The sequence below is a fragment of the Danaus plexippus genome, chromosome 11 (genome assembly GCF_018135715.1).
Source record: "Danaus plexippus chromosome 11, MEX_DaPlex, whole genome shotgun sequence".
Classification (NCBI taxonomy): Eukaryota; Metazoa; Arthropoda; class Insecta; order Lepidoptera; family Nymphalidae; genus Danaus; species Danaus plexippus.
In genome coordinates this window covers 8,513,509-8,572,415 of record NC_083544.1, presented here as the reverse complement: position 1 = coordinate 8,572,415, position 58,907 = coordinate 8,513,509, and the positions used below count along the sequence as shown (strand labels likewise).

General features: G+C 30.8%; 1 protein-coding gene across 1 annotated transcript; it reads right to left on the bottom strand.

Annotated features, from left to right (window-relative positions):
• Window positions 1–334: 334 nt before the first annotated feature.
• Window positions 335–58,700, bottom strand: LOC116765597 (uncharacterized). Its single transcript, XM_032655127.2, has 7 exons — window positions 58,526–58,700; window positions 26,086–26,306; window positions 23,876–24,006; window positions 4,891–4,969; window positions 4,553–4,721; window positions 2,093–2,440; window positions 335–1,983 (listed from the first exon to the last, which is right to left on the bottom strand). The coding sequence occupies exons 2-7, from the start codon at window positions 26,156–26,158 to the stop codon at window positions 1,647–1,649; spliced, it is 1,137 nt and encodes a 378-aa protein (XP_032511018.1). The 5' UTR covers window positions 26,159–26,306; window positions 58,526–58,700; the 3' UTR covers window positions 335–1,646.
• Window positions 58,701–58,907: the final 207 nt, after the last annotated feature.

The following is a 58,907-nucleotide window of genomic DNA, read 5'->3' as shown; positions in this document are numbered from 1 at the left end:
TTAAATATATGCAACAGATAACTTCTAACGGTCCCATAGATAAGAAATAGTTTTCAAGAATATGTATTGCTGTATTATTGGTTTTTATCTAAGGAGTTGGAGATCAGTTTTTGACAAAATTTGTTGTATGGAGATGAATGAGTTTGAATTTAAAAAAAAATGGACCTAAAAATTCTTGGTCACACTTTTTTGAACAAAAAAGTAATTTATATATACATATTACTAAACATGTAACAATTTTATAAAATAGTGTCACAAAAGTCTAACTTAATTTAATATTATTATTTTGCTACTGGACGGTAGATGGCGTTGATCGTGAAAAAGAAAAATCTAGTATGTTCAAAGGTTTATTTTCTTAAATCTACAAGAAAAATACAATAATCGAAATTTATTTATTCCGAATGTAATGAATAGGAATTCGACACTTGTTAATATGATACTGGTCAAAAGAGTACATAGTTATAGTAAAATGACCTAAGAAAGTTTATAAAACATATATCTAGTTTTTAAAAGTATTTTTGTCACAAAACTTAAAGTAGACTTATTTTAGAATTTCAGTTGTAGTATTGGTAGAGAAATACAAGTGTGCTTACAGTATTATAAAAGACATTTCAATTAAAAGCTTTATTATTAAATATCGAATACAATTTTCACTCTCGGAGCTTTCATTCGTATAAATAATCAGTTATCAGTTTCTAAATCATAAAAAAAATAAATAATCCTAGTAACAAAACAAGGATAAAGCTTGGTACATACTTGTCACACTATAAATGCGAGGACTAATATATTGGCACTATGATAACTACGTAGAATACATATGAACCTTAAAAATACACAGTGGAACGTAATATGATTAACACTTATTTATTATAATTTCAAGAAATGCCAATACGAAGTACGACACGGTAATATTATTATTACAGCGGTTAGTGGTGTACGTTTTTTTGAACAATTTTGTTCATGAAGTTATTCAATATTTTTTAATTCATAATACATTTAAAACGTTACCAATTATCTTACTGACTAGGCAGTTACTCTAATTAATTTTTAATTAAAAGCCACAATTAGTAAATTATATTTAGTATAAATTTTATCATAACAAAACCGTTGCATGTTTATATATATGGCCAACATTACGGTAAACGTATTATAATGTGGTAAAATGCTTTTGAATGTTTACGTTTAGATTCTAGTTCATTAGTATATCGACTTAGTGCACACAATTTAAGGTAATTTCCCCGATCTCCATAAAGACCAGACTTTATAATTATTGTATATATAAAAAAATATGTACTTGTTTTATTAAAGTATAAGAAAAGATTCTTTGCGCATTGGGTGGGTACATAAGTAAATTGCAGTTATCATTTTTGTTAATTCAAGTATTGTAGAAAACAATTTTAGTTTAGAGGTAAGTTCTCTTAAATATAAAGAATAGGTTAGTTGTAATAGTAGCTAAATAATAAAAATCCATCACGAGGGAAGATGTTTTGTACATTTTTATAAGAAGATCAATAAAAAGACAACTACAGAACGCAATTTAAAAATAGGCAGGTGCTTGCGAAAGTACTAAAAGCTGTGTTTAGGATTCGAAGCGCTAGGATTCGAACGAAGCTTAACTTAATTGAAATCTCACTGGGAAACACTGTTTACCAAATACCACGAGTGGGTCTTGGCACTACGACGGGTGCGGGAGCTGGGGGTGGAAGCATGTCAAACTCCTCAACAATGGTCTTAGGGTGGAGAGCGCTGATGTTATTATCGAGTGTGTATGTCCTCGCGTGGGTGCGGACTATGGCGGGCTTCGTTTCGTTGACAAGCCAATCGTCGCGTTCCCTCATCCGGTTTAGCTGCCTGTCCCGCAGACGCTGCAGACGAGACAGGTGGAACTTCACTTGCTGTGGACTGAGCCCCGTGCGACCAGAGAGTAGGAGCTCCATGTTGTATTTGTACGATTCCTCGGGTTTGCGGCGGTTCCATTGATAACTGAAATTTACGAACAAGTTCTTATAATATTAAAGTTATTTAGATACCAAGTTTTGTTTTGTTGAATAATTTTAAGAAATGGGTACGACATCAAATATAATGTACATACCCTGGGAACGGTCTCTTGAGCCGTCTCTCAATATGGGGACGCGATCGTTTCTTCAACTCGTTGGGTCGAAAGCCGTGTGTCTTGTTTCGAATCGGATTCTTCTTCGGCCCTCGTCTGAGAGGACTCGGGTGAAGGTCGAAGGACTTGGGGTTCAAGACAGGGTTACTGGTGACGTCATTGATATGGCCATCTTCAACTTCTCTGCTCGCGCTCGGCGCTGTTATCTCATTGATTTTTCCCATTCGTTGGTATCTCTTTTGTAGTTCTTTAACTTTCGCCTTCGATACTTTCTTTAGTTTAGTTTGACAAATAAACTCCCTCGGCTCGAAACAGCTTCTTGGTGCCCATCTAGAAGTACAAGAATACAGTTCTAGTTTATTCAAAGTGTATTTTCATCACGTAATGTTTAAGCTTCATTAGAAAGAGACAAGGTGCCGACGGAGGCGCCATGGCTTTAAATAAGACACTGACAGAATTTTTGTATGTTGTTTGTGCGATTTTATTTGCATATTCATGCATCTTACTCATGGACAAGGCGTACATGCGAAATGATTTGCATTTCGGTATAACTATGTACTATGTATAAAGTTTTTAATTTAACAATCTAATGGCTGTTTTGTGAATGAAAAACGGAGCCAAATAATTATTTACTACATATATACTAGACTTCACATATGTTTAGTTTAATAATTAATAAATGACCGAACTACTGATCAGTATAGACTAAGAACAAATGACAGCATGTTTTTGCTGTATTTATTGCCTGTCATTGGGTCCACTCATTTGACCTTAACATTATTTAAATCTATCAATTGCGAAAATGATGTAAGAACATAGTTCGGTTCAGATGGTTTGACTTTTAATTTACACTCTTCTTCCAAGTATTGCCGGTAAATGTTCGTCATTGAATTGTTCATTGTGCACAGCGAGACCGACTCAATAATAATTATTATTAATTGTAAAGTTAGTTTATAAATATTAATACTAAATAATATATAATTTTATTGTCAGACTATTTCGTATGTGATTTAGTTTAAGACTCATAAAATTTATTTCTGTATTCGTTTTACAAAATGAAAATCTTTAAATAAATTGGTTACATTCGTTTTATTTCATTCATGAATTAGAAACAATAATATATTTGGCATCTGTGATTGATGTTAATTCCAATTGACCTCATTTTATAGATTCACACCCCACTTAAATCTAATTCCCAATATTAATGCAATTTCACGAAGCCAATAGTATCGTTACTGGTCACACTTAGCGGATCAAGGATTTTCATCACCCTATATATAAAACTTTCGTGACGTTGAAACGTCAAACGTTATGTGTGTTTCGTTATATCTCATCGGTCTTTGTTTAACATTCGATGTGTAGTTTTATTTTGACATTTTCTGTGATCCAATTGAAAAGTAAAAAGCGTTTTTTAATTAAAATGAGAGGAAACTTCTTAGCGTTCAATGGATTCACCGTTTTGGTGCCGGGTCCATCGCGTTGTAGGGAGAGGAGCTTCAACAGTGCCTGGGACTTGCGACCCAGGTGTAGGTTTAAGGACCCCTATCTAAGGAACATTAAACGCTCACCTCCACCGTCTAAGTTCCTCTCCCTACTTTACCAAATTTGAAATGAACCTACTAGGGCTGCCTTCAAAGTAGATTCCAAGAATGAGTAAGAATAAACTCCCACCTCCACCGCGTACGACAACATCTTTCCATCTCTTCAGTTCATTCGTTTAAGTGGTCATTGATAGTTTCCAAACTTTTTTAATATATTGAAAAATAATATATTATATTTTTGCATATTTTTGTTTACTTGTAATTATATAAATACGAATCCTTCTGTTAATATAAAGTAGAAATTATGATGTGTATATAATATCCGCTACATCGTTTGACGTGTACCAAACCGTTGCTGTTTTTCTGAGCGTGCTTTTATTGCAACACATTCCTAAGTTTAGGGTCGACTGGATGCTCGAACGTCGAACAGCCCTTCCGACCTTGGCTCCCTAAGCTCTAAACTCTCCCTATCGTCAAATAACATTCACTATTGCAAATAAAATTACTATTTTTTTGTCAACATAATACGCGGTCTGGGGATTTATATGACACAACAATTATAGACGTGAAATAAACTATATAATGTTGGCTGGGTCTATTGTCTAGAGTTCTTTTGAACAGACACGAACGTTATTAAATTGCACAAAGGATCGATTTTAAAGTATTGTGAAATAATAGAAAGACGGACGTATACTTTTTTAATACCAAAGTTTTATTTTAAAATCGCTTAGCTTACGACCAACAAATGTATGACTTTGTTTAATACAAAAAAATCGATATTATTTTCTTTCTAATATAAAAGCGGGTAATCTGTTCTATATAATATTTATAATAATTGCTTTATAAAGTCTCATGGACAATGTTCCTGCAGCAGTGCATTGAGGGAAACAATCTCCTTTACCTGTAGAGAAGTTCGGGTATCATAGCAATGCAATGGAACTGCAATTGCTCGGGGGTCAGCTTCTTCATCTTGGAGAACGACTGATAATGCATCGGTCGAAGTTCACCTCCCCATTTCCAGGAGCGCGACGCTGCGTCATATATTCCACCAATCCAGCGACTTGCTTTGTCTGGAATATTTGTATTTATATCTAAAGTTTGAGCTAAAAGGATTTTTTGTATAGAAAGACGTATATGAAAGCACAAACATGTAGTATGAATAATATTAATGTTTACATAACTGTTTATGTTGTGAATGATTTAGGTATTAGGTAATTTTGTTAATGTTGAACTACTCACCGACGTTCGGTTTATTGAGGTAGTTTCTCAGATTCCTGTCCTCCCACCTAGCTGGCACTGTTAGGTTGCTATCGCGATCCTGTAACAAACGGAATATGATAAATATTGATTTTTATTCACTTAGTTTGTAAACTGTTAGGAATAAAAATTGTATGAGTTATTTTAAGTTATCTCTTCTGTTTACTATATTTTAGAGCATACGGTAATGTTGTAAATTACTTTATTTTTTTCTTTTATGTTCTCTATGACGCTCCACCTTGACGTGTCAAATTGTTTGATCAATGTGACTGATGAATTAACACTCTGACCTACTCTTTGAAATTACATTTTTTAAACTGAAAATATTTATTTCAGAACACTAAAAGATATCGCGGAATACTTTAAGAAAATGCTCTGTTTAATATATGATTAATGTGAGGTTAATTTAAAACATATGTCCCGAGATTACATATTATTTATTACTGTTATTTGTTATAAAATAATGTAATGAAAACTAGTACGACCCAAAAATGTTGGTCAGTTCGCTTTATACGAGACGCTAACTCAACAATACTCTGTTGTCATCTGATTTACGATGTAGTTCTCGTTTCGTGCCGAAACTTTGTAAGCACATAGAAACAAGAAACTTACATTAGCGGCAAATCAATAACAATATTGTATAGACATAACATATGGTTTTCTACGAAACGAGCTATTTGGATGTTTCCTGTTTTCACCTGCGGTTTAACAATGTTTTGTGATAATGAGAAAGGCTCAGACAATGTTAGGACGACATATACGATATAATAGATAGTGTAAGCCATAATGCACGAAAGACGAGTGACAATTCTTTCTGGGACGACATCTTTAATAGGCTTAAATGGAGTATGGTGTGTTTGTATTTCTTTGACATGAACTCTATCAATTCCACACCATCCAATTGTGAAAATGAACAACAAATAATATTGCCATCGATGAGTCATTGGAATTTATCTCAATCTTCAATATCATTAGCATTCGCACCATTGGTCATGATGTCATCAGGGACTCCCATTATTGGCAATTGTCCCACTTACTACTTGGACTAGTATTGACCATTTCTAACTTCTTTGTTCCTATGCCGTTGACAGCTCAATTACAAACATCGGTATTCTTGGAATAACACACTTTAGGATGGGGATGATCGTCGCATTATCAATCTTAAGCGCTTGAATATAAAGTCGAAAATTAACCGAGTTTAGGTGTCTCTACTAAGCTTTTTGTTGGAGACATGTTGTGGAACACGCAAAGCTTTCTTTTATGTCGACGGAACATGTCATATTACATGTGAAATTGTAATATGTGTTAAGGTTACCTTCTACAGTTATACACATCGCTATAAATTGAAAGAATCACTTAGTCTGAATTGAGAGATAGTGTCTAGGCTATGTCTTTGTACCAATTCTAGGATGCAATTGTAGATTTTTGTAACGTTTGATTGAACCTATAAAGTTATAATACAATTTCAATTATGGAACAGCTCTCGAGCAATGAGATAAGGGAAAAGGAATAGTTAAATTGTCAGCATATCTCAGAGATAGCGATTGTAAACAAATCTTAGTGATTTCACGTCATTTTATCAAACTTTATGACAGACACACATATTTTATGATTGCTAACTTGATAAGTAGTTCGTGGAATGGCATCAGTGCCAAGGATAACGGTTATACAGATAATAGATAAGTGGAGAAAAATCAATTTAACTTAAAATTTCCGCTTTGATGGTGTTAGTGAAATCATTAGCGGGTTTTGATAAAACGAAAGTGCTAGATAGAAGTTCAAAGGATTCATCCATCAGATGGTAATAGCCTGTTTCCTACAGACAGATGTTAAATTGATGTATGCAACTTTACGCGGATGCAACTTGCAGCAGATTATGGATTATGTTGCGTTGAATTTAATTCATCACCGTAATATATCTTATCTTATTATATGCTACGATCGCTCTGCATTAACGTTTGCTTGTTGAGATTTAACAAGATATCGTCGGACGATCGATACCCGGCCATAATTCATTGATATAAGTTCAATAGTAAAATCTTAATGACATTATGTACCACACGCAGTGACGATATACATATTGAGAATTTTTCAGGGATTGACGTTTTATATACTTATATCCGGTAGTGTGTTTGTTTAAAATGATATTATATTTTAGAAATACGTTTTATTTAAATAATATTTTTGTGAATTTCTTCATCGTATAAAGTTATAAACTCTGACTGTGATAACTCCACGTTGTTAAATTTGTAACTATGAAATAATGAATAGGAAAATATTTTTCGCTGACATAATCTTAAATTACATCGTCAATATAAAATATTTTCCATGCAGCTTCTTTTGTATCACATAATGTTTACTTTGCTCTATCTTTATCTAAAATTTGAATTATAAAAGAGGTTGAAATAACCGAACAGTATATTTTCGGTTAAATTTGTGAATATGACATCACTTTCGAGATTGCCGTAGAGGCGAGATCTTGTGTAGTTTCAAACCGACCATTGTTCATAGTGAGACAAAGCGAAGATGATCGCCACCACCTGTCTGATAATTTAAGCTTTGCTCTGATTCCACAAACACCCTAGCAGCTGTTCTAACACAATAAATAGGTTTCAAATTGTAATTCGCATTAACAAAGATGTTCGGCACTAGAATGTTATAAGCAACTGTCTAATTACTTATAATCTGATCTCGTGGCAGAAAAATTTTTGAAGGAGAGAGGTATAAGCACATAGTTTATTCTTAGACAAAACATCAATGGTGCCGGTTGTATTCAAGATGGAGGTCATGACCTTATGAATAATTTATCAATGGATTATTGCATGGAAATAGATTCGTTCCGATGCATATGAAATGTATGCAGACTGAAACGGATGATTCATACATTTAAAATTATGTTCAGAAATATTTTAGGAGTGCAAAAAGTTTTACGATAAGGAAAGTGTTTATACAATTTTTCTAATGAAATGAACTATGTATATGATTTCCTTACTTTTCTTTCCAAGATTATATAAAGCACGAGTAACAAAGTAAACAATTTACGATTTTTAAATTTTCTTTTTAACTAACGAGTCGTCTTGGATGCTTCGGAAACATAAAAGCTCTATTTAAAAGAGACGTAAAAAATATGGATGTCATTACATTAACAGTTTAATGAATCGTTTTGCGAAACGGTGGCAATAAACTAAATGTTAAAAGAAACCTTGACCCACTGCGGTTCCTGTATTAAAGTTTTTCATTTGCCTTTTATATTTATGATTGTTTAACATCAGAATATATTTCGCAATATCGTTTTAGTGTCTAATAAATTTGTTTTCTCTTTATGTTTTGTCGGTTCGAACATTAAACAATATATAAATCGCACAACAGTCAGCTGGTACTGTGGGCGAGAACTACAACCGTACCGATTGACATGATAATTCAACATTCGCAATTAATTTTTCATCAGACCCTACATAATTCTTCCTCAAAAAGTTTATAAATTAATGTGTTCATCGGAAAGAAACAGTTAAAAGTAAAAGCGTGTATAAAATTGAACGAAAAGATCATCTTCGAATGATGCGATGCAAAAGATTTATTGATATTTTGAGTGTCAGTATCAGTTGAGACACGCGAGTGCATCCGAAAGTGAGATCATTTTTATAGCCGTTTGGATGTAATAAAGAGAGATAGTTAAGAGGTACCTTCGTTTTATTGATGTATTATTACTTTATTGGCTTATCTGGAATGTAATTGGCAATTAAAAATAATAAAATGATTACTATGTGCCAGCACGTGAACGGTTTTTATGTTATAGAGCGCAGAGTAAATATTAATTGTACATTTAATTGTAATACAATAGACAATCTTTATACTTCAACCTACACCATAGACAAAACAATTTATAAATACTACATATTTTATAAATAGAAACATAAACATTAAAATGTTATGAATTTAATTTAGGGCAAAATTTGTAGTCCCCAACGGATATTTCATTCAAAATGGAGTCCGAGCTTTCAAACATGGCGTGATTAATAGGCCGTTAAATAATTTATGATTAAATGACGCAAAACGCATGACTAATTTCTTCACGAGTGCACGAGAATAAGGGATAAAGCGTTTCACCCTATGTGTTGCCATATAGAGATATTATTAGAAATGTTGTTGTAAGCTCTTGTTAGTTTGACTGTATGTGAATTATGATTATACCGACAAGTTGAAATTGTCAGGAATAAAATAAATGTTTATTAAATTTTGAGAATAGTCTTAAACCAGTTAGTTATCTTATTTAAAATATCGCTTGGAAAGCGTGGTACGAAGTTAGTTCGATCCATTTTGGTAGCTGTCGGAAAGTGTAATGTTGAAATACTGCAGTTGCCAAGTTGCACTACACCTTGGAAGCCTTCCAACGGTAATGTCAGAACTCCGCCGCAATTTACTTAACTTCTTATATACTTATGGAATAACTTTATTTGTGTAAGAACTCACGTACTTCGTATAGAAGTATTTTTCAGTCAGTTGAATTGTTTTTCTATATAATTTTTTAAATTCTAGAAGGCCAATCGTACCTCTTTGATTCCGGTCTCTTTCCGCTTACAACAGTTTGTACAAACAAATCAACATCCAGAACGAATAAATATTACAAAGGCACGTAGAAAAAATATACTCAAATATATTTCAGTAATAGTTTAACATTTCAGTGCCAAGTGTTGGGTATTGAAATATTTTTTCATCACTATTAATAGAGTGTTGATATAATAATATTTATATGTAATGTATGAGAATGATTCATTTCATTTAATATATTTAAAATATTCCAATATGTATATAATATAATATTACAAGTTACAAACAATACAGGATTTATGATTGGCTTTTTAAATTTTACAAATAGATGCAAAAAAAAAGATTGTCATGTGCCATGGCTCGTTATTATTATACCGAATAATAAATTTACACTCGATAGATTTTTTTTTTCATATCAGGGAGTTGGTATCGCATATGTTAACGGTCTCTGTGAAAATATTTTTTCAGACGTACCATTCTCATCTTTCCTAGTATCGGGTATAGTGTGATAATGTGAAAGTTTTATTTATAATATATTGGAATTGATATGTCGCCTTTCCATCAGACAACCGGTAAACTTGTGAACAGTAGTGAGGCTGCGTTCGCATCTTATAAATGAAAACCGGGTATTTGAATTATATATCATTGGTTTCACACCTAGTATATCGATTTGATTTGGGTCAAAAGTGTTTAATATTAATTTATTTAATAGTATGAGTAATATCATTTTAATTGTGAATAATTTATTTCAATATGAGTAGCATAAATTAATATTATACAGGGTTATTAAAATAGGAATTGTTTTTCAGAATTCTGTTCCAGAATTTCATTCGCGGATTCATTATATTTGCGGATGTGTTTCGTGTCGATAAAATATTAAATAACCGAAGACAACGCTATGAAATTATTAATATAAAATAAAATTTAATTATTTTGAAAAATAGTTATGTGAATACGAGGAGTAACAAAAATAACACACGAAATTCTCTGTCACGTCATTGGTGTCACGAAATTATTTTTAATGTCTAGTAAGAACAGGCATGTCCATTTGCATAATACATACACTCGTATAAATGTTATTATTCCAAATAAAAATGTCACTATAAATCTTAATAAAATGGGACCTTGTCCCTTAAATCAGGTCGGATGGTAATAAAAACCAAGGTCGTAACGAAAATTGGGATCCGTCATGAATTGATAATTAACACGCCACGAGAAACATTTAACTGGCTGTTATTAAAATTTTGACAAAGATGACGTAAAATTAGGCGCCTTTTGATTGTCAAATATAATACACATTAATTAAATATCCGCTGACAGTTTTTTTTTTTATCTCAAAATTTAAACGGTTTAGTTCTACTAGATTGTGCTTGAATTTTTTTATTTGGATTTAAGTTACGAATATATTTGTCTTTCTTTCCCTACCTATTAATATTTCTTATTTGTAATTTGTATGCAATGACCCGTATATGGATTCTATCTTTAACTACGATATTACGTCATTACTATATATATGGCGAATTAATTACAAGTAAAAAAATATTTAAACTGTTTATAAGATCGTCAAAATGTATTAATAAAATAACTTCATAAGTATAAATAAAACAATATCTATAGTAATTGAATATACATACTTATTATAATTCAGGTTCTGTTGCCGTTGATAATATTGAGACGAATTTTTTTTTAAATATACATAATTTCAATCACGTTTTTATTCGAAGTCAAGGTTTGTCACGTGAAGTAAAGATAAAAACTGATTTGTCTCACATTTTATATTATATATTATATTTTTCCATATAAATTGATTACCCTAGAGGCCCTTCAGACCACTTTGTAACGGTCCGGTCTCAGTATTGGCCCACTCTTCCGATGACGCTGTAAAAGCAGGGCTAACACCAATACACAATACAAAAAAAAATATATTATCTATTCTTTTTAAAATAATTTATTTATTATTTGTGCCCGGACGCTATGGCCTGTTAAAACAGATTGTCAAAATTTAATACTCTCATAGTTCAATTACGGAATATGAACACAAGTCAATAACAAACGCGATTGCCTGAATGACTAATGACATCTTAATTAGTCTGCCGCATTTGTTAATGACTGAGCTTATCATGATTGCGGCTCTTCAATCATTCATAGGTTCATTTGTAATGATAATATTTGGATTAATCAGCAAATTAATGATGTCTTTCATATTTATCATCTGTTTAATATAATGCATTTAATTGAAGGCGTGTCCGTAATACTGATATTACACTATACATATTTATGTATGGATTGGAATAATTTATAAGTCATTGACTCTGTTGGCAAAAAACTTGAATTATCTTAAGGCGTGATAAGAGGCTGAAGGCTGATTGATTATGCGGGCGCTTCTTAGCAATACGTTATAAGTGAGTGAGTATAACATTTATGCAATAGTTACTAAAGAAGTAACGTTCCTCATATTATTATCCTCAACAGTATATCTTATCAATATTTAGTTGCAGATTAACATTAACCGAGACAGCATAAAGAACATCGAGTCATAATAAAACGAGATGAAATCACAACATTGTAATGGAATTCAACAAAAAAAGCAATTTATGTAAAATCTATTAAAAAATAATAATAAGTTGCGCGCGTCTAAACTCGTATAACGCGTGAGACGCTTACTATTGTAATATAATGTTTGAGTGACATCTGTCCGTCATTATGAAATGGTGTTTAGTTTCTGTAAGAGAATTGTTTTCTGTATTGTTTTCTGTAACGTATTTATTAAATAAACAAAAGAAAACTGCTTTAATCTCATTTCAGTCCCCTGTATAAGTACGGTCGGAGATAATGGTATTTATTTCCTTCATTGTATATGTGCATAAGTAATTTGTTGATAAAAATAATAGCTAAATAAACTCTCAGTTCGTTGTTCAGCGCTGTCAGTAATTAGACGAAGTACAAGATGGTCGCCGGTCGCCTCGCCATTGACTGTCTAGATTCGGCTCAAGTTCATTGCTAATGACTCCTTCACTACAAAACGAGACGAAGAATTTATATTGCTTTATTTAATGGCATTTATTGCGTAATACGTACTTTTAATATACAGTATCAGTCGTAAATTCTTATTTAAATTTATCTTTATAACTTATAGGAAATTTCAGTTCGAGTTTTTTTTTAAATAGTTTTTTTGCTCGTGAATAATTAATGAGCTGTCGTCGGAGGATTTTAGATAATGGCTTTTAAATAATATGTTTTGACATTTCTGTAACAAAAGAAAGTAACTCTTCAGCGGTACTAAAAGATTATTTCTATTAAGAGCATTTATACATTTTCTCTGTAGTTGTTTTTATTGTATTGGCCGTGGAATTTGATAAGTTCCATAAAATAGTTCATTTTTAATAAGTAATATATGTGTATATATTTATTTATTTTAGTTATATCGATTGTTTTTTGACAATCCATCTAAGGGACGACTTAAATTAAATAAACTGCATACATATGTGTATGTTTAAAAATTCATTCAGATAAGGAGACAGAGAGCTGCTTTAATGTTAAGTATGGGAAGCAGTGTTGGATAAGTTAGGAAATTACTGTCATAATAGCAACGAGAGATAGTCCCGATTACAACTTTATGTAGACCTAAAATTAAGGCATACCTACGTCTAATGTTATATTTTTAACATAAAATAAATATTGAGTTTAGTACTTGAATACAAATTACAATAGGAGATGTAGAATAAAAAAATCATCACAGGAGGAAAAATTTCAGGACAGGATAATACCTTTATTTTCTGGAACATAGTGTACCAGTCAGTTTGTCAATATTTGTTGTAATTTAGGGAAATGTCTCTATCATCTACAGCGGGCTTAAACGTTCTTCATGAGCTGGTGAAAAAAGACATAAATCAAAAAATTGGCCAGTTTAAGAATTCTGGCATCTATACTTATAATATCTATTAACTCAGCTCTATCGTCACTCACATCTTCTTAACTGACAGAATAATGTGTGGGGGCCCTCATTAAATTTATATTGTCAACGTCAAGTGTGAAACGTTACAGCTAAAGATCTTGTGTCAATTAAAATATCAACGCGTTAAAGAGTTTTAAAGATTGATTAATTAATTTACGGCGTCAGAGAATTAAAGATGGTCTCAAGAAGAATATTGAAGACACTCAATTAATCAATAAAACTCGGAATAAATGACTTAAGTGATGATTGCCCTGTTGTATTAAACGTTTAGAATAGTCGTACTTAAAAATCGATAAGTAAAATGCATTTATTAAAAAGGAATATTTAAAAAAATTAACTGTCTTGTACAGGACATTGAAGAATTTTGAGGTTAAAGTCAAAAATTCTTCTCTTACGTTGTAGTGAAACTACATGTAAAGAGTGGGTCACTTGTCAGTAGTAATCAGTATATTGACGACACGTTTGCTATTCAATAATCAACATATGTTAAACTGTACAAAGACTAAGGATGAACATTTGGAAACTCTCTGCGTGTAGTCTGAAGATGTAAGACTAATGGTTACCATATTATTTATTACAAATAATTAGAAATAATACACTTCAAGATCTTCGACAAGCGACAATAGGAATGAACAAACTTGACCTTACAAATATCTGGGTTGCGAGCCAAATGGGCTATAAAATAGTCTACAATTGTCTACTAGAAATCATAAGCAAAGTGAATTCCGAAGTTTTTATAGTTTTGTTATTTTAGATGTAAAGTGAGTACATTGATGTTTTTGAAACTGATACCATCGTTATATGCAAAAGATAATCGTCGATGTATATCGCTCTCAATTTCACTGTCGGAAAGTTTGTGATAGAAAAGTCTAGGGATAGGTAGTGTGGCATGCCAATCAGCTGCTCGACAACATTTCTGAGAATCTGATCTTAAATATATGTGTGCGATCTGCATATATTTGTCTATGACAATAATGGATTTCATTGTTTTCTTATTGTTATATTCTACGAATTCTTTAAAGGTCATGAGTATTTATGGCTTTAGTGAGCTTGTTATTTGTTGAACACAGTTTTGTCATTAGTTCTTTTCATAAATATGTTTTTAATGGCACATTTTTGGACGATTCCCTGAATATTCAAATAGGAACAGTCGAATGTGAATCGTAATTAGCCACATAATTCTTTTATTCCATCCAAAAAAGTATATATTCGTTTCCCGAGTAGGAGATATGTCACGGGATGTTTTTATTGCTACATGTATGCATCTATTTCTAATTTTAATCCTATATTTAGTTATATCAAACAAAGAAATTAGTTTTAACTATGTTGGTTCGCAATGATCGAGGATTTGATTAAACCTGCTCCGCTCAGTGGTTATAATATAGATAGATATAATAAATAGAAATACCACGAAGATATATGTATATTATATTACTCAAGACCTTTTATTAATGTTGATATAAAATATTCTCAGTAAATTGTTGTAATAACAGAATGAACCGGGTACTGAGATATTTGTTGCTTTAATAAGGTTCTTTATGAACAGCAGGTTTTGTGTTTAAGAAAATAATAAAAGGTTTCGGACAAGCAAATGATCTTAGGCAAATTAGTTCTGTCCGATTATGCTCACGTGCATTTGATTAGATGGACGGATAGCAGAAAGAAGAAAAAACCGTCTGCTTTTTGTGCGTCATTGGCTTTCTAACTAAACATAGAACGCCCCTTCGATTGAAGCTTGTAATTTTAGCTTTCCTCGCCTTGATCCTTGAACCTACGTAGTCAAGACTTATGCTTTGTGTTGTTTGAGATACAAGAACTTCTAAATGGGTCTAGTTTTTTTTTGCTAATGTGATAAAATTCCAAATTTAGGAGGAATTATATATTATGTTCTTGAACTTTAAAGTTCAGTGCCAGACTTGGAGTTTTGTTTGATATATGTTAGATTACTATAGTTGGAAACTCGGACAATACAGAGCTAAGATTAAAAATAATAATATGCATATTAAAACTCTTCGAAAAATACGTTAGTATTAATTTTACACAAATATAAGAGACATATATATATATATATATATATATATATATATATATATATATATATATATACATATATATAAGTTAACAATAAATGTAAGAGATATTATTGTTTAGCACAGAGGAACGTAACACTTACATAATGTTTCTGTTGCGTTATCATTCTATTAATAACCGAAGCTTTAATACCGCTCTTGAATCCGTTTATAATTAGATGAAGTTTTATGTTATGCGCAACGAATATTTCAGATAAGGGTTCCCACTTTGATATATTATTAATATGTGTTGTGTTTTTGATCCGAGCAGCTCAGGTCTAATGCTATTGGAGAATTCCTTTCTATTTGTTGTTAGAATGTAATTATGAACGTCCCCTTGTTAGAGAATCATTAACGAAGTGTTTTATACTTACAGCATTGATTCATCGGCTCCGTCGAGATGCTTGTATTATTTGCAGCAGCACTGACTATTTAAGTGTTGCAAGGATGCGTGTGTCACACGTTATTGTTGGGGCTTTATTATTAGATGGCAACACGACAAAAACGCTTGCATTACTATGAGATAGTATGTGATAAATGTATTTTAATAAGTCTGTTTCATATACAAGGTTATCACCTGGTGTGCGAGTCCTAATGAACATCAATCAGTGTCCGAGACGAAGAATTTAGGTAGCACTTGACCTCACCGAAATAATTATCAATTAATTTAATTTTCGATTGACTAGCTACTGAACAAAATATCTGTTCTTTGATGTAAGAGTAAAAAAAAAGTTATTTATATCGATCTAAGAGAGATGGACTAAATGATTTTTATTATGACCAGCGGTCCAGTGTAAGGCCATAAATTTGTGGATTTAACTGCTTCTGTAGTGTTTCAACACTTAATACTGTGTATGTTGCCGGGAGTTATTGTTGAAGTAATGTGTTTTAAGATTTTACGAGTCCGGTGCAACCGCAACGACTTCAGGGGATTAGATCTGAAGATACTTTTGAAAGACTTAGAAGAATTTGTTAATGATGTTAATAGTTGTCTTATTTAAGAAACTGGGATGTTATATATACGATAATAATTTAGTGTGTCTATTCGCTGCTTTATCACTTCCGACCCACTGAACCTTTATTATTTATTTTGGGGTAAACAAAATCATGGGAAAGCTGATACTAATGTGAATATTATACTCTACGAAAACTATTTTTATTGTTTAATAATATAATATTAAAACAAAATTAACGAAAACGTCCTATAAATTTCCTGTAAAATTAGAATAAAAAAGAAATAAAAAAAAAATTGGAATGTTAAGATTTTATATAAAATAACTACTTAAATAAATATTCTAATATTATTGCACATAAATAGCGATTAATTATGAGACATATAAATAGCAAGAACATATTTTGTACTATTTTATATCTTGCATAATCTCTTAATATTATAATTTACGGTTTTAGTTTCCAAGGTTACGTATATATTTGATACGATCACCTTTTATTTAAAATGTATTGATACAAGTAGGCTATATGTATGTTTGTGTATGTGTGTGTTAAGTTACATCTGTGCAAGCATGACCTTGGGGTTGCAGTGACGATTTTGAAACGAGATATTATATCACACAATATGAATAGATCTAGTTATATTGGTTTCATAATATTTTTTTAATATGAGACCATTCGATAACAAGATACTTATATTTCAAACATTAATCATTACTATCATAATATAAATTTAACTTATTGTAAACTTATTTCTTCATATGTAAACAAAACTAATAGCTTGTTTTGATCCTCTATACTTCGAACACCAAGTTAATACATGGATGTATTAAGTCGGGCCGATATAATTGCCAACCACACATATGATTCACAGCACGTATTGCGAATTTAGTTCGCTCCCTCGAGTATTTTATCGAGCCATTGTAAAATGACGTAATGATATAACGAAAGAGACCAATGTGTATTTATTTGTTATCTGAAACTGTTCTAAGTTTGGACTGTTGTTTCTTGTAACCAATCTGTCTCTGCTGCAAACTTTTAATAGTTCTTTGGTTCGGTTCCAATATGCAAATATGACCTTAAATACTGTTAAGTGACAAAAAATGCATAGGCTTTAGAAATGATTACCCCAAGTACGAATCGTAAGACTACACACGGAGCGTTAATAGTTTTTAATTTATTGATCTTGAAAGATGGTAATGTTAAGGTTATTGAAGGAGAAACAGAAAACGCTGCGTCTGTAGTTTGACGATGCACACTTGTGCTAAGTATAGGGAATAATAAAATTATAGAGCGATTATAAATTTTATTATTTATTAAGTAACATATCTTTGGACGGGTTTTAATTTTATATGATATATTGTATTTCATTTGGAATTGGATATTAATATTTTAATTACAGTGAGTATGAACGATAATCTTAGGACGCCTTTAGATACTTACATTAAACATATCTCAGAACCTTGGAGCGTATAAATTCTCAAATGAACTACCGCGTCCTAGGAAGTAAAATTGTTTTTCATTTCAATTAAAATATTTGTGTGAGGAAACGAATAATCTTATCTTATACGATTGCAGTTCATTCAAATTCTCATATTTTAATAAATAATGTGCTTACGTCAAACTATTTCATGGCGTATGATTATGTGTGTCACGGCTATTATAATATTTTTGTTATTACAAACAAACAAGGAACATTAAGGGAGTAAATCTTAAACAGTATTATGAAGGAATAAATGAAATCTGAGTGCGTTTGAAGAATTGTTATTTAAATTTAAAATTTAAACACAACTCGATGTTATATTATGTCAACTAAATAAAAACTAATATTTAAATTGCATTTCGATTTCCGTTTAAAAATCAGTTTAATTATTTTTCAGTTTAAATATTGTTTTAGAGCACGTGTTGTTAGACTCCTGTGTGTGCTCCGGAATAGTTGGTATGTTTTGTTTCATAATTATTCACAGTGCTATTGAAGGCCGTCTGTGTTTGTTTGCGCGAAAATTGTTGTTACTAATAATATAATATGTGCCAGTTGCTACAGAGCCTTAAGTTGTTTAATATCAAATGTACTAATATGAAGTTAGTGTTTTGCATTCGTGTATATTTATTTAAAGTTTCGTATAAGAGTTACATCATAAAGTTTATTCAGGCTTGGTGCAGATGCCAAATTATATAGTGAATAAATGTGTATGCATTTTTGAAGAATGGGAGATCGTTGTATATGGATTTGAAAGTGATTATTTTTTCTCGTCAGCTCTATTTCAATATTTTATTTCTCTTCAATCTTGCATAAAGCTTTTTATAAGAATTCTTTACCAGCTGCATCCATAACAGTTTGTTCAGACGGATCTTCAAATAGTTGCAAACCTCAAAATAATAAGACACTAAACAATAACTATGTATGCAACAAAATTATGTCTTTCCATACCATATGTCGTATAAGTTAAAGAATTAATACAGAGACAACTAAATCCGCTAGTAGACGCTGCATACAAGTGCTATGTGTTGATAGTGGTTATATTACTCTAAAGTCTAAACGAACACATCTAACTGATGTTCTGAGTATGTGACGGACAGAAGTGAAATAGCTTCAATGTTGTCAGTAAATTGAACTCACGGAGCAGCGGTCCAATTATTGTATAGAAAAATATAGAAAATACAATGAATAAAAGGCAACCTTCGGAATATCTTCTGCTCAAAAATAACACTATTGTTGTTATAACAAGTACGACAATAGTGTTATTTATATTACAACAGTACTGGAAACGAATAAATTAATTGACTCGAATTCCGTTAGAAATGTATCAAAGTTTACAAAATATTATGATTTTCGGAACATTAACTTTATTATGAGAATAATAATAATAATAGTCTATTTTTATTTTTAGGAGAAGTGCTGAAGAAAAACTGTTTCAGAAAATTAAAATCTAACTTAAATCTTGTAGTATATTACATGAAATATGCTGTAATTGAATGTATGCGGTATTAAAATTCTAAACATGTATGACGAATTCTGGCGAATGTATTTCGTTACCGTGACGCAGGAACTGCTATACGAATGTAGAAACGTCAGGCCGTTTAAATCATCGATATCGATAAAGTTTTATGACTCTTCCTGTGCTAGGACGGTAATAATAGGATCAGGTCGCTGTGGAACGTTTGGAAAATCTAGAGCTATTTATAAGAGTGACGTATAAATATATGAATTGGGGTAGATGGATCTGTTACAGGTTACTGACACTTGCTTAGGCTATATAGTGAGGCAAATCCTTAATATGCAATCGTGACGAAATAAAGATAAATAGAATAAATATAAAGATAATTTCCTTTTTAATATCATATGTACATTTGAATAAGTAATTCTATTTTATTTAAATAATTCAATAAGCAGGCTACTTATCGTTATATCTGATCAACGTGTGATACTCCACTCTCCGCCCACATAATTATAAATTTGGTAACTGTTTTATTGTTAAGTAAAAATAAGTTTTTGTACTTCTGATTTCATGTATAGTGAAAATAGCAATTATATTTCAATGTACTAGGGATGATATCGACCTTAATCTATGAGACTTGATGTTAAAAATCCTGAAATATTTTTCTATACCATAATCTTACTATTTTCTTTGTTTATATAAAAAAAACTGTTAAATATCAAAAATCTAAATGTGGCTCACTCTATCTATATACTGAACCAAAAATACAAGGACAAAGTTTACGACCAGTACTATAATTCACATTGCACTTTACAAGCAATATCATTTGTTTCCAAGAAGCAGTACAATACCTAATAAAGATTTATAAGAAGTTTAATCAGATGCCTCTGTCCTTCGTCTGGATAGAAGGTCAACGGTGCATGTGGTGTGCATTGTAAATATCCTATAAACCGAGAATAGGCGATTGTAGATTACCTCCCATTTAATTCTGGTTCGTCGCGCTGTCATGATAAGGCTCACGAAATTAAATTTTAATCATTCATTCTTTGCGTTGCTTTGTGATTATGAAAAATATGTTAAATTTATTGTGTTTTTTTTTTGGGATTTTTAGTGTATTTCATTTAAATTATAGTTTAAGCTAATTAATTGTAGATTAATTACGTTGATAGATAACTTTCCATAATTAATAATCCATTTGGTATAAGGAAACGTAGGTTTTGAATAATAAAAAAAAAAAATTATATAAATAAAATAACTAGTTTGTTTTGGATCTGAAACGACGTTTATGGGTCAATGCTGATTAACGGCATTACAATAAAACGTAGCATATGGTCGGAATATTTAATCTGTAGCACGAGACGATTTCTTTTCTATAGTGACGTGGATAGCGTTGACAGCGCGGCAACAGTTGGAAGGTTAGTGTAACAAAACGTTAGTATTAATAGTACAATGGAATTTAGTCCCAAACACTTTTTATACAAATAAACAAAGCAACGAGTTTAGTTAGTGTTTTGCTTACAGTAATATTAATAATGTGTAAAAAGTAACGGCCTTGAGTTTATACAAAACGAGCAACATGTTCTAGTTTTTGTATATTTTCATTACTATTGCTTTTCTTCATTAATGACTTCATTACTTCTGATGCTATTAATAAATGCGACCCATAAATAGTTTCTATAGCAAGAATTAGATCTCTTTTGATAGATAAGTTGTCTTTTGTGTATCACATTTATAATACTGTAATTGTTTCTTCTTTTGGTACATACATAAATAACAAATTTTTTCCATATAACATTCTATACGAGACAAGTTTTGTTAAAGTTTTTCAGTCAAGTATTTCTTGTTTATGTAGATCTATTAGACCTACCGTTTAGTTTTATATAATTTCTAATTTATTACAAACTCTACGTTGCCATTTTGCTTCTTCTATTTTCATATGATCATAATCTTATATTTCCGTTTAGGTTGGAGTGGAGCAAATGATAATAAATGTAAGGTTTTTCTCGTTCCATTAAATAAACAGGCCGACCGTCACCTACGCGCGCCGACGGTGGTCCATTTATTTTAATCTATTTTAACGAATGTTTCCATTTTCCCGTTAGGACATCGACCAAATCGGAATCAAATCGTTTAGACTCGACTGTCTTTATTTGGAGACGTTTTAAGTAAAATGTTACTTCATAATAAAAGTGACTGTACCTACACTTAGATTTAAAGAAAAACGTTTGATATGAGGTATGGACACAAGAGCGACTTTGTCCTTCCTTCCTATTCATTGCCTTGCAAGTACTAGTTTATGTGGTTTGAAATTTCAGTGAACCGCGATCTAATGCGCGATTGCAATGTCAACCGATACGCAGACCTTAATGAATCGCTTCTATTAATAGTTGGCGCTAAAATACCCATTTTTTTTCGTCGCCATACCAGTAAATATATTATTCATTAAAATTGAAGAACAATTTATTTAGAAATAACATCAAAAGCAATATTTTTACTGAAATTATACATTCGTATAAGCTCGGATATATTGGATTGCATTTTTAATTTTAACCTGACGTTTCAATTACTCAACTGTTAAGGAAGACGAGATGGAAGTACTCAGACGTAATGTAAAAGTCAGAACAAATAACTGATTAAATAATTTTAATATAAATAACTATCACGAGTCATGATGCTGAAATTCATTAGAAAAGAAGTTTTATCTTCTAGTAGATAAGATCTCAATTTTGAAAAAAACGTATACCAGTTTGAAATTAAATTCTCTCATAAAGAATACAGCGATTTTAATTTCATAAATATTTCGTAATTCATAGATCATGTAAATACGGTTGTTCTTCGTGTATGTGGAGTCGTATTTATGTAATGTATGTCACACAGTTTCTGCCAACGTACTTTAATGTCGCCGAGACGCTATAAAGTTTATGAATTACGGGATTTGACTTTGTCGGCTTTAACAGTTATGATTAGAACCTTGAGCTGATATTAAAATAAAGAATTCTCCAAATATAAACGATTCAAACGATACAATATAACGTCATCAATTGTATGTCGCTTGTGAATGGAGTTGTTCTAGACCGTTATTCAGAACACTTTTTAGTCGACACACCCAATGCTCGAAACGTTCATTAATGATTTGCATAAGAATACATGACTCGTCCCAGTCTCTGAACAGTAATGTAATGCAAATTAAATATCACACTATACTTGACACTCCATGGAGTAAGAGACTATTAAGTACTCTGTTCCTTGATAAAATGCAAATATAATATATTTAAAAACTATATATAATACTGTATTAAAATTCATATGCGCTCAATAATATATTTATCGTTATTTTGGCTACAAATGACGTAACGAAGTAACCGTGAGAAGTAAACAATTGTAAGGACAAATTGTTTAGCGCCTGTAAACGAGTTTGTTTTAAGGTTCCTTATAAAGATAAGACATGTCACTTTATGCAACGAAAGCCATAAAATTATGCATAACATAGTATTATTCAAGACATTTTAATATATACATACCGAGAAACAGAATCTCACCAATATTTAATACCATTTTAATATGTACTGTAAAATTGCAAATTTAGTTACCGGGCTCAAAGCTATCTGTGACATACGGAACCAATCCTAAGGCATGGTTCAGTTAGAATTATATATTAATTTAATTACTTTAATTGAAACAATTTATGCTATTATATCATTGTATCGCTCTGTTATTACCAATGTGTTGCTATTCCATAAAACATATTTTTAATGAGATTTTATTGACGCTAAATACTTCATTGCTGAGTTCTTAATTGATTGTAGTTCTGTTGTCATGTAAAATGCAGTTTTTTTTAATATTTCCGCGATAGATAATTACATGAAAATGTTTTACAAGGTATTCTTAATAATAGGTATGATAAAATGCATATGTTTATTATGGGGTATAACGGCCGATGGTTGAGAAAATAAAACTCTTTGGTCGTAATGTTGATGACGTACTAGTTGGAGCTTAGAGCTGGCAATAAATTCTAATCATCCTGATAAGTTCTACGTTATACTGAACGAATCAGTCGTAAAGGCCTTGTGCTCACAATTAGACTTATATTTATTTTAATGGACACGCCATAAAAAGAGCATGTGTCCCAAATAGTAAACTACAGATGTCCAGGTTGTTCGCTAAAATTTTTAGCTCCAGCTAATTTAGGTCAATAAATAAAACGTCAAAGAAAATGTGGTGTGTTTTTAATCTTACTGGACATATCGAAGTCTTTTAAATTAGAGAAAAATATAATAAAAAGAACGGTTGGAATAAGATTGTTTTTATTCAATTCTACTTCGATTTTTTTTTCTAAAATCGGTCCTAAATATATTTAAACGTCACCAATAGCCGTAAGGAGATAAGTTTTCACAAGTATCGATGCTATAGCATGTATATTCAGAGGAACTTATACAAATTATTATTAATCGAACAGTGCAGGTGTAAATGAAGATGGGATTTTTAAGTATCCTATAATAACTTACCTTGCAGAAGAAAAGAGCCGACTGCCACGTGGCTTTGTTCTCACTGAAGAAGTAACAGCTGTGACCGAGTCGGATGAACTGGGGCGGACACACGTACGACATGCTGTGGTTCCTAGCAGCAACACTATCACCTGCAACATTAAAAGGGCCCTTCATATCCAAAGCAATCCATGTGACTTTAAAGGAATTGCTCAATAGAATGAAGAATTTATAGCATTAACGTTGTATTAAGCCATTCAGAACCATATCTTTCAGAATTTAATAAAATACAGACGACTGTTTGGATGTAAATTAACAATATCATTTCTCCATCACCATAAAGGTCTAGATGCGGGGGCATTGTAAATTATAAACATCTAACGTGAATTGCACACAGTATTGAGCTTTAAGATGCGTTAAGAAGCAATATAAACTGTGGGCGTAAATTATAAGTTACTAGCCATGTCTAATTAAGAAATCAGTAGAATTTATTATCGTTTTGACAATTTGCTTAACAAATTTATCTGCTATTCTAAGGTATTCGTGTATTTGCTCAGTCTAGACTCTAGGCTCTAGCTGATGGTGACGTCTTGTTTTACCGTGAAGTGCATACAAATGAGTTCCCTCGCAATTTTTTAACAGTTCATCGCGGAGCGTATGTTATTCGATGACGTTATTTTTTTTCACCAGTGATTCATATAATTCATTACTCGCATATTGATATTGTATATTTAAATTTGGACAGGATTTATTTTGATAAGGTTACTAAGCCGCGGGTTTACTTTTCTGCTGAGCTATTCTTGATATGATACAAAATCTCACATTTATCAACAAATTCATTCTTAGAACGTACTTCGAAGGCAGCCCTAGTAGGTTATTTTCAAATTTGATTAGGGAAGGGAGAGGTGTTTGGATTGTAGAAGTGAGCGTTTAACGCGCGTTAGATAGGGGCTCCTTAAACCTAAACCTGGGTTGCAAGTCCCAGTCACTTTTTGAAGCTCCTCTCCCTGAAACGCGATGGTCCCGGCACCCGCAGGGTGAATCCATGTAATGTTGAGAACTTTCGTTTTGTCTCTTGATGTAGTTTATACAAGTATTGAATCTGATATTATGTGATTTATACATATATATGAGATAAATATTTATAACGATAGTCTTATGTGAAGTTATTCGTAAATTTTATAGAACTTTGAACGTTCTCTTTAAAAGGTATTTCACAAGCAATGATTGAAGTGGTCTATTGGTCTATTTGAGATTGATGCTTTATTAGATATTCGATTGGTCAGAGATCAAGAATAGTTTGACGTAGACAATAAATACATTGTAGATTTACAAATCTTCTTTGATTATTAGTCTTTTAAAGTATGGGCAAATAAATATAAAATTACGAAGCTATTATCGGTGTTCGAGTGAATTTATTGGTAAAGTAATATAGATATATCGGATTTATTACGAATTCATTATTTTAAGGACAGGACGCCAGCCTCGCTGACGTCACTAATGTCACTTGTTTCAGTACGTTCCAGATATTTCAAATGAAACTTCAATTCTTCTAAATGTTCTTGTATTTCTCGAAGGTTCTTCATAATCACATTCTTTATGCTCCGCACTCGCTGAACTCTGCAGTCCGCTGTCGTGCGTCCTGACGTCATATTTATACCAGAATTCAAACATAGTTCTATTCTCTTTGATTTCGTTTTACTTTTAACAATAGTAACGACGACCAATAAGTTGTTATAATAATTGATAACAATTATTGTCATGTTGCATCCGTCATTGAACCTGCTTGCGCCGATAGATATGTTCGGTCGCGTTCAGTCTAACTCGTTCAGTTAATGTTACCTTTTACTATACTGAAATACTACATTATGGGTATTTTATAAAGACATCTATACATAAAGGTAGTTCAAAAATCCTTGTCCTAACAGGTTTTATTGATAGAAGTATCGATATTTACAAAATGAGTTTTCAACAAAAACAAATATAGACATTAAGTTTTTCTCGCAGTTTCTAAACGTTTAATTTTATTGAACTTTGCGCCGTCTCTACGATTTTCACTACAAATTTGTCCGAGAATAACAGATATATTTTTTTAAAAACATACAGTAATAAACCGTTCATTAATTACTGAAAGTTTTAATCTTATTTTATTTTATAATAGTGGTAATTCGTAACAATCTTTATGAAAAATATTTAGGATTAGTATGTTTTCAATATCACGATATACTTACAATTGTAAATCAAAGCGATGCAGACTGTGGCTAATATGACGGCGAGATTGCCCCTCCTTTCAAGAGCCTCCATTGTTATTACTGAAGATTTTTCCACTTATAGCAATATAACGTCACAAATAAATTTCACACTTCACTGTTACGGTATATGTATTCAAGTCATATTGTCACAACCACGCTGGTGTATAATATACGAAGACAACGAACCCGACCCGCCTCTCCTGAAACAATAAATATGCGATTAATTTTGTATGTCGGTGCACTTTGTAGTGATTGTACTTAGGACAAGTATGAGCGATGATTGAAGCATTGTAGAATTGAAACAAACCTACATGTATGTCATGAATTATGATTTCCGAGAAGTTTTGATTTGAAAGCAGTATAACAATAAATCATTTCCGTCCACGTATTTAGGTCAGTCTAGAAAGTTTAACCATAGGAGAAATCTAGATTTACACCGTAAAAGTTTCTTAATGTCGATCGTAAACTTGATTACTACGGCCACGTATGCAGATTACGTTATTGTTTTTCAGAACGAACTGAGCGTTCAAATGTGTTGCCAACATCAAAGAACTTTGTATATTATACTGTTGTGTTATAATTGTTTCGACTGTAATTAATGGTTAAAGATAATACTCACTATAACAAAACACAATTCAAATAACAAACCAAGATATTATATCTTTTCAATATTAACTTGATAATAAAGTATAATAAGATAAGATCAGATCAGAAGATCAATCAGCTGATTAGTAAAAATAAATATAGATAATTATACTACACTACTGGTGTTGAATTTTTTTTCCTCGTTGTAAGTTAAGTGTTGGTAACAAATTGTATAAGTACAAATCTCAAGAAGAGATACATTGTAGTTTTCTTTCTAGTATTATGTTAAAAGTTTTCTGTTTTCTGTTGATTTCTTTCCTATGTACAACGTGTCAGCTATTTCATTTTAACCTGACGGCTAATCATGACATGTCAGAGACGTGTCTGTCAATTAGTCATGTTAATTTGTCTTCTCTTCATCCTCAAAATATCTCCATTGTGCAATACATACCAATTTTGTTCTTGAAATAGTAGAATGTGTATTTTAAAATTTGTTTTATTAATATTGAAAGAAATCTTTTTAAGTACGTTATTTTAATGTATTTTTTTAAATAGAATTTCTTATTTTAACTGATTAGAAGGTATCAAGGTGTATGCCTATTTAATGAAATTTGTGTACTTCAAAATTTTAAAGAATACTTTTTCGTGAATTAATCTCATGAAAATCCTAATTAAAGTTATCTAAGTGTTGCAGCTTACAAGAAACATTGAATTGTTACTACCATTGACAATAATTTAGTATCATTATGATTTTTAACATTAAAACAAGCGAGCAAACGGATCGTGGCTCTATAGTTACTTGGTAATGCGACTGGAAGGGCATGTTCCGGAGGTAGTAAGATCGAATTCATGTATATAGCACTCTTATTCTGTAAAATGAATTTGAATTTAATTCAAGCAGCTCAACATACTTAATATAATATAAACATAACAATTATATAAATATGTACGTTCTATATGTTTTATTAGATTTTTAGATAGTTTAGATTTTATAGTGAACCTTCAACAGTTTATGTACAATACATTTTGATTGAATTACTAAACAACAAATCATTGTAGAAACCTCGCGGTCAACTTGGAGTGTCAGCCATGCTTGAAATTTCAATTTCCTCCAGCTTTGTAGCGACCGCTGGCCTAGATCCAGATGGTAGGTCATTTAAATCAAATTAATCTACAACAACTTATCTCTAAAAGCTTATTTATTTTTGTATGTGACTGATTGTTGTTGAGAGAATTCTTATGTTATGTCTTCACACTCTGTTGCCTGCGACTTTTTCCGCATAATAAACTTCTTTTCAAATACCTACAAGCTCTTATCGTCATCTTTATGAGGTTCCGTTCGATTTCAAGGAGATGACTTTATCAGATCCTGCTTTGGTATCAGCAGACTACCTCAGGACGATGCAATATCGCTTAAAAAAATACTTTACATTTCGCCTTCCATTGAAGGAGGAGTAGCGTAACAAAGAAAGTCGTATTTAGTACTTTCACCTTATTGAAGTTTGATAAAAAGAGCCCTATGTTAATCTTATGGAACTTGCTACTGAAATTTCTGTCGAAATCGGTCCAGCCGTTCTAGAGATTAGCCTCAATAAGCAGACAGACAGATAGATAGATAAAAAATTAATTAAATTTCTGTTGTAGTCATCGTACTTTCATATGCATTTTGGAAAGCAGTTAATTTGAAATTGCAATTGGACACTTCAATTGTATTTATCAGTGCAGATTAAGCATCCAATAAGAGTCGTCTTCAACGTCGCCTTGAACTTCGAGGCATGTTAAGCGAATAATTAAAAAATTAAATGTGATAAAACAAGAATGCGATATACTTTTATTATAATGTGCAACTAGAAATGACTATAAATCTTTCAATGGTCTCGAGTGAGAACAACGCGTACAAATCCGGTTCAACCAGCACTTGTCACCGGCGCCTCACTAATGGTGTAGATGAGCCGCAACATGATCCTTAGACCACGACCCTCCACTCCTCACCACAACTCGCCACTTTCAACCACAGCCCGCATCTCCCGATCACAGTCCGACAAATCCAGCCCCGCGTAGCCCCTCGAACATACTCGTTCCGAACTAGTGCTTATGTGTAATATATGTATATAAGGTATTATATATACAAGCTAATTTAAATTTATAATATTATCGTTTTACTTTATATTTTATTCCACATAAGAACCGTTTACATTTTAAGAATGTACGTAATTATGTTCAGTTCACAGTTAAGTTTTGTGTGCTTAAATCGTAATTGGGTTCATTGAAAATATCTTCATCAATTTTCATATTTGGATTTGATGCAAATGCGTTATGGACATCACTCTAAGTGTGGGCACAGTCCACAGGATGCATATGTCTAGATAATTAAGTTTGTTTGACAACGCGTTGAAAGATAAGGTTTTATTCACTTAACACGACTCGCTATACTTGGAGGTGATTACTACATTTATGGACGTCGGTGCACATTTTAATAACAAACGTATTTAAATGAATTTAACGGTATATGTTACAGAGGTAAATGATTGTATAGGTATAATAATTTAAGACGAGAATTATACGTATTAAACTCGAGCAACGTTTTGAAATTGCAGGTTTGGTTTCAAAACTAGGAAATGGGAGATGCAATTTCATCGTATTCAACTTTATTTCTTGTAACTTAAAGTTCATATTACCGTGAAAACTAAGCTGCACTTGAAATAACTCAAGAACACTTGAGTGATCACGAAGAGATGCGCTTTTTATCTCCCTCGTGATTTCTGTACAGAACTTGCTACGGAATACGTGCATTATAGATATTTCTTGGTTTAGTTCTTGCGTTTTTTTTTCTGTGGTACGTATATTTTTTTATTCTATAGTATTGTGTGGGTGTATGTAACTGCCAGTTAATTCTGATGCGTTCATGTAATGTTGCGTGTATTTTTTATAGCGTCATGCGTATTTCTGTCCTGTTACTGCGTTCGGATATTTGTTGACCTTCGAGGGCTTTGTGTGGGATTTTGTGTTTTATTTCAGTCATCGTCGTAAATTTTTATACATCCCTCCACAGATTACAAATGTGGGAGTGGGATACAGAGATTAAAAATGTGGGAGGTTGCTTGTTAGCAAATAAATGTAATGAATTTAAAACGCAAATGAGAGGAGTAATTATAAGGCAGAATAAAATTTTTCATTAACCGGGTTGGTCAAATATTGGTATGATAAATTTAATTAAACATCTGTTTTGAACTATGAAGGTTTTATAATACCTTACATCATTGAGACAGGCAAGGCAGGCCATTCAACGTCCGTACACTTGAATATATGATGTATGAGATAATTTCGTATGAGTATGGATCATTCGCTATTTGAACCAGTTTATAATTCCAACTGTTCCCTAAAAGTTTTTTGTATTATCTGAGCTGGGCCAGTTGAATCCTTTGTTTCTTTATTTTTCTCTCCATCATTATATGACGTGCAGTCAACAATGCCACCGAATCCTGAATAAATTGATCGCTTTCACCGCGGGCGCTCGTTAAAAGTAAGAAACGGATGTATTCGCATACTTTGTCGGAAAAATGGTTACGAGACGAGATAAATTGGACTGTTAAAATGGACAATTCAAGGAGCTCCGTTTTCATTTTATGCAACTTTAGTATTTCTCCAAAAAAGATAAGGTCCATTATTGAATGACTTTCTGTAAGTAGTACCGTCGAACAATTTATATTTTTATAATAATTAAAATTGTCAGAATCCCATTTACCTACTTGGTGAATGATGTCGCGTAATGATTATTTTAACTCGGTGCACTTTCAACTTTAAAGCGTCATGTTTGTGATAATCACGATAATAGTGACTAAGTTGTTACATTTAAATCATTTCTTGATTTTGAACGTAACCGTAATTATTTGTTTCATTGAACAAAACTAAGTATTATATTACATCAATACTCTTGGATGTCATTGATCGTCTTCATGCAGTAAGTGTTTATTTACTTTAATATTAAATGGGATCGAATCGCAATTCAGCTATCTACTGTTGATTGATAAAGCGGGCAACTTCAAAGGCTTTATTTGGGACAATATCGGTATGTATGTCGGATGTTTTAAATTGAACAAAGATTAAAAAGCCCTAAAATGAGTCACGTTTTTATTTATTTATTTGTTTAATGGCTTGAGTAAATATAAAATTTAAAGTTAAAGAAGATATAAATCAATGAAGGGACAAATGGAATGTTGTCTGTGGTTTGTCGTGCCAACTCAAGCGGAATCGTGATAGCGGTGAACTCTCATCCTACAGTAAAAGTTGATAGAACTATGTTGAAGCAAATATGGCAGGGATAGCCATTTGTTTTAACTCAGGCATACTCAGCTTTAGTACAATGTTCTCTCTGGACCGGTTGAGGACAACAGGTGGCTTGCGAAAATGCAAAAAAAGCATATCCGTAAAATTATTTTTTTTTATTTCTCCAGCTAAAATATTTGTGTTCGGTTAATCTGTTACAGAATCGAAAATATTCGGATCATCTAATAAAAGTTCCACGAACTTCTAATAAGTAATCAAGATAGTTAAGCCATTATAAACTTCTGTTATTGTAGTTCTTAGCACAATAGATATAGAGACTAAATTAATGGGAACGCGGCGCTTCAAAGAGATCGACGCTACTCCTAATCTGATTAATTTGTTTGTACTAAATGTGATCATTGTAGTAGAACCTTCTGGTCAATGGATATATGACCGTCTGGAATATTATAAACTTAAATTAGTGAATCCACTATTCTTTGGATTATCCAAGTAAAAGTTGTGTACACATAGATAAGACTTATTAGAATGAAGTATTTAAATGATAATAGATATCTTTATTAATAGTATTTTCTATGCAAATAGAACATGTTTCATGTCTGTACAATACAATAGCATTAGAACTTTTTTGTATGTGCCATTGCATTACGAAAGAACGAGCAAAATTGATTTCATGGTTTAAAATGTCTGCAAAACCAGTTCTTTATTATATAATACTTAATTCAAATAATTTACATTTCTTGAAGGCCAAGATGTGGCAGTGACCTTCATTCAACTGTTATCTGAAGGGGATATAGCTAATGTGATAAAATTTACATTGACACAGTAATATTTAAGTCAGATAAGGTATCAACCTCTCGGTATAGTGCATTAGGGCTTATAGCTTGATGGCTTGTAAATTTTTAAAGTGTATTAAGCTGTTAATTAAATATAATTTTGAATACATTACATATATTTTGGTTCAAGGTTTATAGGAGTTGCGTGTTTTCTCCCATTGTGCAATACTAAAATAAAATCATTGAGAATTTCAAAAATGAGCGCAGGCAAAAATGATTCTTGTAAACAAACGCCAACATGGAGATCACATGATTTTCGCATGTTTATAATATTGTCGGAGTGGGTGTGTTCACATTTGCCCAGCGCTTGTAACACTGATTTATAACTCGGCAAAATCTCAAAATAGAGAAGTAAACGATCGAAGCGATTTCTTCGAATTTTAATTATGAATAAAAAACTTCGACGTTGCGATGCATTTAAATAAAATATTAATTAGCTAAGATGTTTATGGATAATGTCTACTGCTTCGACATGAGGTGTGTTTTGTCATTTTGATATGATACTTTTGTTGTTACTTATCACTTCGAGGATGTTTTTGTATAAAGAAGCTTCTCCGAAATTTTATGTTTTTCGATATAAAATTTTGTTATATTTAAATACCTAACGAGGACCAACCACAAACTGAGGTATATATCGATAAGACATTATTTGGACTATCGGTTTTCATTACTTATAGTAGGTAATGTTTTGCAATAAATCGCATTATTTTGCGGAGAACTGGTGACATTAACCTGTTACTGAGATCGGGAGTCATGACAACATTCTTATTACCTGAACCTCAAAGTTACAATGTTTGGTTATTACTATAATCACGTCGTTTCTCCGTTAAAGTATGGATCTCGCTTTTTGGCTGCCAATAATAAAATTGTGGTATCAATTACAGAACCAAGATTGTTTTTCAATTTCAACAAAATTCTTATCTAATCTTTGGCCGGTAGCTAAACACTTGAAGATTTCTTTCGGTGAGAGCAAATATAGGCGACCTTGGTCCAGCTAGCCTACATTAATTTGCATCCGATAAACATTTTCCTAACACTTGCAGTGGGAAGATACAATAATAAATCCGTTGAGATATACCGTTGCAAGGTCTCACAGAACAGGTGTGGTTGAAACGATTCTGTGTCCATAGTTATTAATAACCCAACTCAAACAATAGGAGTGTGCCCGTTTGAGATATGAAATTAATGCTTTTCATATTACATCACCATTTATGAATAACCTGAAAACTAATAGTAATAATTACTTTACGCTTAAACCAATGTAGCTACGTCTTTCACTATACTTTAAGAAGTTTTTAAACAAAGTATTGTACAAATGTGCTAAGAATACATACTTAAATAATACAAAATATCATGCTACATGGAATGAACCAAATTAAATATAATCGGCGAATGAGGACTTATTTTTATTAAATCTTTGCATTTATATATTTTTTTCGTGGAAAATATGATGGGAGAAAAAAAAATTAATTTAAATTTTCAAAAATACTCAACATTAATGTAATAATAAATTCTGACATAAATTTTACCTTTATAATAATGTACAATGATAAGTGCCAGATATGCAACATAAATCTCAGGAACCACAAACTATTGGAAATCGGATTACGAAAAGGATTGTAAAAATGTCAAAAGGCGTCAACCTAATCTATTTGCCGCCGTCGGAATCCAGGAAATTCAACTAAAATTTCACGTCGGCTTATAAGTTTGGTGGAAAACATTTATCTTGTCAGTGTTATTAAATAAGATTGATAAGAACCCATTCGTTCAGCTTTTCTCTACTTTATTCATATTTCTTAGGACATTTGTTTCGTTACTGAGGATTAATTAAGAATTATCTCGAAGGCTCTTTAACAAACAATGGTCCGAAATTTTTTCTGCGAAAGTCGATCCGACTCATAGTCATAAAAAATATTAGCGCACATAAAAACTTAAAACGAATACGTTTAGTATTCGCTGTTTAAAAACCAAATCAAACAACGCGTTTCCATGCACATACTCGTGTATTCAATGCGAGCGTTAATTTAAACGTTTTTTTACGATTATTTGAGGAAAGTGTGAAGTGACTAAAACCAATCTCTTCAATATTCTATTGTATACTTTTTGAGTTAATCCAAACATTAATGTTCGGAGTGAGTGTTTACGGGGTCTCATATTAAATCATGATAGATTTATTGAAAAAATTATTATTATTATATATTAATAATCGGGCATATTAAAAACATTGTACTATCAGTGTTTAGTATTCACGTTATTGAAAACATTATTCATAACACAGAGACATTTATTTTCTACTTCACAGTTTTATCTTGCTATGAAGCTCGTACTAGGAGTAGATATTTCAATTAATGTCTCTTTTTAATACTTCCTGTTTATAGAACGTAATTATTTTTTAAGGTAAATTAAGTACAAACGACAATTTTATTATCTAACATGATATAAAAGTAGGCTTCACATAAAATGTATTCTTGTCACGCAAAAACTTAATTATATTCGCTATTCTACACACGGAAAGTAGTCAGAATAACGATTTTCTATATTTCCAAATAAATAACCTTAGATAATATTTTTGAGTACAAAGCGGTTAAAATTATATAACAGCTGTTTGTAACGTCACAGTAAAATTCATTAGAATTTTCTCCAAAATAACTCAAGGCTACATAACATCATAAAGTGATGAATCAATTGTAAATTTAATGTTTAAATGGCCTTCGATTTCATAGTTATATTAGAACGAACTACTCGACGGTTTGACTGACAGTGGTCGGACCCCAAAACGAAGACAGCGATAATATTTGTTTAAATTGACAAATATTTGTCTTGCCATTGCAATAGCGAATGTGGACTTTATTACGTGAGAATGCTTTAAATGTTACAAGATTTTGAATGCGAATAATTGAATGTTAAAAATGATTCGCTTACTGTTTTAAATATAGGTATTTGTTGAATAAAATTAATCTCAATAAATTTTTGCATGTAAGAAACTGTGAAAAGGAAATGATATTGAAAAGACTAATGTTTATTTAAAGTAAATACAGTTCGGTTATAGAAAAATACACCAACTTTACGTTTCCTGTGATCCAAATACATTTAAACATCTGTGTTGCGGATGTTTTAGCAAAAATGTACTTCCCATATCATGTTTATACAATAAAATCTATAATACTGTATAAAAAAACAAAGATACATATTTATTAACATACACAAGTTAAATTTAAACATTTGCATGAAAGTCCAAAGCTTCAATGATAAAATGAGATTGCGTAAAAGTGAATTTAACCTCAAATTAAACCAGCGACAGGCGTGAAAAGTGTAATTTAAAATGTATACAAAAATATTTAATCTGTAATTAAAAAAAAGTTATATGTTCACATATGTCTGTTTTAATCGAACTTAATTAATTTATTTTTTATTTAAAAGTAACGATTCAGGTCATGTGTCATACAAATATGAAGTGGCTAAAAAGTTAAGTTGGTGTTACCGATTAATATAATATATAATTTATAATGCATTTGTAATACTGTAGGTAATTAATAACCTCCTAAATATATGTCTCGTGATACTAGACCCCAACGTAGTTATTTCATCTGTCTTTACCTAAAGAGTAGAACCGCTTACTAACTAGTATGTAAAATTTGGTTCCTACCTAAAATTTGATCGTTCTGATTTATAAGTTTTGTGACAAAGTAAGCGTGACCGTGCAATTTTATAAAATATCCTGATCTTATATTCGTGACCTCATTCTCATTCGATTTTTGAAAGGAGATCTTGTTTGTGACATTTAAAAACTTATTCCGCGTACAAAAGATTAATTGGACATTTTACCTGTAAATTAAGAATTAAAATTAAAGAACTACGTTACTCAATTGACACCATTTCTTAAATACCGACCGTGTTGACATAATTATAACCGCTCGAATAATTAATAAATATTTTATGATAATAAAATTATTGGCTTTTGTTTACAACGATATTGAAAAGTGGTAATCGATTAAAATCAAATTATATCGATTAATACCAAAAAAAAATGTTCCTCTTATTGTAGACTCAAACTACTGAATTGTGTAAATAGAAAACATTTTTGTCATAAGAATCGTATTTTTAAAAAAATCGTGCAATTTCGATAAAAATAACAATGGTATGAACAAAAAGACAGAATAGAGATTTTTTCCATTTAAATAATATATATAAATATATTTTAAATTATACATATATGATTTAGGAATAAAAATTATTAAAATGTTATATAATAGTTTCTTAAAATAGAGCAATCATTTGCTTTGTTTGTATGATATTTCTTTCTTAGTACTTTAATAAAGAAAGTCAGTATAATATAAGTGCCACATGTGATAATATGTAATGGAGCATTTCCGAAACAAAATGCTAAAACGTTCAAAGCAGATGTCGTAGATATACCTATCAATCAATATCTAAAGACGATAACCCTTAGGGCCTGTCAGACACAATGCGGTCCATACACAGCGGTCCGAGATAAATAGCTGTTTGCTATTACATGTGTATGTATGTTTTATTATAGCCAACCGTTCCAGTATATATCATAAATTTCTGATAACAACTAATGTTGTTCTGGTCTCAGTGTTCTTTTTTAGGTTATATAGAAATCTAAATCGTTAATTTACAGGTAGAGTGATAGGTTGTAACATATAGTTCTTGTCTGATTTTTGTTCAATAGGAATAGAGTTAACAAAATTAATGTAATATTAATATATTTAATTACAAATGGTAAATCTCGATTAAAAGGTCGCTTTAATATTACAACATATGAGTCGACGCAAGCAAACCTTGGGATATTCAGCCAATAAATTGGATGTAATGAATTTATAGCATGCTTATTATATGCTTGTTAATTTATAGTCAGAATTGACAGAGCCTCGATAACTTCGATTTTTATTAAATTAAAACTAATATTTTTCGGATTTACTATAAATATAACTATTTTATGAGAATTCTTAACTTAGTTTCTTACCTTAGTAACAGAAACGACGGGAGAATATAGTTCAAATAATTGTAAACGCGGAGTAAATGTGAAAAATATTAGTTTTATTTCAACGAATACTCTCGAAAGTCTTAGATCTCATAATTAGACTGTATTGGTACATATACCACGGATTCAAGCTGTGCCAGTAATTAAATATTCTATTATGGAGTCGCTGTAACGACTTTCATCATGAGGTGATAACTCCACCGCTTAACACCTGACTGTTGTAAGATCCGTTATTTTGTGACCTATTTAGTTGATTATCTTAGTGTCCTTAATGATCTCAAAAAACTATCCTGTCACATCTCTCAGTTTAACACGATATAAACAATTATTTGAATATATAAAACAATCGAAATAAAAGTACTTTATATCCTTAAAGTTTTGTAAAAAGTGTCTTGGTTATTAATTTTACAAATAAACTTTCCTGTTTGAAATAGTTAATTGAATGTTTATAAATGTTGTAATTTGAAACATTGACTTCTTCAAACTGTAGGCGAAAGAGTTTTTCAAAGAAATTTTTATAATATCTGTCAGCAAAAACTCAAATTAAATGCTCATTCAGGTTGATCGCTAAATTTAATTAGAGCTGTTTATTTGTCATGCTTTCTCTTGTAATAACACGACATTTCATTTATACGTCTTCTATCATTAGTGATTATGAATTAAAGAGTTCAGGATGCAGGCATTAATATGAAGCTAATATGCAACATACAATTGGGAAATATAAATATAATTTTATTTAGTATTTAACCATAACTTAAGTATGTGGAAAATGATAGAATTTCAAAGTTTTGTATCTTAATGCTATGCAAATTTATATATGGATGATTGTCAATAATTAATAATGAAACTTAACTTCTAAGTTACAGATGACATCAAAGATTACATTTACATTAATTGCAGTGTCGTAGAACAAAATACAATTAAAATCATTTCATGAATATTTAAATTTAGAGTTAGGATTTCATTTAAAAAATATTTTAACCTTATTCAAGTACAATAACATTTATTTTTCGTATATTTTAGCTGTCTTCAAGTGATGATACCATCATTGTTAAGCCCCGAGATTGTTCCGAAAACTCCGACTCGTCTCGCCCACGTACTAAAAGGTCAGATTTGTCACCGAAACCGTTCCTTGATATACAAAAATGAATCCTTTTACAATTAGCATATCACACAAAATAGCTTGCATAATTTGAGACCTTGAATTCGTTTAAGACATTGGCATCCAGGTCCGTTAGGTCTCCAGATCACGTGACAACTTGCATACATTATTTTCATTGAAACCAGCGTTCTTAAAACAAGATCACCAGATTTTATGCAACTTTAATGGTCTTCTAAAGCATCGATTAGCAGACAAAAGTCCTTTCAAATGAAACAATAAAAAGATATTACGTGTTATGTTTCACGTCGGACGGTAATAATGGATTCAAGTTGCATTACAGTCAGAGGGCTATCAGGTTACAACATCGCCATACCAATACACAAATTTTTGACAATGCATCGAAAGTAAAACTCATTTGGAATATGTTTATCGTATTTAAAGGACCGCTAAATGATGAAATTAGTTTTATTACTGACATAAAATACAAGTGTGTATATATAATTAAATATTCATTCTTAATTTTATTATAACCTAATAAAATAATTCTTATTAATTAAAATAGGAAAAACAAAGGACTTAATTGTGACCCAATTGTGCAATAGAAAAGGCGAATAGCGTTATCAGCTTATCATCTGTAACGATACCGTATCAACATCTGAGACCCACTTATCCCATAGAAAAAATAGACACGATGTACTGGGAACATGATTTGTCTAGTATTTTTCATTCATCTTCTTAACACGACTATTTTTTGGGTATATTGATATTGTATGTAAAATTTAATCAGATTTATTTCACGAGTAATTATTATTTGGTAATCTTTGACCTAGTTTCACGAAGCATTTTCTATTTTGTTTACCAAAATACTCTACATAAAAAAAAAATCGTCTGCGTCCACGAAAGAATTTATTAATATTAAAATATTCGTAATGTCTTTCTAATGTTACATTTTTTTGGTTCCATCCTGAAAATATATACTATTTAAAATGTATATTGTAAGTATATTTAATACATTCATTAATTTATTTGTTAGAAACCTACGAAATATTTAATACTTGAACTCTATATGTTACACGTTCAGATCTCGTAACTTTCGACGCTTTTTTTTCTTTCAAACTAAAGGTTTTTTTGGACATTTTTTTTTCTTTCTTTTTTCAGTTTTGTAGCTATTAACACTTATTATGACCTGATCATGGCTTCTAGTACCTTGAGGCATTATGAAACCGTCAGAAAACAGTCGTGCGAAGATTAAATAATAAAATAAATTGTGATTATTACTGTTAGCCTCACATTATAATAACTATTAGTTAAATAACAATTATTTCTCTTACTTTCACCAATATTAACGTAAACTATCATTTGACATCCAAATACATTTCATACATATTAATTGCTGAATAAACCTTAAACCCGGATTTGATCAGTGTCGTGGAAGTATGCCTCAAGAATCTCTAATACACAGGTGTGTCACAGACAAATTATAGTCAGAGACCGTTACAACAACAGATACGCGAAGAGAATTCAAAAGCAGAATCTTCGTCTGATTTACCTGTTCACTCTTACACTGTTTAATAAAACTGAGGTAAACTGCGGCTCTTTGAGCTATTGAATTTATTGGACAATGGGGTAAAGAGTTAACAGAAATACGGAACGTCCTTCTAGTCTGAATCTTGTTACTCAACTTTTAATTCGGTTTTTTTACGGTATTGTGCAATGAAAGAGTTTTTTGACACAACAAGCCCAATCCTTTTAACAGATTTGTAGAACGTCGTTGTAATTGAGTAGTATAATGGCGGGTAGTTTCAAATGTTCGTCTCGAGTTATGTCGTTGGACCAGTTTGTGATAAAATATAATTCATCTCGTATACCATCATTAATGTGTAACAGTGCCCTAATTCCTAGACGATCTAAAAATAAAAGCCTAACATTTTGCTACGCAATAATGAACTTTATATCAAGCGACGAACAGCTAACAGGCTAAAAATAAATATTATCGTGACAACGACCGATTAAACTCACAATGCTTGACATGTGCCAAATGCTGATATTATCTTATAAGAAAGTTAATTATTTAGTTATTATATTAAATGTATGATTTGTGTGCTACCGGATAAATAAGACGACATACATTTAGCTCTTTAACGAGTCTCAACTACACTTGTTACGTGTATTGGTAAAATATATTCTCGGTATCAATATATACGCTACATTCATTTCTTTGCGAATGATAAGAAAATACGTTAAATCATTCATTAATTGCATAATTAAAGATATTATCCCTTATCTAAATTACTTTCATTATCGTCGGAATGAGTAACAAATCTCTACCGATCCAATATTTGTATAATTTAAGAACTATCTTTCACTTGCAGCTGCATCTCGAGAGAATTTTCCAGATAAAAACATACGGCACCATCTAATGAGTTGGGACGTCACATGTTTTTTAAAAAATTCACATAGCTTATAAAATATTTTATGTACATAGAAATCTTTGTATATTTTAGTATATTTCTCGTAGATTTAGTCATACAGAAGCATCATCCAGTACGTACCTGAAAGAAAAAATAATAATTAATATTTAAATTAAAAAAAACTACATATTAACAGTTAACGTTATTTAAATATTATACTGGCACGCGTAATGAACTTAATTGAATAATCATACACAAAAATTAGACCTTACATCATTTTCGAATGGAAAAGTCGCATCGAAATCGATCTATCCGGTTAAGAGCTACGGTACTACAGACAGATACACAGACAGACATAGACATCAAAATTATAATACATTTTAGCGTTATTGATAAAAAATGATAATTCATGGCATTACTTTAATGTAGGTTTCATATATAGTAAAATGATAAACTTTGCCCGTATCCTATTCAATTAATATCACAATTGGTAAGTAATTTCACAACAACGCCCACAATTTGTTCTTAACAATTAAAAGTTTAATAAGAAATGTTGATTGTATGATTGAATAATTATGGTATGAGGAAGAAAACAGCTGAATACCAAGCATTATCTATGGTCAGCTCCACTGTTGTGCTAACAAGCATTGTTCCATGTAATTGTTAGTGGCACGTGAACCATATAGCGTTTTAACACACACTTGTTTATCCTATTATAATATCGTATTGTCTCATTAATAAGTTAGTTTCGAATAAGATTTCAGGATATTTTTTTTTAATACCTCAAAAATATAACAAACTAGAAATCGTTTTTATTGTTGTAGAACATAAAACGCGCTATGGATGTTTTTGGGAGATAAATTTTCTATTTTAATTTTTATATTCACGTTAGTAAAATTTCATCCCTACATTTACTTTGTCCTTTTACCAAAAAGAGTACTTACTATTTTTTACAATATCAATAGGTAGAATATGATATGGTGTTAAATTATTTTCCTTCAAAGTAAGTTAATATTTCGTTTTAATTTTATTCGGAAACAGATAGTCTGTTAATGAGGACTTATAGCATCTCAGATAGTATATGGTTCTGTGCCTACCTACACATTATAACAGAACGCTTTAAGGCGACTCAAGTTCATTAGCCATATCCTTCTGCGGAACAAGACGAATGTTAGAACTAATCTATATAATGAATAATCAATCTTATTATTAAAACAATAGAGGCTAAAGTATCCTAAACATCCTTATGTATTAATAGCGTCGGAGCTAGAATTACCATACGAAGCTTAACATTATAGCAGATTAATTGCCACAATTCGCAACGGTACCGAAATTGCTTTTAGGAGGTCTTTGATCTGTGTTTTTCTATTCAATTATAGTTTGAATAAACAATATAATGTTTTATAATTTTATAAATTTAGAGAAAAAAGCTATAAGGGATATTTCTATATACTGCCTTATGGAAAAAAGTAATTTTATGGGAGCAATTTTAAAGTCTTTATTTATGGGTGGGTAAAAATAGCGCAGCTAATTTACATGGATGCAGCTAATATGTTTTTGAAGAATATTTATAGGCAACTTTACATCAAAATTTATAAACTGAAGAGTTATTTTCTCTCAAAATTTAAATTAGAACAAATTATACTACGTCCATAAATCTTTCTTGTAAAATTTTCTTTACAAAATATTGCTAATATATGCACTTGCACATATTGCATGCATGCATGTAAAAATAATGATCAGTTGCAGGACGACCTCTTTTGAAATCCGTTTTACTTTCCAGGCCAAGTAATGCGATTGACTAAAAACGAAAAATATTATTTGAATGGTTATAAATAGTTCCTATATAAACAGATAATGTATAAATTGTTGCCCGCCTCTTTGTCCGCGATCGATATTGATATTGGGCTTGAAGAGAAATGTATAAGATGGATTAAAACAACATAATATATTGTAACCAGCCGGCACCGACGTCTACAGTCTGTGGTATTTGACTTAATGCAAAATACAACTGCTGTGCTAATCAACTATACAGAATTCCGGGATTAATTATAAAATAGTCCTTATTATCTTATGTTTAAGGTATATATAATCTGAAAAGTATTTTTTGCATGAAAGAACAACAAACATCCCTTCAGCTATACCCACTTGCATCCGTAAATACCTTTAATATCATAAGAAGAATAATGAGTCATTTAAAAAATGTAGGCCAATTGATTATAATAAGCACAACTTTATATTACGATACGTCACAAATAGCACAAACGTACATTTAATTCCGTACGCATTAATTATCATTATTAATTATGAATACACGTCTGTTCGTTTGTAATTTGACCGTCCGGAGAAATCAATGTATCGTTATGAATCGAATAAGTAAATTACTATTGATATTTTGAATGCATTTAACATAAAAATGTTATCTTATTTCTTAATTATAGTATGCTATCGGAATGAAGTTTAACTCAAGTTCAGTATTAAAATTGAAAGAATTTAAATTTTAGTCCAAAGGTTTAAATTCGTTCAGGTATGTTAATAAGGGCTACTTAGTAACAAAACCCGCATACCGCTGTGAACAAGTCCTTATACGAAAGTAACTGTATAACATTTATCTGATCAGTGAGTTTCTCAATCTTAAATTTCAGTAGCACCACGTTTATAATTAAATTATAAGGGATATATTTTATAGAAATATAGATATTGCAAACGTATAGTTCTGCTTAAAATTAAATTAATATTAATATTGTATGGTACTATTCGTGAAGGGAGAACAATTAAAACACAATCCCTGATGTATACAAGCCTTACAAAGGTATAAATTTACACCCTTAAAGGAAAAGGTATTACGTGTACATTTTAATATTATTAGAATTACATATGGTCATAAGGATTCAATTTTTAAAAGCCAGATTTTTTGAAAAAATCCTAAAATAATAACTAAATACAAACTAATCAAGTGTGATAAGGAAAAAGCTTTTATTTACAATGTACAAACAATACACATTTGGATTTAAACGATTGCGAATAAATCTATAAAACGGTTATTGGTTCTCAGAATAAGTTATTTCGATACATATTATAATGTGGAACACGTACTGATCTCTGTCATACAACGAAATATGTGCACACGACTATTGAATACACGATGTTTTTTGAAATACTGAACAGAATTACTGTTAAATTAATAGTTTTTAAATTTCTTTAAATATAAACATTAAGATAGAGAAATTGAATGGCAATCAAAATTATTTATATGCGCGTATAATATTCTGTTTATGAAATAGCAAAACTTTTGTACTCGCAGATTGTGCTAGTAGGAAAGTTTTCTGCATAATTTAACTCCACAGGCAGATTTATGGTCGATTACGGTAAGCTGTTATGGGAGCACAATTATTGCCTATTCATGATACATTATGAGACGCCATTAAGATGGAAAGATAACTTTGATTGATAGTCCGTATTGTTTGTTGTGGGGATGTCATTTCGTAGCGTTAATATGACATCCAGTCATTGGTGTGATTCATGATTTTATAAAGTTATCCGCTTGGTTTATAGGCCAGTGCTTGAGGAAAATTAAACATTCAATGGATCGTAATATTTGATTGAGTGAATATGAAATTACGCCCCTGGACATGCAGAATCACAATCAGAAGTCAATGAGCCGTATTTATAATAGGTACGTTAATGTTAAATATCTTAGAGGCAAATTTAGTTTGGAGTAACGTTTTTCAAACTCCCCTTACGGTAGTAACGCGTCAGTGATCCTGAATACTGTTTTAAACTTTTAAAAAAGCTTAACTCTTTAAATTTGTTTCTTTATATTATGTAGTTCTCATGTAAGAAATTAAATGAAATCTTTAAGAAATATATAATTTTAGAAGTTTCCTGTTGTCCAATGATCGAGAGATTAGTTATTTGTGTATAAATGAGATCACAATAAAGCAATTAGCCTGCAAGGAATCTTCAATTGCATAATAGTGCACGTTTGGATGTAGGTCGAATTTATTAATAAAACACTTATGTCGAAGGAAATAATGCAGCTTTGGATGAACCTTAGACGTGGGTGGAAATAATACATTGCTCACGAATAGTGCACAATATAATCATTTGTAGCCCCGGGCTTGTATCGGTCAACTGGTTTCTATGAGTCAATAGGTGACTTTAAAAATATGTTCTAAATCGTGATGTCATTCAATTAATGCTTAGAAAACTATTGGATCATATGTTTGTATCTTAAGATTGTTGTTCACGGTCGTTTCATCAATTTACGCTGTTTATATTACATGGGTATAAATATATATGTGTATTTCATAATTTACGCTTTTAATAGCTTCAAGTATCGTATTGTATACTATAGTATAGAAATAATTAATGGTAAAATAGTGTGGATTCTAATTAAAAAATATATCTACCCATACTCACTTATCATTTAACTAATATTTTTCGTCATGTTTTTGATACTGCAAAAGCACATGCAACAGAGAATTTTAATAAAGGAAACGTTCCAAAGAATACTCGGAAAATTATATACAACCTGACCTAGTTCAGGTTTTACAAATAGCTCGGTAAATTTGCATAATGGCGTCATCTTAAAATGCAAACCTGTAGCAAGTTATTACTCAGAGATTTACAATGCACGTATGAGATTAAGCGACTTACTCAAAATTTATTACGTTATATGCTTTACAATAAAAACATACCATAAGGTATAGGTATATAACGAAGGAAGGCAAATAAGTGCTGAGGAAATTTTAATATCAAATTGATGTTTTCAGTTTGTGGAAGTTGTTCCGTTACTTGCTCTAATCGCCCTGTATATTAAATTATCACAACACAAATAAGGCCCTTTTCTCACTGGATTAACTTAATCCTATAAAACTAAATGCAAAACAAAGTTGTAATGTTAAAATATGTTTGCTATGATCATATCTTGTTGGCAATAATATTAATATGAATATAGTTTTTGAATTTCAAAGAGTCGTCATTTGTTTATAGGGTTCCATACGATGTTTCACTGCCATAAAAAATATATAGTAAATTAATGTACTCAAAATTCATTATTTACAATATTAATAAATTCCTCTTTATGTGACTCAAAACCGCTGGTTGGCACTAGAATACAGAAAACTAGTATTGAAATCAAAGTAAGTACCCTTATTTTATATGTAAATATTACGGTCATAATAAAATGTCAAAAGCAAATCATGTCACGGGTATTTGCTATAAAATTTGTAGTCCACTAGAATCTCGTACTATAATAAACTTCACGCGAATTTTAAGTGTTGTTTAGAAATACAATAAAAAGTCAATAAAGTAATTTATAAAAGGGGCACGTGCCAAGTGTGAGATCGAACGATAAGATCTGTTTAAAAAAATTAACAGCGTTTCGCTACATAATTACATCACGCATGCTACGCTACAATGATTACGAATTACTCCAAAAGTAAAAATAGTATACATACGGAAAATAATCGTCTTTTTACCACATATAAAAATTGCTAACCGTATAATATACTAAGCTATACAAATGTAACATATACCTGGGGTAAAAACATCAAGTTGAACCGTCGTAAAACTAACATCAATATTAATACTTTCGAGAAACAAGAAGTGAATCATTCGCCTTGTCGGGTTACGCAATTTCCTACATATTCATCGAGTTTATAAAAATTAATGACACGTTTCAATAAAAATAATTAATGTTTAAGTCACCGCGGAGAATAAATTGTTACAAGACGACTGTATTTTATCAAATGACATTAAAATTGTTCAAACTATAAGTGCTTAACCTTTAAAAGGTAAAATTTACGCAACTTAATGGCTCGCTGACAGACAGTTAGCACTTTGGGTCTCGATTCGTACGTTTTGTAGGAACGAAACGCTAGCAATAGCTGTTATATATAGTGAATGTTAAAGTAAAAACTAAAGTCACAAGCTCGCTTTATAACATTTTAAACTATAGAGCAATCATTTCTTGGATAAATCGGTTTTTAAATAATATTTTCTGATAACCGAGCTATCCAGTATTATCAATTAGTAATTTATAATTGAGCATAATTCTAAATAAGATTTATTTGTTTTATAACACATTATGTTTTGCGAATGGTAGATTAGGCTATATGATAACACAAGCTGAGGAATGCAATAATCAGTAAGGTTAAATCTTATGATATGTAAAATATATATAAGTTGAAGTAAACCCACGAGAGTCCCAAGTTAAAAAAAAAAATGTTAGGAAACATTGAGTTTTAGTAAAAATAGCACATTTCTCTTTGGTATTGGTGGTCATTTCACTTTGGTATCGTTTCTAATAATAAGGTTGTGCTTAAAATTAAACTTTAAACATAAACTGAAGGGCTGAATGTTGATCGAACTTCAAATTGTTACAAAACTGACATAACGTTCCAATTTTAATAAAGTTTTTTCACTCACACGTGCCATCGCTTATCAAACACTAACGGGTTTCGAAGCCGGGGGCAAAAACTAGTCATCCGTAAGCTCGCGCTTACAGCTCACATGAACCAGTATGACGTAACCATTCTAGGTCAGGGTTGCTTGTGGGTGTGCAGGTTATGAAGCCTTATCTGTAGTGACCACCTTTTGTATTATTAATTGTCTATTGGAACCATTATGGCAAACTATTAATGAAAAAACTTAGGATTTTTTTTTTGGATTTTTCTATTTGGTATTAGTCTGTGATTATTAATATTGATAAAATAATAAAGATACGGTATTCAAATGTTTCATTGTGGCATAAAAAATATATTTTTGTACTGTTGCTGGAAGTATGTCAGTGTTTTTGTCACGTGTTTCATGTTTGTTTATATGATGTGGGTGACGCGATCTTTTATGAGAGCTAATACCTAACCTAACCTCAAATGCCATTGTGATAATTCATTTTTTTTATCAAGATGCGATATGAATGGATTTATGAATTGTATTTAAATATTTTTTTATATTATGAAGTCAAGGATTTACTCTGTTATATTCTTTTATACATAACTAAAAGAGGAACGATTATTGTAGTAATTTTATGTATCTTAGTTGGAGATCTGGGGAAAAACATCACAACGGCTGTATCTGACAACCAGCGACAATAGGTTTCGCCGGGACGGAAATAAGTTTTTATTAGGTTTATAAAAGTGTATAAATGGACCTTAAAAAAATATAATTCAAGTAAAAGGTATAGCACAAGCCTACTAAATATTCTGAAAGAAAGTTTGACATATTTTTTTTCATCTTTTTTGTGTGCACGGAATTAATCTTATTCATAACCATGACTTTGATTCACATAGGATTTTGAATGAAACTTGATTATTTTCAAGGGTTTTCGACGGTGACTTTCAGAAATTTCATAGCATTATCTACTGATTTCATAATTTGAAACACTTTTTGGAATGTGAATTGAGAATTGGGATCTTAAGAAAAAAATAGAAAAAATCTAAAATGTCATTATTTTCAAGCACTTATTTTAGTCCAAACGAATTTTTTTTTTATCAGACATACAGCCATTTTGATCTTTGTAAATGTATATATATTTTACACCAATTTTAGAATATTATATATACAAATAAGAATAATATACAATTTAATTTCGTTTTATAACTAAAAATTTATTTAATAAATAATATATATTTTTGTCAATCTTCAGTAAATGTTACATGTATTTAAAATTAAAATATTTTTTTCACATAATACAAGGTCGGAATAAAAACGAAACAAGTGAATTCCGAAAACGTTTAAATCAATATTTAGATTTTATTAATATGTTAATAATATTCAAATTATTAGATACAAGTTTAAGAACGAGTATCAACGCGTCATGTTGACATTTAGATGACAAAAGGAATAAAAAATGCCATTAGTGGATTCCAAAAAAGACAAAGATGTGATCACGAATTTGCATTTCAACGTTTTAGGGTTGTTCGCAGTGTTCGGTGTACGATTGTATCATTAATTAGATTTGATATCAGCATCTAAGCATATTAAAAACCTATTTTATCTAATAACTAGATAAAACTATGATAAAAAAATCAAGAAACAGTAATATAAAATAGTTATGTACATATATTTTAGATAGTTGTTATAAAAAAATATTCGCTTTCTAACTCTGGAGCCAAACGTTGATGCAATTGAGTTTAACAATGTAAAATTATTATTTTTTTGTGTTTTTTAAAATTATATTGTTATCATAGCCCTGCGATATTCACAGAAGCCTACAAGTTTTATGGTAATGTTTACAAATATAAAAAAATACTGTAATTTTGTTATAAAACAAGTCGCGCTTAGCTAATTATACCAGCCTTGCGTCAAGTTCAATCTAATCCTTGGAATGTGTAAAAAGGCGTAATTAAACGATTACTGAACACGTTGGCGTTTGGCAGATCAAGCATTGTAGGCTCATGGATAATATCGGTGAGACGTATTATCAATTCGTTACATCATATGACTTAAATCGGATATTACAGTTAAGTTATTAAGATGAAAAAAAAAGTGATATTTGCTTGCTATCTGTACGATGTCTTCTCATATTGAAACAAGTGTAAGCCTAAGTAAATAAAACTGGTACGGTTTTGAGGCGGGGCTCAGCAAAACGTACATCGATCTGCTTTAAGTTGGGACAATACTATTTAATATGTATCGAACAATATATCAAGTAAAGTTGGTAACTAACTAGACAAGCTGTATAACGATATAATATTCTCTTTGTCAAAAATCGATTGTGGAAGGATAAGATGAATATGAAATGATCATATACAACGGTTGCTAGTTAATATTAAATCCTGCTTACTTGTGGACAGGTTCCAATTCAATCGCAATCCAACGTTCAAACAGAATTCTAACTAGTCTTAATGTTTTCTATTGAGCTATAAAACTTATATTCCGTGATGAAACCCCTCACATAAAATCATGGCGTGTGGTGTCGTAATTGTTATTATTGTCGCAATCTATACCACCTTACGTGTTGTGGTGAAATTAACATATTTAAATATTAGGAATGTTCTAGATATAATTGTCATCTGATCTCCTTATAATAGTTTTAAAGCAGTATGTGTTATTGAACTCACAACTAACACAAATGAAACTATTTTATAGTAATGATATTGCTAAAATATTATTCCGTTGTTATTGGCGATAGTTAGTAAATTGTGGTTGAAACAATCTTATATATTCCGTGAAGTCCCCCGTTCACACAGAAACTTAAACACATACAAACACACACACACACTTAAAACATGTTCAATATAGTATGTTTCACTTTGTATAATATAATTTAAACATTGTGGAACAACGGAATTGAATGTTGTGGCATTTTTACAGACAGTACTAAAACTGACTATAAGTCCTTTCACAAAAATCTTCTGCTCCTTTGCAGGACATAGAGATTGGAGGCGATGAAATGAGCGAGGGTTCTATTTTTTCAGTAACTCATTATATCATACTTTAGTAATACCGACGCTGTTTATATATGCATTAGTAATGCTAATTTATTTCACATTCCTTCCTTTGTTATTCATTAATTTAAGAATGTTGCATGTACTTCAACAACTAAGTAACTTGAATTAATTTGTTCCATATGTATGTTCTGTTTTACGTTGAATTTACAGTATTTTTCAGTATCAAGAGATATACAAACTCATACTGAGAAGTTGGTAGTAACTAAAAATTTGTCATAACAAACTGTTTTAACAGATTGTCAGAAGGGTCACTGAATAATAAATGCAAAAAAAAGCTATTTATTTGCTCGCTATTAAGTCAAGACTATCAAGTGACATTGTAATTTACTATCGAGTATATCAGTTAATCGTTTTCGATAAACGGTGAAAATATATTTTATATAATGATATATTTGGCAATGATAAATATACATGCCGTAAGATACTCGTCTGATTAAGATGACGGATAAGATACCGCAACATAAAAAGTGCATTCTTGAATAAAATGATAATTCACAGCGTTTTTTTTTTTGGGTCATTGTCGATCGAGGTTCACTTTTTCTTCGTAACCGTATCTCCAAAGTCTTATCTTAATGTTCGCTAAAATCGCTGTTTACGTATTAAAACTTTCTTTCATATTTGAAATAGTAGCAGATTTAGTAAAGATAAATTATAGATTTTTTATTCTCGTAAAACTTGAAGTTCAATGATGAGGCCTACGATCGATTTGCAAATTACCAAGCACAGGGTAGACCACCTAAAACCAGGTAAGCTGTTTATTTTATTGCTTAACACAAAAAAAAAAGACAAAGTCGATATTATTGGCTGTCGACAGTTTAGTCTAGAATAATTTAAACTAAGAATCTGTTTTTTTAAATAAGTTTTCAATCTTATTTGATAAAGGAGTGTTTACTGTTTACTTTCAAATAGACAGGTACGGATGTCATGACACGTCACTGACTCAAGTTAAATACTGCAGGCAAAGTAAACTCAAAATGAATTACATGTTTATTACTCATAGTGTACACGACCCAGTTGTCGTAAGTGGAACGTTTTGCATTCGTAAAGGCGCTTCATTTCATAAACGTGTAGGTTTGGGAGCGAAGATGCTTTTACAAATTAACTGTTCCGATGTATTTTAAAAGTAATGTTCTCTGTAATATATAACTATGGTAATCTTAAAAAACTTATACACATTGAGGTCAACTAAGCTGAAACTGAATATGTATGAAATATATTAAAAAAATGACAAATTCCAGACAGAATTCTAAATTATTTGATCTTTGTAATGACGGCTTAGAACAATTACAATGTATATCTCATATATATGTAATTCAGAGCAGTTATCTCTACCGTCTCCTAGTCACGTTCACACTATTGTTCGCTTTAAGGTTCATATCTGTATTACTTTAACATTAATTACAATCCTTTGCTGTCTCCTTCACACTAACTTGTAAACAATCAGCTTTATATGTTGCTTAAGTTCTTCATGGAAGTCATTCTATTTTTTATATATTGTTAACGTATTTCGTTGACAAAAATTCTAAATGATAATTTGCACTGCAAACCTATTTATATATTCACTCTAAAAACATATCACCCCGCAACAAAGACGCCGCACATCAAACATCTCGGTACGTCTTGTGATAGTTTAACGAACTTTTTCCTAGAAACAGTTTTTAACACTGAGGAATAACACGATCTAACAGCTGCCATCTGAATAGAAAAAAAAAACTATAATGCCTTAATTTCATTGTAATTATGCTATTCCTTAAGTTTTTATTCTTTATTAAATCTTTTTTTATGATAAAATAAAATTTAGTTTGGATGACCAAAGATGGTAGATTAAATGATTGACTGAAGATTGTAGTGTGAGTTATTAATTATAATATTATATATATTTTGAATGTCCGATATTAGCGTTAAGTTGCATAAGACGCGGCGTAAACGGTGTCGCAGGAAACAATTAGCGCATAACGTAATTTGCAGCTGTATACACATTTTAGATCCGTGGCGATTTTAATGGTGTCTGTACAAATACGTCATTCAAGTAAACATCCTATTTTGCATTGCATTCCTAGTTTCACACTGTATCGATTTATTGATATTTGCTCGTTACATTTCGCTAACAAACGATTTGTGATTCTTAATTAGTAAGTCAATTAATTAAAATTCTATTTGTCATTCATATTCGATACACTGTTAAGTTAAGACCGCATTAGTTTGTGTCCATTGTCGATTCTTACGTAATATATTATTTATTTACAGTTAATAATGCAAGTCATTTATTTACCACAAAGCCGGTCATAAATAATTCTGCCACAATAATATCATGTTCGTATACTTCAAAGGGTGGTTTCTATATGGAAAGTTGTGTCCCATCCCTTTGATGTTTCATTGTTGTCAAGTCGTGACCGAACAATTCCCGTTTCGGCCATATAAATGGTTATGGCGAGAATTTAGCCAATTTTGGTTATGTGGCAACTACATCCGGGCGATAAGCCGAATATAGATGATAGAACCGACGTTTTAATGTTTTCTTTTAGGGATGGCTGTTACAAGATCACCACGTTAGATCAGAGATGTTGATATAAATTTGCGGGTGAAGATACTAAAGGTGACTCAAGATTGTGTGGTTATATTAATGACTCAGAGCATTGTGACTGAAAAGTTCAAACAATAAATGATGATCGTCTCATATACTTACGAAATCTATTTACATAACTAACAAAACACATTAACCGATGGAGGGTATTAACTTTTATTATCGCAGTTCTGCCTTAAACGGAGGCTAACTTTAGAAACTGAAGCCCTTATTGCAATTCGATAAGGTTTAAAATATAATCTTTTCGACGTTGTATTCGGCTTTATTGTTTTATTATGAAAAAGATTGATTTGCAGACGTTTTCAATTGATTTACAGCTTGCGATGTGGGTTGCAGTATAATTGAGTGACCGATATCGTGTGAAAAGTCAATTGCATTAATTTATTCTCGTCTCTCGAGTGAAAGTGTATCGTATATTTTACAGAACGTTATATATTTCGTACGTATATGGAGACAAACATAAAAATACAAATCGCAAATCTTTTAACTGATGAAATGTGTAGAAATAGATGTGTGAACTTATTTATTTTGGTAAAAATGCAACTCTAAATTAGAGTCATATTTCATAGATGACAAGAAATACAATAGGCTTTTGTGTTATAAGAGGAATAATGCAGGAAATACAATAATTAGGACTGAATCTACCTCACAACAATAGGGTAATATAATAGATACTTTAACTCTTTACTAAGAGCACTTGTGTATTTACTGCACAATTAAACTTGTATACAAAATTACAAACCACAACTAATTGGCTTCCATTGCGAAACTTTGTATTTAATAATAGTGGAGCAAAAACTGAAGTAAAGTCACCATAATTCCTAGGTTATTCCTCATAAAACTATTTGTTTACAATATCCTTAAAAAAAATTCTCCGAACACGGCTGTCAGCTATGAATTGTGTCAACACCAAAGCTATCATTGACGTTTTTGTCCCATTAACGTATCACATGCATCTGTTAACGTAACTTCATTCATAAATTTGGATGAATGAAATAATAAACGCCTTGATTTACAGTCCGACAGAAAAAGCGGACGCATCTGTCATACTGACGTGCCCGAAAGCTATTTGTCACCACGTAATAATAACAGTGTTAATAGTTGTAATTTATAACAAAAACAAATGCTTGTTCAATTACATTTATGATAATATTACAGAGAATTCAATGAATTAACATAAAACAAGATGTTTTCTACAATCGTCAAAATGTCAACTAAATGTTTATAACAGTTCAGAAACCATGTTTCCAATAACCGGTTGTGACATTAAACAATCGTGGCCTAATAAATGACAATTACATTGGAACATCAAACGCACCCGAAATGTCAAAGGACGCATTCATAGAAGCGGATTACTAATAATATAGCATTTCTTAAAACACATCTGTGACGACCTGTGCATTATTTACTTTGTGTGTTTTGTACAGAGGGTGTTTGGAAAGAGGGTTTCACTTTGATTATTGTGTCAAATTACGTGACAGATATGTATATAAAAAATTATATATATATATACACACACACACACACACATCTATATATAAATTAATAATATGTTATACCATTTTATTAATTTGATCTACTACTATGTTACAAAAATTTATTTTATTATTAAAATGGCTGATAATAATGTTTATTTCACCTTCATTTCATTTTTAAAGTTATAAAAGTGGCGTAAAATGTTTTATATTGGCTAGTATTTATTTTGTACAAAAATTATTATAATTTTTACTGCATTTAAATATGTATACTTTAATGTTAATTCACAAGTTATAGCATCTTTTCTAAAACAATTTTCAGAAACAAAAATGCTCTTCAGAGGAAAGCCTTTGTACATTATAATAATTATCCATCTTCAAACTTGTGTTGTGATCCAATTTCAGAACCGATTTCCAAGAAATTTATGAACGGTTAAGATAATTATAGATAAAATATTTATTTGTCTATTTTTTTTTATTGCAGCGAAATTGTGAAAAATCATTGTTATTATAAAGTAAGTAAGTCTCTAAATAAAAATGTTTATATTGTCTTAGAAGGTTGCTAGTTATGATAACTGGCAACCTTCTTACTGATGCCCTGTCATTTACTATCTAATACGTTGCATCAATCGTATATAAAATTACAGCCTTCTAGACTTTATGATATCTGTGTGTATACAAATAAGTCAGTTACTGTCTTATTTATATAAATTAAAATTGACAAGTCATATTGTAGTTATTTATCTGAGTACATTTCATACATGTCCCTTAATGTGAACAAATGAAAAGTAAACAAACGTCGTAAATCAATTGATTTGACGTGAACATCAATTCGGTAAATGAACTTAACTTTTAAAGTTCAGAAACAGTGACCATATTCGTCGAGAAACATTTTAAAAATATATATTGATTAAGACATAAATAATTATATGATAATTAAATGAGAAGAAGGAGGATTATAGTGTAATAAAGGGTTATTCATTGTTTGAACGAAAAAACATTATCTTTATAAAAAAATATAATAAATATAAGTTTTGCAACAGTTGGCGTGTGATTCTTACTTCGATTCATTAGGTATTTTGCTTGTAATAGCTATACTTAAGTTGACCAGGCTATAACATGGAAAGATTGTTTTATATAAAGCTTAGATGAAATCATCGTAGCTACGTCACCCAACACCATTGGGATGTCACAATAGTTTTCGACTCAACATTAAAATCGCTGACATCATGTAACAGTAAATAGGGATTTATTGAACGATGTAGCTAATTTGTGTCACGGATGTACTCCCAAATTTAAATCAATGTCACGCTTGCGACGCCATCGTATACACAAAGGTGATTATGATTGGGCTGCTGTTATTTTGATTTATAAGTTTCGATGTTGATTAGTAACTTTTACGGACAATAAAACAAAGTGTAGGCTTAGTTCGTAACGTGATGATACTATTTTTGAAGTTATAATTCTATTTCAGAATTTATTTAATTTTGTGTATATAAATTTTTTGGCTTATATTATTTATTTCAATTCAAACACAGCGCTAATTCCTAAAGATAACCTGCGTGGTTACTAATATTATTACCGCGTGTACTAATAAATATTTACTACTACAGACTTTAGTGTTAAAGCTATTTTAGATTTCGCTTAAATTATTTGTATTAAATTTCGTATTTATATTTACATTGGATTTGTTTAACATCTAGCGTTTTTGTTTTGTTACTGACGTGTTTCATAATATATTACGTTTATGCTGAAGCTCTAATTTTAGATCCGTCAAGTATCCGTCGTAGGAATTAATGAAAATGGCGAGTAATAAGAACCTTCTTTTGACGATTCTAAAACTAAATATAACATTATTTATATTATTTTGGCATAAAACATATCGATTTCTATTACCCTAAATTTATATCAATGCCCTTTAAATATTTTATAACAAATTTTCTTAACTATTAACGATGGTAGGTCTAATATCCTCGTAATATTTGGTATCCTTAAACTTGTACGGAACATACATAAATTAGTTTTCTTTTCATCTCAGCAATTTCTTTTAATTATTCTACAGTACATATTGCTATAATCAGTCTTTATTACGCACAGAATTTATTTTGACTTATTGCCTAGCAAAATAATTAGTGCCGTTCCTCACAGACGCGGATGCTGGGCCTAATCAAAGATTTTTCAATGGAATTTTTGGGTCAAATTATTCATAAATGTATATTAATTAACTTAATAATCTTTTCCATCTTATTAAAAACATCAATTTTATATATTATTTGTACCACTTTTTATGACTATTGTTGTAGTATGTTTTATTTCATTTAGCTGCCATCCTTTATTATCATTGGCTGTAAAAATTTATCACTAAATAGGTTCCTTATTATAAGGAAAGAACTTTAGGAAGAACGCAGACCATTTATCAAAAAGTGTGGGTGTTGTCCAAAAAAAAAAATTGATAGTTTATGGAAAATATTTTTTCTAAGGATTCCATACAGTACATACATGAGCTAAGTAAGACCGTATTTTAGCTGGTTAATATAACGGTTTGAATAGGAGAGAAACTTATGGGTTTTATCTTAACTAATTAATTAATTATAGAATAAAAAATTAATGTTTAATTTCCTTACATTTTAATATATTTCGTTCTAATAACCGATGGTCTTATCTCACAGTTAGCTGGTATCTCTCAATCATTTATATGTTAAAGAATGCTGCGGTAGTCACATTAAAGTTATTTTTTTTGTTTTCGTTGGATGAGATTTGATTTAGTGCAAGGATTTTAAGGGAATACATAGGGTATATGTTTGCATATTTCACGAGGGAATTCTTCTAAACGTCAACAACATCTGTACGTGTCAATTCATGTCTATTGCAATGTGTGAGATAATTAAGACTTAGGATTTATTGATATCTGATACCACTTCTATTCGTCGAAAACGTCTTTATAAAAAAAAATAGGGAGAAAATTTTACGATTATCGCAATATTTAAAAAAAATCAAAATCTCAGATATTCGGGAATCCAGATAGTTCTTGCTATTCAGATGTTCACAAAAAAAAATTTATAGGGCCTAATTATAGCATTCCGTATCTTAATATTTATATGAGAGGTGATAAGAAACTTAATAAAATATTACCTAATGAGGTTTTCAAATAAAACAAAAATATAAATGGCCAGTTAAGTATACTCGGAGAGTAATTAATCATTATAAGATCTGATAGGTAAAAACTGAGATGTTAATTAGTAAAGATATGGTCCCTGACTTTTAATTGGAAGCAGTTGAATGATTTAATTGTTAAAAAGTTAGATAGAATAGTTAATTTTTTTTTAAACCTATGAAAATAAAGATATTTCAATAAAAGTAACTAGATGTTATTTAAAACGTTAAAAAGGGGAAGATTTTAAGGAAAATAAATTACTTGAATAGACAATGGGTTATCAAATGGGATAGCGGTGAGGGTTACGGCTTACGAATGTCCCAACCTCGCTAATCTCAGATTCAGTTCCGTGAATTCAGGGTGAAATCTGATTCTACAAAGTTTTATAAGAAATTGCTTTGCTTTATATATCAAACACAATAAAGATATATGTATGTTAATATAATTATAATAAAATTGTTGCTATATAGGAATAAAAAAAATTGGGTTTTAATTTAAATTTATATTTAATATCAAATTTATAAAGCCAGTCGTCATTAAATATAACGTATGTGATGCTAAATATTGGGCTTTCCTTAACATTAATAAAATTCTATATATAGCCTTGACTCAATTTTTATTAAAATATAACGAAACAAGATAATACCATACAGTACTCGCAAAGAAAGCAAAGGGTGTAATTTTTATAATTAATTACATTATGTAGGATTATGAGCATTAAAAAAAAGACACCCTATATATCGTTAAATAGGTTATTCAATTATACGGTACGGAGATTGACTGACATAGTTAAAAAGCATAGTTTATAAAAAAATATAATAATTCGAAGAAAAAAATATTCCGAATGAAATATTTTAAAAGCGACAACTAAAGAGAAGCTGTTATTTACAATCCTTTGAAATGACTAGATTTATTTGTGAATTAGAAAACACGTGACTGAAATATTGCTATGTGACATAAAATTTATTTCACAGAAAATAGTTTCTTATACAACAGTTCGTAAACATTAAACATTCATTTTTATTTTTCCTAAATAACTAAGAAAACCCTATTGTTTTCGGTGATGTATGCGAATTGAAAAAGAAATTTATAAAAAAAACGAAAGGAATAGAAGAAAATTAAATAAGCCACAGACATTATTGATTAAAACTAATTTGTAATAAGGCTTTATCCAGCGCCATTTTAATATATTGGAAAGTTGATACTGAATATAGTGTTTGTACGGAAATAAAATTGTAATGAAAGTTACGATAATTCTTAATAATTCAAAAATACTGTGACCATCTAATTTTATACGAAGGTGTAGGACCCTCGTTTAATATGTAAAATTGCATTGATTGTATTAAAACATTTACGTCTTATTGGAATGCATTCGACCTAGTAGGTTGAACAGAGATTGCTCGTGAATTTAACGTACAAAGTTAATTTGATACTTCAACTATGAGAATGCTTTTAATTCTCGTGAAACGATAACATGAAACAAGTGCACATCTAACGTGATAAGGGCACAGGTATTGTTATTTACCTGTTGATCAAGCTATCTCCCGTTCAGTCGCAGCAGACGCCACTATACAAGAACACGGAAACTCAAATTCTTTAAAATATTTCGTGGCTTTAATTCATAATTTAACAACCGGCATGACCGTGGACGATACAAACGCGTCTTCCCTCTACGAAAGCCAAGCACCGACTGCCGGCTACCGGCTGCCGGCTTACTCGTGAGTGCGAATCGTGAAAGATATACATTTCACTTCAGCGGACGAGGCACGTATTAATTTCTCGTAATATCAAAATAAGTTCGTGTTATACAATTATATTACATTTTTCATTATCATAACGAATCAACTGCGATCAGAGATGAGAGAACGCAAGTAAAGTTGATCAAGTGAATTATTACTTGGTATTTT

Excerpts from the sequence above, each read along its gene's own strand:
- LOC116765597 (XM_032655127.2), bottom strand. The coding sequence starts at position 26,158 with ATGGAGGCTCTTGAAAGGAGGGGCAATCTCGCCGTCATATTAGCCACA. Across the intron at positions 4,970-23,875 it reads CGGCTCTTTTCTTCTGCAAG|GATCGCGATAGCAACCTAAC; the intron begins GTAAGTTATTAT and ends CGTTTGTTACAG. Across the intron at positions 1,984-2,092 it reads CTCAAGAGACCGTTCCCAGG|TTATCAATGGAACCGCCGCA; the intron begins GTATGTACATTA and ends CGTAAATTTCAG.